This window comes from Sciurus carolinensis, chromosome 10 (assembly GCF_902686445.1).
Source record: "Sciurus carolinensis chromosome 10, mSciCar1.2, whole genome shotgun sequence".
NCBI lineage: Eukaryota > Metazoa > Chordata > Mammalia > Rodentia > Sciuridae > Sciurus > Sciurus carolinensis.
Genome location: NC_062222.1, coordinates 134,462,328 through 134,525,083, shown reverse-complemented (window position 1 = coordinate 134,525,083; position 62,756 = coordinate 134,462,328). Strand labels below are relative to the sequence as shown.

The 62,756-nt window shown below is 52.0% G+C and overlaps 1 protein-coding gene across 1 annotated transcript; it reads right to left on the bottom strand.

The window, feature by feature from the left end:
- Positions 1–2,873: 2,873 nt before the first annotated feature.
- Positions 2,874–43,280, bottom strand: Wdr1 (WD repeat domain 1). The gene is made up of 15 exons (XM_047566712.1): positions 43,059–43,280; positions 42,568–42,689; positions 33,529–33,619; positions 28,488–28,635; positions 27,265–27,445; positions 18,839–18,916; positions 18,556–18,636; positions 18,016–18,249; positions 15,499–15,586; positions 13,544–13,700; positions 12,056–12,143; positions 9,313–9,423; positions 6,295–6,468; positions 5,938–6,082; positions 2,874–3,987 (listed from the first exon to the last, which is right to left on the bottom strand). The coding sequence occupies exons 1-15, from the start codon at positions 43,072–43,074 to the stop codon at positions 3,881–3,883; spliced, it is 1,821 nt and encodes a 606-aa protein (XP_047422668.1). The 5' UTR covers positions 43,075–43,280; the 3' UTR covers positions 2,874–3,880.
- Between the last annotated feature and the right edge of the window lie 19,476 nt (positions 43,281–62,756).

The window sequence follows — 62,756 nt, the reverse complement described above, 5'->3', positions numbered from 1 at the left end:
ACTCAGAATCGAATCCAGGGCCTCGACGTTGGATGAGCACTCTAGTCCCGAGCTCATCTCAGCTCTGTTCTATTTTAAATGGAGGGATCACGAACACAAGCCTTCCTAAATCGCCTCTTTAGTTTTATGGGTTAGAGCAGCAACGGCATGGCTTTTCTTTTTGGGATTGTTTCCTCACCCTAAAATAAAATATTAAAAAAAAAATCATCAAAGGTCAAAAATTAGAATCTTTCTCTCTGGGCCTAAATACTCATGGGAAAATTTGAAGTTTGCTTTTATTCTGTAATAAAAAACTATTGCTTTTAAAAACTGATCCAAATCAGTGGTTGTCACTCAAGTTTTTCAGTAAAATTATTTTTATAGAAGAAAATCCTAGAATTTCAATATGTAAAAAATCGTTAAGTGGGATATTTATTAGTTAAAAATAGAACGCGCTAAGCTCAAATATACAATCAATGCAAATTAGGTCACAGTTTGAAAAACTCAAGTTTAAATTGCAGATCGTATCACATTTACATAATGGGCATTCGTAGTTTTATGTCACACTTGCATTGTGGCCATTTGCAGGGGTACATCAGCCTCGACCGTTTCATGTCAATCTCGGTAATCAAACGTTTCTCCATTTCATTTTGGTTACAGTGTTGAGAAAATCTTGATGCGTGCAGATGGAACACTTGCAAATGGTGAACGGTTTGTAAAAATTCACCTTGTTAACAAAGATGTTAGCAAAAATCATATATCCCCAGATTTGCCCCAAAGCTCAGGGAGGCAATTGAGTGCGCTGATGGTGCTAGGACTTGGTACAGGTCATCTGGGAGGTCCCCGGCTCTCCTCCTCTTGCTCTTCTGGAGTAAGAGTCATAGTTGGTTTTTTGTTTTTTGTTTCTGTGCATGCTATAAGTAGTGGGTTTATAGACTTTTTAGATACATTAGTGTTTTTTTTTTTTTTTTGCTTGGTTTTCAATGTCTGACACAATACATCTCCACATAATAACAACCTCTGTAGGGCCTTCAGTAATTCCTGGGAGCATCAAGAGTGCCACTGTGACGCTCTACATCACACTGGGGCTCCGCTCAGGTTCACTAGGCTCCGACAGGCTCAGGGGCACTCGCTGAGCAAGTGAGTTCACACAAGGCTAACACCAAAAGATCCTTGGGGGAGAATGCGTATGCCCAGGTGGCTGTCTGGTGATCAATACCATTATGCAAAAGCAGAGGTTAAGCAGGAGCTGCGGTTGAGATCCCTGCTACAGGCAGGAGGATTACAAGTTCAAGGCCAGCTGGGCAACTTAGTGAGACCCTGACTCAAAAACAAAGATGAAGAATAACACAAGTGAATGCAGTGATCAGCTGTGACCACGAAGGCTTTCCTCATGCAGGGTTCCGTTCCAGCGTGCCCTCGTACTCAGTTTGCATCTCTCAATGTGCTCAGGCGCAGAGTATCCGGGCCACCACCCAAGAACAGGAGGCTCGGGGAGAGGCCTGCAATCCACCCGGCCGTACTCTGGTCGTGCTCATCTCAACAAGAGGTCGGCATCAGAGCAGGAGACAGGACCAAGACCCTGCCTGGGCCGGCTCTTCCCATGACACTGTCTCCTCCAAGGTGAGGTCCAACTGCTGCGCTAACCTGGCAATGAGGCTGAGGGCGCCAGCAGCTCCCTCTGCCATCAGACATGGCTCACTGATCAGCGCAGCCCAGCCTTGGAATTCTCAATCCACTCCAGGTAAAAGCTGCTCCACAAGAGGAGCTTGGCTTGCACTAGGGGACGGTCGTCGCCATGAACAGAATGGAGGGCAGGTCCCCTCCCACCCGTGACGGCCACTTCTCTCCACAACAGTGCCTGTGATTTGGAGGTGGTGTGTGATCCCTCATAACCAGCGCGTCTTCTCCCTCCACAGGCGAAGCTGCCTTTTGCTCCCTAGTTTCCTTTTAGTTTCCTTGTGTGTACAAATATCTCCCTCACTGAAACAGGTAAGATCTTGGATGCAGGTTTTTAAAATATCTGATTTTGTTGAGTGAACAAATGAAAGGCGGTCTCATCCCTCCCCCGCCCCCGGGGGCCTTCTGTGTTCTAAAACCCCGAGCGTGTGGCAAGTTTTCCTAAGTGCTGTCATGCTATACGTATTGTTCTGACTTGTAGTTTTCAGTCACGTATCTTGAAATCCATATGACATGTGTAACTTCCATGAACAGATGTAAAGTGTTCAAGAAAAATTAAGTATCAAACATGCATCCTCTGGTTCGGTACGCTTGCCATGCTTTTGGGATGGCACTTTCCTCTTCATGTGGATTTACAGTGTTTACATATAGACATCCTTTTACCCTCTATTTGTCGTCATTCTTGGAAAACACCCGTGCTTGTGACCACACTCCTGTTCCTTCTCCCATTCCAGTGCAAATGGTCCCATTTGCTAAAACTCACAACTCGGATCTATTACTAATTTGGCCTGGTCTAAGGACGAGGTAAAGACCCTCCTCCCACACTTTTCAGATTGTCATGGGTTTCATCCACACCATGATTCAATAATTCCGTGTCCCCTCCTTGTGAAAAGCACCCTAGACTTTGTTCTATGGTCACCCCAGCCCCAGACATCAGAGCAACATTTGTTCTTCTCTCCCTCCCTGACTTACAGCCGTTTCACGCATGAACTGTAGGAACGACTGACTAGATCCTTACAAGGAGAAAACTTCCTTCATTGGGATTGCAAATTTCTACCTGCCTTTCCACTTTACAGCTTACTTGGATGCTTGGGAATTTTGTTTTCCTCAGCTTCTAAATGCACCTGAAGAAGCTACCTGAAGCCCTGAGGGTCCCCTGGACCTTCCCCCAAGTCCTCCCACAGGCCCCATCACACAAAGCCAGTGACCCACAATGAAGAGAAAAGATATTTAATTATTTCTCAGTCTAATGTCTTAAAGCGCTCAAAGTGTTTTCACAAGTGCAAGGCGGGGATTGTTCTCAGCCAACATTTACCAGTGATTCCGACACACGCAAAAAACCTCCAAATCACGGTGCTTTATACTTACTTTTAATTTCTGCACTGAAAAAGAAAAGGTAAAAATGATGACAATTAGATAAACAGTGACTTCATCTTTGCTGTTAAATTAATCTTTGCTCTTTGGAGCAGAGGGGAAGGGAGACAAGAACATTGAAGTGTGACGATGGTGACCAGGACATCTTAGTCTGGCTAACAACGGCTCTAAACGCCTGGACCTGGTGCTGTAGCCGCTAGCTGGGGAACAAGACAGGCAACAGTCAAGATGCGTCTCTTGAGGGGGAAAAAAAAAAAAAAAAAAATCCCACAATTCCATTCTTGAAAGCAAGCACAAAAATTGACAACAAAACACGTCCAGGGGTTACATGTGCCCATGTGGTCTGGGGGCGGTTCCTGGAGGCAGCTCTGCAGCAACACACCCCAGGGCAGACAGACATCAGCTCTACAGAACGCAGCCTGCGAGCAGCGACGCACAGCCCCCCCTCCCTGTGCAGGAGGAAAGGGGAGCCCACTCGCTCCCTGTCCAAGCTCCCAAGCTCCCATGGGACAGGAAGAGCCATGGGCCAGGTCTCTGTGCTTTGGAGGCTGCTGCCTCTGGAATGTTCCGCGTTCTCAAGCTCTGGTTGGGCTGTGGGTTTTAGTTACGCTCCACACGCTGTTTAAGTGCTCACTTTATTTTTCATGTGCAAACTGCTACTGTCTAAAGCTTTCAGAAGGACGCGTACAGACACGAGCACCCTGCAGAGACGCAGGCGGCCACCCAGGCCTTCTTCCCTCCTGGGCAGCGGGGGGCGAGGGGCGCGTTACAGAAACAGTTAAGAGAATATGCTCCGCTGCGGTTAAACACTAGTCCCTGATTCGGTCCGTGGGTGGGGAGGGCGTCCTCAGTAGGTGATTGTCCACTCCTTGACAGAGGCGTCGTGGGAGGTGGTGACCAGCGTGTGCTCGTCAAGCCAGGCCAGGCTGCTGACATGGTGTAGCCGGTGTGCATCTGGGAAGAAAAGCAGCCATTTAGGGAGACTGACACTTCTCTGCTTCTGTGTAGACCTCCGAATAGGAGGGAGGAACCGGGCCTGTGCCATGTATGGGTCCTCTGGAACCTAACCACGGGCTGTCAGCAGAACCCCTTCCACCCTCAGACGGACGAGCCTGGAAGGACAGGAAGTGGGAGCAGCCAGTTGGCCTGGTGCTATGGACACTGCAAGGTGAGGAGCAGCATCCCTGGTCTCTGCCTGTGGCCCCCAGCAGCTCCTCACCAAACCCCAACACCAAAATGTCCTCTCCCTCCATGAGGATGAAAAACACCTGTTTTATGCATAAAACAAAAAGATTTAGGTAAGAAACAGCGATGCAGCTAATCCTCAGCATCTGGATTTTTTTGCGTGTGTACTGGGGATTGAACTCAGGGTCACTTTACACTGAGCTGAGCTCCATCCTTAGTCCTTCCTATCTATCTATCTATCTATCACCTATCATCTGTCTATCTAATCTCCCCTGAGCTGCTGGGATTACGGGCGTGCACCTCCATGCCTGGGGTCTCAGTGTCTGGGTTCTCTATCTATTGTTCTTCACCAGGCAAGGATCAGAACCACAGACTGCCCACAATGGTCATGTCTAATGGAGCACATTTTCTTCTTATTCCCTAAACATTACAGCATAACAACTATTCACACACTGTCACACTGTTTTAGGTATTGTTTAAGTATTCTAGAGATGATTTCCAGTATACAAGATGTGCCTAAGTTATATGCAAATGGCCGTTTTATACAAGGGAGATCCTTCGATGTGATGACCTGAGGAGGTCCTGACACCCCTCCAGAGGGACGACTGTACAATAGCATCAATGGCACTGAAGTGGGGGGGGAACTTCCCAGTTCCAGGAAGAGGATGCCTACTCTCTGGCCCCTGGGTGCCCCCACCCCACTCTGGGTCTACAACCCCACCTGGACAGGGGCAGATACAGCCCCAGAATTCCGCCATGTGGCTCTGACCAGCCAGTGGGTAGCACATAGGTGCTGGTGCCAAGGTCTGGTCCGGCCTCAGTGCCACACTGGTGGGCGCAGAGCTCATCCTCATACACAGAAGCCGTGCTGGAGGTCCTGGCTGCAAGTGCAGGTTCTGGCCCACCCCCTCCACCCTGCTGGGTCCTGTGGCATTTGTTCCTTCATCCGTCTCACTCATGAGCCTGCTGATTCTCGCTATGCGGCAAGCACTTCCTTACGGACCAGGGTGGTTCCTGGGAACCTGTCAGGCCTCCTCCACCTGGGCCTTGGCCTGCCAGCCACGCCCTTCATCCCCTGGAGTCAGGGTGGACTCGGGATCATTCTAAATAGGAAAGGATCCAGCTGCACTCAGCAGAAGATTATCTTCTTGTAGAGTGGAAGAGTGGCCAAGGCCAAATGGAAGCACCTGGCAGAAGACGAGGCCTAAGAACCCTGCTGTCAGGGGCTGCCAGCCCCAGGCCACTGCAGAGCCCTGTGGATGGAGCCATGAGCACTGGTGGATGTGATAAGGTGCTGGCTAAATCAAATATACTATTAAAATGCCAAGTTTCTTTTCAGAACACGCTAGTCAGAAAATCTGCTATCTTCGTGCAGGTTACATTGTCCTAATGGACACCACCATGACAGGAGAGGCTGGCTGTGGCTGGAGACTTAGAAGGGAGGGTAGGGGAGACACCAGGGGCCTGCTCCCAGATGCCACCCTGGGAGGCATGTGCCCCCACTGGAGGAGTGCCCCGGAGCCCCTCTGCTGGGATCAGCAGAGCACCTAGTGTTTGCCAAAGAAGAATGAGAGTCCCAACTCTACTGGTCACCTCCCTGGATGCAGAGACCGCAGAGACCAGTGACACAGCCCTGTGGACAGCAGCCAAGGTACAGTCTCCAAAGTGGTCTGTAGAGCCCAGCTGGGACATTCCCTGTAAAGGTGTGGGTGGAGTCACCTTGGATCTTGACTCTGGTTTCTGGGTCACTCAGGGTCCAGACGTACACCATCATGTCCATGCCACCAGAGGCAAAGTGCTCGTTGTCTGGTGACCAGGCCAGGCAGACGATTTTTGCATGGTGTCCGTAAAAAACGTTGTTCTCCTAGTTGCAGGTTGAAGATAAAGGTGGAGGTCAGGATCCAGAGGAACTCCTCACCACCGAGGCCCATGTTCCCTAAGCACGCGCGCTACGCCAGTGGCCCTAAAAGGTGTCCGCCTCCTTGAAATAATCACAAAAGGCATCTGGCACCCCCAGGGAGGAGGGGAGAGGCTCAAAGGGTGCAGCCAGGAGCCTCTAGCCAGGGGTCCACTCACCGAGTAGCCGTCAGCAACACTGAACACGGTGACCACCTTGCTGGCATCACACACAGCCAGGAAGGCGCCATCGTGGGAGTAGGCCACGTCTGTCACGGGGCCCTTGGCCTCCAGGAGCTTGCCCTCGTCCTTCAGTGTGTTGCCCAGGATGGAGTACACACGGACATTGCCATCCTGCAGGTGTGGGCAGAGGAGGGGAGTCACTCCCTGATGCACAAGAGATCCCCCTCTTTTGAAAGGAAGGGGCAGACCATCAGTAAGAAGCCTTTTCCTCTGCTAACAGGTCTGTAGGCACCAGGCTCGCACCTGTGCCCTGGCTGCAGGGGACCTGTTCTTTCCTCCCTGGCACTGAGAGCCCCCAACTACGGTCTTCAGCAGTAGTCCTGATTCCTCCCACTGGGACGGGTGAGCCAACCCCAGGGCTCCCCATTCTGAGTCTGTGCTGGGAGCTCAGGAAACTGCTCTTTCTCACACACCCGGTCAGTTCCCAGGCAGGTGCCCGCAGGCCAACCTGGAGAAAACCATGCATAGCCTGTCGGGGTGCCCCACAGGCACCTGCTCCCTCCAGCAGGCAAGCACTCCCTGTCCATGTGCTGGCAAGCTTCCCAGTCACCCTGTGCTCGGTCACCTCCTTTCAGGGAGGCCACACCTGGCTTCTAAAGGCATATGCCACTAACTGCAGGGGCTCTCACATCTTAGTCACCACCAGCTCCACCTGGGGCTGGCCCTGAGAAGTGTCACACACGCCTGGAAGGAGGAGTGAGGGCCAAGAAGACAAGCAGGCCGGACTCTGAGGAGGAAGCTCAGTGGGATGGTTGGTGACCCTGCCAGTCTCCACTGCCAGAAACCCCGAGCACCACCCTCCTGCATGGTCAGAGCCCTCCCTGGGCTCTTGATGCCTGCTGGTATCAGGGGTCAGGGCGTGGTGGTCTAGTAAGGAGGAAACTTCCCACGGGGAAAGCGTTCAAATCAAAGGTGTTCGCGGACTGCCCAGATGGCTCAAGGTACACCCAGGAGATAATGGAATCAACCACGAAAAACCCAAGGTCAGGCCAGAAACATCTACTTGCTGAAATGTCTCATGTCTCGAAACACGAAGCCCAGTGTGTGTGGTATATGGGAAAGAGTGGCACAGCATAAGGCTGTGGCCCACATGGCTCATGAAGATGTGTGGACCTGGACCAGAAGACACAGGACGATCGGCACTGTGGAGTCCTGAGATGGGGGCACGGCGGGGTAACCTAGCCTCCTCCTCCGTGCTGTCGTGTGCAGGGCACCCTCTCACCAACAGAAAGACATTCGAGGGCTAAGGAGCAGGGCATGGTGATGAACCACACAAAGGGTCTCTGGGCTCAGACCAAATGTGCCAAGGACGTGGCTGTTTGCCCCATGAATAGGCAAACATGCCAAAGGGCAGCTGGAGAGGGGCCAGGGAAGGCCAGTACAGGTAAGGAGACTAGTGACAGGCCCTGAGGAGTCCCAGAGCACAGCCATGGGAACGATGGTCAAGGGGAATAGGGCCAGGCCTGAGTACAGGCAAGAAGGTGGGAAAGTGACTGCATCCCCATGGCACAGCAAGGAGCACCATGGGCCGTGGGGGCCTGTGGCACTGCCAACCAGAACCAAGAGGAGGAGGAGGGTGGGGAGCTGCTCCTGGCATGGCTGCGTGGCTCAGGCACAGGACAGCAGGTGCAGTCACACGGGCATGGTTATTTCAGCTACTTAGCTGGCCAAAGGAAATGCTTTACGTCTATGAGAACTAGAGAGAGCAAGGTCTATGTGTCACGAAGATCACCAAGGACGGCGACATTAACAGTGGTGACAAAGACAGCAGCTGTGATTGACTGGCCCATCCACCTGGTCAGAATGACCTTGAGGCCAGCTTCTTCCAAGCCAGCAGGAAACGGAATGGAGCAGGGCCAGGGAGGCAGCGGCAGCGAGCCGCAGTGAGGCTAAGCCCCAGCGAGACCAGGCGGCACACAGCTCATGGGCTATGCATGAGGAACGGCTCGTGGGGTGGTGGGCGACTCCAGAGTCACCACCTGGCTGATCCCATGGGTCCATGGTCTCAGACCCTTCCACAGGCCAAAGGAGTGAGTGCAGAACAGCCTGTGAGACTGGGCGAGGAGTTGCGGGGGTGGGCAGCGTGAAAGCTGCAGAGCTGGCACCACGGCAGGCTTCCCGCTGTGACACTAGGCAGAGCCCTCCTGCCTCCAGCCCAGACAGCAGCAAAGCAGCGCATCAGCATCTTCACACACCGTGGCCTCCCGAGGGCCACAGCTGGCTGGTGCAAGAAGCTGACCGTGCCTAGGCAGGGTGGCCCTGAAGCCTGGCCTGCGTGGGACGGGAACCTGCTTTTCTCAAGAGTTCAGAGGTGTGCGTGACCCTCAGTGGTAGCACTCAGTCAGAAGCACAGATCTCCCAGGAAGAGGAGGAGGGCACAGGTTGCCTGTGAAGCCCTTAGGACTTGGCCTGACAGATAATCACTGCTCTGTGTCTGAACCGCAGCTACCAAAGGTCACGAGAATTACGCTGCACATGAACAGAAGCCAGAATGCCAGGAAAACTCAAACGACCAGGTTAGTGTTTTTTCCAAGAGTGTTAAGAAGACTCTCACTGTTCTCCTGCCACCTATGAGTCCAAACAAGAGACACCAAGGGACGCCACCCTTGATGTTGCACCCTCCACCCCTCAAACACAGGCAAGGCTGACTGCGACTGTGGCCGAGAAGACACTTGCTAAAGGTCCGCAGATGGAATGACCACAGTGCACACATGGCCCAGCTCACTGATGTACCTCCGGTGCTGCTGCCTGCCTGCCTGCCTGCTGGGGAGACAGCAGGACCACTGGCTCGCAGGGCCACGCCAGGCAGCCAGGCGGGCTCTGGCTCGAGCAGGCCCCTCCGGCTTCCAGGGCTGCTCTTTCCTCCCACCTCCTCAGGACTCACAGCTCTCAGTCCCCAGACTGCTCACACATGAAGGTCAGAGGGCACAGGGGACAGAAAAGGGCCTTACTTACCGTGCCTCCGATAGCCACTGTGTCCCCGCCAGGGTGTACTGCCACAACTTCAGGCTCGTAGCCAGGACTGTCGATGCTGAAGCACTTCTTCTGGTCCTTTAGCAGGACAATCTGCAAGACAGGCAGAGCAGCCGGTTGGGCAGGGCTCTTCATCCTAGTTGGGGTCCTGGGCTCTGAGCACAACCCAGTTCAGTTCCAGTCTTGTGACCCTAGTCAAGTGGGGGCAGTGACAGGTCCTAGCCAGCATCTGGCCATTACTTGGTGACCAAATACAGGAACGAGGTTCTGGAAAGCTGCAAAGGTCTCTGAAGGTTAAGGACAACGGGGAAGCATCAGGGACATGACCCCAAAGGACGGGGTGAAGGCACAGCATGTGAGGCTTTGGGATCTGGTTTCTCAAGTCAAAAAAGACAGAGAGCCACTACCTGTTCATGTGTGTACATGCAGCCTGGCGCCTGTGTGACAGATGACACTGCAAACTCAGTGCCCAGCAGGCCAGCAGCAGAGTTCTATGCATCCACAGGGCAGGGGATGGTGAAGGGCGTCACAGTGAAGGCCTGAAGGCCTGGCTCAGCCCGGCTGCCCTGGAGAGCAAGGACACCCCTTGGTGGGTTCTAGGGATCCTGCTGAAAGGGGCAGGAAGACTGCCTGTGCTGCTCTCAGTCCTCAGAAGGCCAGTGTGCTGGCCCCGATGTCCCGGGATCTGTAAACAGGCAGTCGCCCGATTCTGGCCCCGCCACCTAGGTTCATGAGGAGTTCACAAGTGGTCCTGGGCCTGCTTCCTGAGGGTAAGAACGCAGTGGGGCCCAGGCTACACGTTCAAGATGAGTAAGGCGCTAGTAATGGTAGCCAGTCAGTAGCTTGCCATCAGCCTGAGGGCCACCCGCTTCACTAGGAGTACTCCAGACCTAGAGATAGCAGGGATCAATTCTCCCATGGCATCAGGGAGAAATGGGACAGAGAGAGCTGATGCCACATGCCCAAGGCCCACAGCTCTCCAGGGGTTGAGCTGGGACTCATACCAGAAACCCAGAATCCCTGCCCCTAGCTGCCACCCTGGACCTACCTTCCAGCCCAGGGTACCTGGCAGAGGTCCTACCTGCATAGGACCCTTCTCCTTCTGTCTGCCCTGGGTTCTAACTTCCTGGACTGTTCCCAGACAGTGTGGCCTTGGTCTGTTGACAGTTTTGGCTCGGTTCCATCATACCCCTGTCCTAGGTGTGGCCCCTGCCTCCCCAGGGCCTTCTCTTTTGTGCTGGGGCGGCCAGAGGGGCCCATCACGCACCCCTCTGCTGCCTACATCCACAGGAAGCAGCCTGGCCTCTGAAGGGTGGACGAGGACACGTACACCTGCTGGATCTGCCTGAGACCAGACTTGAACCCAGCTCTTTCTGATCTAATGTCTCAGGTCCCCTGCTGTGCTCCTGGTCACATGAGCTGTGACCCGTCTCTGCAGAAGGTCCTTACCTGGACAGGAGTCACAGCAGGTAAGGATAAAGTGCACACGCAGTTCCTTGGGCCAAGACTTCTGGAAGCCTGAACACTGGACTGCTAGGTCATGGCAGGGAGACTCAGCAGCACTTCCTGAGCACGGGTGACTGGGCCTCTACCTGCCCCCTTGGGGAACTCCCCCCATGGAGCTCCCAGGCAGGGGCAGCCCACAGCTGGCACTTAGGCCTGAGGCAGGGAGCACTGCTACAGGTCCTGTGCAGACAAGGCCACCCCAAGTCCTCCCCCACTGCCCACAAGGGCCGGGGTTCTGGTGCTGAGGCTGGAGGATGTGCTCGTGGAGAAGCAGCTCCCCCGAGGCACCCACGCTGTGTGCTCCTTCTGTGCCCACGCTGGCCATTCAGGCTGTGTGCGATAATTACTTGGCAGGGAGTTCTTGTTATCTGGGACACACAGAAATCCATTCTCCCTGAAGCAATTAGGTTCACAGACCCAGGGAGGGGTGGGTGCATCCAGAATGGCAGCTTTTCTAGCATGGTTACGTCACTGGTGCCAGGGGGCCTCTGTCACCACCTGCCTTCCCTGTCTACACAGCAGGATGCCAGGCTGCTGAGAGATGACATGCACCACGAAACAGAATTCTGTTAAAGTGGGTCAGGCATGGATCACAGTCAAGGTCACTGTGTTCCAGAAGTTCCAAGAGAAGTGAGTGGCCTCAGTATAGGAAAGGGAAGCCAGGCTGTGCAATCAGCCCACTCAGCCTGGTGCATCCCAGCCGCATGAGACCTTGGCAACATCAGACAGTTCTCGACCTCAGCTTCCATGTTTGTGAAAGGAGCCTGAGATATGAGAGTTTGACACGATCATACCTGTGAGTCTGTTAAAAACCTAACACTCAGAGAGGGTAAGGCAAGTGCCTGAGGCTGCACAGCTCCAATGCAGCAGGGCTGGTATGTGAACATGGACAATGACAGGACAATCTGGCCAAGCTCTTCACAGACCTTGTGGGTTAATGGGCTACGGTGTGTTCTGATGCTTAGATCCCAACTCTGCCCTTTTACTTGCCAGACCATGGGCAGCAATCAACCACTCATTTACAAACTAGAGGCAACGTTCTGCCTAATTGGTGGGAGGGCGGGGAGCCCTGCACAGTGCCAATGGGTGCTTGACAGAAGTGCTGGCCATAGCCACTACCACACGGGACATGAGTGGCATTTAGACACTAGACACCACACAGCTGGAAGCGCCAATCCCCTACCCCACTACCTACAGCCAGCATGAGCCAGATCTGTACCTGCCCGATGCACACGACCACGGCGTATCCCCCAGGGCCGACGGCTACGCACTTTGGTTGAACGTCCAGTTTCACAACTCCTTGTCCACTGTCGGAGAAAGGAAAGCATTACTTCCACACTCAAGTGGCTCAGCGCAGATGATCAATACGTATTCACAGCAAAATCACACCACAGAGCCACACAGGAGACCCTGCTGTAACCCACATGGAAGGAGCACTTCACAACATGGAGGTTGGTAAATTGGACACCTTACTCTGGGGCAGTGGTCACCAATTATGATGGGAGACTAGAGTTGTGTAAAGGAGGGGTGAGAGGAAGTGAACAGTCTGTTCCTATTCACCTGTGACAAGGTCCTGCCACCCTATTATTCCACAGAAACTTGGTTTCTTTCCCCAGGTCTGTGGCCCAGATCCAGGTTTCCTGCTACAGACAGAACTGAGTTCTGTTCCCTTCCAATAGTAATGGCAGGACCATTCTGTCCAGTAGAGGAGCTTTTAAGACTTCATTACCTTTCACAGAAATTATCTTTGTCTTGACTAATACTATCAAAAATCATTCCAGAATAACTTCCATAGGCACACACTTCTTGCAGACTAAATCAAGAGCACTTCCATGCAGCTGGGCCAAGTGTGGTGTTCAGTGGCTCCATGGAGGGACTCTGCAAGGTCCCCAGGCTGTGGCTGGCCCTCTGAGATCCTTGGGTACCCTTGGAGCACGTGGCCACGGCCTACCCACAGGAAGACCCTCACAAAGGACGTGTTAAGCGCAGGATCACCACACAGCAGCAGACAATGGATGCCTTCTGCACTCAACAGGGTCAGAGACTGCCAGTGGTCAGTGAGGCAGGTGCATCAAGTGCATACGTGTGCTGTGAGCCCTGGCCAGGTGAGACAGGTCCCAGACACAGGACAGCAGCGTAGGGCAGGGGAGGGTCGACCCCACGTGTGGGGAGACAGGGTCTAGAAGCCCTGCTGGGGTCTGCGACTCTCTGCTTTCCCCATCAGGGACCTGCAGTGCTCCCTCCAGGCCCTTGGAGCCTTCACCTGCACTTGGGACTTCTGGTGCCCTGATATCAGCTATTCTCTGAATCAGTGCCGTGTGCCCTTCTCGAGCTTGAGTAGGAGTGTGCTCTGTGCACGGAGCACCCGCCCATGCCAGGCGCCCTGAGGGCCTCACCGGACTACCTTGCCGCTAGCCCAGGGCTCCACCACCACTCATCTTTCCTGGGAGAAGAGGTAAAGGAGCAAGCTCCAGGAGAGCGGGCGTGGGAACTGCTCTCCGCTCACACCTGACCACTGCCTAGGAGCTACACACAGGTCACGTGGACCCTGCAGCTCAGCACCTGGCCACAGAACAATGATTAGCAGCAGGAAGGGCAAATAAAACACCACTGAGAACAGTCACTGCCACGGCGTGGGGCCTCTGTGGGCAGAGATGGCTCATTCTAGACCCTCCAGCCCGTCCCAGGCCCCCCAGGCAGTTCTGACCTGTAGTCCCTCAGCATGAGGTTGGTGTAGCGCACAGTGTCGTCCATGCTGCAGCTGACGAGCTGCCCAGACTCGTCGACAGTCATCCTGGACACCTGATTCGTGTGGCCTTTCCCAGAGAAGGAGTCGTTTTCCCCTGTCTCTGAATCCCAGTAATGTGGGGCAGGGTTAAGGACAGCCTTGGAATGGTGGTGCCCCCATGGGGAAGCCCAGCAAGAGCAGCAAACCATGGTGAGGACGCAGGTATCCTCATGGGCGTCCAAGCCCAGCATTTCAGAAAGCAGACGCAGTGCCCTGACTGCAAGACAGCAGGCCGTCTGCTCCACGGCCAAGGCAGGAATAGCCAGCTGCCTCCAGTTCACAGAAGCCTACTGACCTGGGACAGTACGGACCAAGCATGGCTAGTCCAGAGTGCTCCACAGTATGACTTCTGACTGTGGACACGATTCTGAAAATGAAAATCCCACTCCTCATTCACATGATGGTCACAGTCAAAACCCAGGCATCTGAAAATACTGTACATAAAATTACCTTCAGGGTATGAGTGTAAGGTATGCTATGAAATGAATTGTGTGTGTTGCACTTGGGTACTGTGCAAATATTTCCAAATCTGAAAAAATCCAAAATACATCCAGTTCCAAAATTTTTGGATAAGGGATACCCACTGAGGACTCCTGGAAGCACCCTCAGAGGCGATTCCTGTAGTGACTAGAGAATACCATGCATGGCAGGCAGCCTAGACGGACGCTGTCTGCTGGAACTCTGGGCGAACAGGCTGATCCATCTGTGTTTTGTTAAAGTCAAGCCCATGACCCTCCCCAGGGAGGCTGGCTATGCACCACTGCTCATAGGTGATGACAGCCCTGGGGTGACCCACCTTTCCAGGGGCCAGTGTTTGGATTTGAGCTGTGGTTTAAGTAATGAGAGTCTACTTTTATGGTGACAAGTGGGAATCTTTAGAGTGAAGATCATGGTTCTCGGGAAGCTGGCTGTATGTTCCAAGGCTGATACTGCTGGGACAAGCCCAGCCAGACACACGACACGGCTGAAGCCTGGGAGCACCAATACTGGGACAGGAAGCAGCAGTGTCCATGGCCTGCTGAGGTTCAACTGTGGTCCCAGATCGACTGGCCCTGGGGCCTTCTCTGCCGTCAGCTGTAATGCTTTGGAACCTTCCTGAGTCTTATGAAAACCTCAAAGCCCTGCAGACAAGGCAGGTTTCTGAGGGGTGAAGCAAAGGGTGTGGAGCAGCCCACTCCAGGAGACAGTGGCATGCAAAGGACGTCCACATACACGGTGGCCTGGCACTGCAGGAGCACATGTGGCAGGGGACAGAAGGAAACAGTGCCTGCTGACTCGATGGTGTGTGCAGGTGCCTGGGTCCCAGTGACGACAGGTGGCTGCCCAGGGCTCCAGTCTGTCCTGCAAGGAGAGAGCACGGCAGGAACCCTTGGACAGGGGAGTTGGTGTGGGGCCACACATGCTTCTTGGGAATGTCACTGAGGAGCCACATGGAACCTCCTTGGGACTTCTGGTCCCAGCTGTGTTGATTCACTGGCTGTGTGACCCTGGGGAGGAACCTTGTCTCTTTTAGCTTGTTTTTTCATTTTCAAGACTCCAATAACATGTCTGAGACCTGAATTCTAAGACTCAATGACTCCACTGCCTGTGATAGGGATGAGGTTGATGCCAGCTGTCCTTCACAAGAAGAGAAACTCGCGTTCAGAGAAGCCGAGCAGCAGGCTGGGCTGCACAGTGAGAAATGCCTGGCCGGGTCATGGCTGCAGGGCTCCCGAGCCTGGAGCTGAGGGGCCTCAGTGTGGGCCACGCACCAGAGGGCAGCGCTGCTCAGGGCTTGGTGCTGCCCTCGTGCCACCTGGCCGGCCTGGCCTCAGCACCGTGGGAACAGGAAATCCTGCCAGAGGTCAGAGCCAGCTCTCTGAGTCAAAGGATATTAATATGTCCGTCGTGGCTCCCAGAGTAGATGTAGGACTTGCCGCCGTTTTTGTGCACCGTCAGACACTGGATTGACTTACTGTGACCCTGTGCAGGAGACGGTTAGGGCAGGGTGAGCTGAGGTCTCTCCGCTCTGCCCTTTGCTACTCGTTAGTCACTTTCTAGTCAGAGGGAGGAGACAGAAGAGGATGCAAAGACACTGGGGGCCACACTGCCCACAACCCGCAGCTAGTCTCCCCACGGTTGACCAATCATCTGACAAACCCTTGCCATCTTGTGCCCCAGCCCACGCATGGGGGTCCCAAGGCAGCGCTTGAACACCTACTGTGGATGTGCAAGCCTGAAGCTAGCCACTTCCCAGTCACTTGGAGGAGGAAATACTGCTCCTGCCCATCATAGACGAGCCCCTGCCTGGGCTCCACCTTGCATGGAGCGAGACGGCCACGGGGTATTAGTGCTCACACAAGTAGGGGCCGCTGCTCAGGCTCCAGGCCCTGCCTGATAAGGTTCTCCCCCAAATGGCCATGCCCCACCCAAGCTGTCCAAAGACCTGACACCCCCACCCGCCCTCCTTGACTGCTGGGAACTAGGGTGTGAGTGTGTGCGTGTACACAGAGGATCTGAGCCAGACGTGTTTCCAGAGGGTACTAAACCTCTCCTGTAACTGCTTCCACGACAGAAATCCTGGCTGAGGCGAGGTGTGATCAATCTCTCCCTGGCCCCAGCATCTCTCTGTTCTTTATCAAGTTCAAGTGCCAGCTGGCACAGTTCATGCTCAGGGCTTCCCCCCCCAGGAACTTTCCAAGCATTTTGTGGGGTTCCACTTGCTTCCACCACATGCCATTTACCCTCACAGAAAGGTACACACAGTTCTTGGCAAGATGGAGAACAGTGAGTCATTTCCATCTTTCTGGTGGAGACGGGCTGGGGAGGGGAGGGCTCATTATGTGTCCCAGTAAGGGGCACTATGGACCAGAGGATCTTGTCCCAACACAGCATACAGTCCATGCTGCTACTTAAAGTGTGGGCCTCAGACCAGCGGGGCCTTTGCTGGGAATCTAGAGCCACCTGATCAGCTGACAGAACCTGTGCTCAGCAAGACCCTAGGGACCTGCCTGCCCACTTGATACCTCATGAGGGAGACAAGCTCTCAGCACTCAGCCATGCTGTCACTAGTGTCCCTTCTATGGCCAGGGCATTAAACAGCTGGCTCTCATCATCATGTTACACTAAAAAAGACACCCGAAGTCAAAAGTCATCGTTTTCCTTCTCACATGGAAGCTACAGAAATTGCTCGTGTAATTTCTCGTCATTGTTCTTGGGGGCCCAGCAGAGCAGCATGGGTCTCTGGTAAGCCCGCCGAGCTTCTCGGGCACGGCCTCTCTGCCTCCAGGCTGTGCACCCGTTCCCGTGCATACTCATCACCCTGAGTGAGCAGGACCAATGCGCAGGACTTCCAATACCCTCCCCGTCCTCAGGGCCAGCATCCAAGGGGCCACTGGCACGGGAACGGGGGAGGCCCCTCCTGTGGGGAGTTCCCCTGGGAAGTAGGGATGAAAACCTGGTAGAGTCCTGAGCCTCTGAGGCACCGTTTTCAGAGCCGGCAGCAGCGAGGCTGCAGTGTAAGGGAAGTGCTAGGGTTTCCACCCAGAGCGACTACCCACGGGAGGAAATCTCAGCTGCCGGGACGGGGTGCCGGGCCCAGAACCTGGCTGTGGGCTCGCCTAAGTGGAATGCCAGACACAGGAAGGGTGACCTAAAGTCTCAGCAGATGCACGGCCACGAGGACACAGGAGGGGCCCCTGCAGCATCTGGATGCAGGTCTCATGAGAGGTCAAAGTGGCAGGGGCAGGGGGAGGGAGAAGACAGGCCCCACGTGGCCAATGGAGCAGAGGGGGCCTGCGGCACCTGGCATGGTTAGTCCTCCCAGACAGGGTTCAGAGGCAGTTACCAAACTCTCCCAAGGCTGGCCCTTAGACTTCCTCCTGAGCCCTGGCACTTCCTCCAAGTTCATGTGCTACTGCTCCCTTGCACTGATGGCCACGTCCAAACTGTGCACACAGCCAAGGCCCAGCTTCCAGGCCGCCTGCCCAGCCCCCAGGTCTTTGGTCCCTCACTGCATCCTCAACACTGCCCTATCACCTGCCCTGGCCTGGCTTGCAGTCATGTGAGGCACAGCCTGTGTGCTCCTAACGAGGGGAGGCCAAGCCCCTCAGGAAATAATGACTTCCAAGAGCAGAGGGCAATGGTCACTGACTCTGAAACTCTCAGGCCCAACTGTCCAACTTTCCCAGTAGCTCGAGGGGACTTGGCACCTGGCATTCCATCTCCGCAATACACGTCCCAGAAAAGCAACCAGTATCCAGGCCTTCTGCCTTGATACCTTGAGGTCTGAGGAGGCCTGGGGTTCTCTCTCCAGTTTCCACTTGGCCACAGTCCCCTCTCTTCCTGGCTCATCACACAGGTTCTTTCCCTACCTCTCCCAGAGGGGAACCACAGCATGGAGTGAGCCTCACCTTGATGACACGCAGGGGCTTGCTGGGGTTGTTCTTGTCCAGGTAGTTGATGTACCCAGACAGGGAGATGCTGAGAAGGTGGTCCTTCTGCCACAGGCAGCCCAGCTGCTGGTCCAGGACACTGGAGCCCATGGGAAACGTACTGACAACAGAGTTCACGCCAACATCCCAAACCTTAGAGGTTTTGTCTCCGGAGGCAGAGAGCAAATGGGTGCTATCAGGGCTCCAACTAATCTACTCAGACAAAAATAGTAAATCGAATGTCAGAGAATTTCAGAGTGGAAAGAGACCCAGACAGCTGCCTGTCCACAACCCCCACTTCTAAGGGGAAAAAGCCGAGCCTGGGGAGGTGGTGGACTGTCCAGTCCCAGGGTTCACTCCAGCCACGGGCAGCGGCTGCCACTCGCTGACCACGAAGCTCCACTTCATCTTTTTGCTCCTCTTTTCACAGCTGTTTTAACTTCCAAATGAACACCAAGGGCTGTGACCACAGACTCGGCCAGATCACATCTACTGTGCCAGGAATCAAATCGTACTCACAGCATAAATGCCTCCGTCGTGGGCCTTGCTTTCTCCCAGTGCACAAATCTTCTCTCCTGTCTTCCCGTCATAGATGTATATCTTTGAAGAACAAAAACGCGTGGATCATGCATCCGATGTGTGAATGCCCTCAGGAAGGTAGCATCTATTTCTCCGGGACTGTGGCTCTACAGACTGCACCTCCCGTGCTCTCTACAAGGACAGCCCTACGTCTATGCCTGAGGTGGCGGAAAAGGCAGTGGGCACTCGGGGACCTGCCTGCCCACTGCCCCCTGCACCTTACCTGGCCGTCAGCACTGGCAGTGGCAAATCTGTTCCCGTCGGGAGAGAATCGCACACAGTTGACAAAGCGGCTGTGGTCCTGTGGGAAGGAGGATGGTTAGCAACTTCGGGAGCATTCTCTATGACAGGCAGAGCTGCCTCCCACGCTAGCTAGGCCTGGGGATCCCGAATCCCAGGAAAATGTCAGCGCTCAGAAAAAGCCCAGGCAGTGCCTGGTGGTGCTCTGTTTCTTCAGCCTCCCTGGCTCTGGCCCAGTGGCTGCTGGAGGGCTGTCCTCCAGCTAGGCCTACTTTCCCGGTCACGCACGCACACTCAGACCTGTCCTCCTCCTCGGGACCCTCAGAGAGCTCCAGCCAGGACCGTGAGCCCTGTCCTGAGGCCCCAGAGCCCAGAAAACAGGTGCTGGGGGCACATGTGGAAGGCGACTTCTAAAAGAAATTAGACTTTCATGGGGACAAGAATGACTGAGAAGTGCCCTGGGGTGAGGGGTCCTTCACAGGGTGTTGCAGCTGAGGCAGGCCCAGGGTTCCACCCACTGCTGAGGGATGCTGGAAACCCCCGACCTTGAGTTTAAGCTCAGCTAAGTGTTTTGCTTTCTAGTTCCTTCTGCTTTTGATTTTTCACACTATTTCCAAGGCCAACCTCTTCTGCTTAAGTGTTTTCTAGCATTTGGAGGTAAGATGAGGTAGAGGCCAGGTGTGGTGGCATCCGCCTGTAATCCTAGCAATCTGGAAGGCCGAGGTAGGAGAATCCTAAGTTTGAGGCCAGTCTCAAGAACTTAGCAAGCCCAGTCTCAAAATAAAAATAAAAATAAAAGGACCGGTTATGTAGCTCAGTGGTTAAGTACCCCTTTGTTCAACCCCTGGTACAAAGAAAAACAACATTTGAGTAGGAGAAAATCAGTTTCCCAGTAGGTACCACTCACCACACTGCATTAAACTCAGCTCAACTCTCCGAATTCTATCTCTCAGGCCATTCAAACTGCTTCTGCCTCTGCCACCCTGGCGACCTGCTCACTTTACCACCAACAGGGGCAATGGTGAGCCTCAGGCATGCTATTCACAGAAGGCCAGGCCCAGAGAAGATGGGTAATTTGAGGTGTGCCCGCCGTGGGAATCTGGCCTCCAGTTTCTTGTCTGGAGTTCTGTTTCAACTGCACCCGCCTTGGGCCTTGGCAGGAACTGGACAGGCCTGGGCACGCTGTCTGGGAGCCATCCCAGGGGTCAGACCCTTAACTCCAGAGGCCAACTGCACCACCCTGCCACCCACTGGTAGCACACAGTGCCACGTTCTCCTGTTCAGTCAGCAGCAGGACTCATGCTGCCATTCCCTTGGGGGAGCGGGGTCCAGCTGGGATGCGAAGCCTGTGGAAGGAGAGCTTCTGAGAACCTGCAGACTGTGCCAGGGCAGCTCTGTCTAGAAGCTCTCTTCATCACAAGTCCTTTGGCCTCCTGCCCCTAATCAATTCTTCAATCTTTCAACAAGCTACCCATGATCTTTGAATGACCCATCCTTGCACCCAGGTATTCCAAACTCTAAGGAAAGGACCCCGTAAAGTCCTGCTCCCTGCAGGCCATGGTAAACAGTATTTGTCATGTCACCAACTAACTAGTAAACTGTGAATTAACTTGCAGAAAAGTGGTATCTAATTGCAAAGAAAACGAAGATACTAGCCCCAGGAAAAAAGGGGTGCATTTTGATGTCTGGCAAGAGGCAAAGGAATAGAGCACTCTAGTGAGGAAGATCCTGACTACAGTGGATTTTCTGCCCATTGTTTCATGGTACCCTCCTCTTCCCTTATAAAAAGCTCTTTACACCCCGAATCTCCCTAAGATAAAGATTGAGATGAAAGGCCTCCTCCGTCTTCTTCAGGACCAGCCATGAATAAAACCGATTTCTTCCACCAACTTCTGTTTAAGTTAATTTCTGATCCAGTAACAAGGTGGGTCAATATGCGTATCCCTGCCTTGCAGATGAGGTCCAACCACAGCTAATGATGTGACCACAGACAGACCAGAACCTCCAGCTGACCTCCTCTGCCTCCTCAGGGAGCTTGGCCTGGCCCCTCTGCTAGCTTGGTGCACCCCTGCTGTTTCCTGGATAGTAAAGGGGACGGAAGAGACGTGCTGAGTCACCTCACCCCTGGGTTCCTCTGCTGCACAGGGCAGCAGGGTCTTCCAGAACTGGGAGACCAGAAGCACTCATCCAATGGAACAGAGCCTGGGTCTGAGAGTGTGGTACAGCGGGGGCAGACTCTGTGTAAGGAATATACCACGGATTAAGAGAAGAGTATTTAGCCACCACTCAATTCCAAACTGTAATGAACTCCAATTTTCATAGATTCCCAGAGATCAGACACAGGTACTCCTGGGATTCACCCCCAGGTGCCCAGGCCCTAGGACCCCACAGCTGTCTGTGGTCCAGCCTGAGTGTCCACTCCACAGGCCTCTCACAGGGCCAGTGTTGTGTGTCTTGGGGAATCACACAGTTTTAAGAAAGGGGCCCAATAAAGGCCACACAAAGTAGATTCCCTTTGAGTGCCCAGGCTACACACACCCAGGGCCCTCTGCTACAGAGCCCCAGTTCTGTTACCAGGTCTTGCAACTCAGCCAAGCACCAAGAGTCCAAATGGCAGAAGACTGATGTCTGTTCCTGAAATAGCCCCTTCACAGGCAGGCAGCAGAGAACAGCCCATTAACCAAGGAAAGTGGGCTAAAAATAGTGCTTCCCACAGGGAGGAGGGCACCACAGAGAGGGAGTGTTTGGGGGAATGTCGTGGCAGTCTGAAGGCTAGGCAGCTTCATGGGCTGCCTGACCTGGCCCTCTGGAGCTGGACTCCCAGCCTGTCCCCCTCGACCACAGGGTTCACAGTGCAATCTCACAGGTCTAGCCTTAGATGCAGAGGCCACTGCACCTGCCCATTTCCTCGTGGCCAACACTCAAGGATCCCTGGGGCAGGCTGTGTCAATAAGTCCCCCAAGACCCCTGACTCCCCTCCCACCTCCACCCTCATCATCTCCCTCTCATCACAGAAAACCAAAGCTTGAACCAATTAGGAAATAGGTAACCACCCAAGTCCACCTTAGACAGGGACAGAGCGTCCCTGGACTCCAGGTGGCCTGGCTCCAATGTGTGTCTGCTAACTACCTGGTCAGCTCATGTGTCCTTTCTGGAAACCCTCAATTCCCATCAGCTTGAGCCGTCACTGTATATAGGAACCCTCTCCCTACCTCTACATGACCTATGCCAACCAGATTCTCCCAACCCAGCCCAGTGCACGCCTCCACGGTCCCTGGGTGGGTCGGTGCTCCCAAAACAGGTTTTCCCATGAACACAGTGGAGGTTTCCTTCCTCATGCCCAAGAGCTCTCCACACGAGGCTTCTTCCTCAGTCTCTGCCAGTACTCCCTGTAGCTCTGTGCCTTCACTGCCTCGGCATCACTAAGAAGCCCAAAGGAGTAACCTGCCTGTTACCGCCTACTGTTCCCCTCACCTGGAACAGGCAGCCTCAACTTTTCTCTGGAGATGAAGGACCAGGCGAATGGACAACAGATTCACCCTGATTGTTCTTGGGCCACTTCCTGCTGTCAGCAGGTTCCAAGGAGTGATGCAGGGAGGGAGGAGGAGACTCATCCTCTGGTGTCCAGAGAGCCTACAGGGACGTCCTCTGAAAGGCGAGGCCAAGAGGAAGGCATGCTGTGTGGCCCAGGGGCTCCCTCAGAGCAGGCAGCCAGAAGCATTTCAGAATGGAAATGTCTGCTTCCCGTCCTGCCCTGAGGAAGGACAGGAAAAGCAATAACCAGGAGCCTGGCATGCTGAGAGCCCAGGCTGCCTGGTCTAGAAGACGACACCTGAACCAAGAGCTGCAACAGGTTCTGGCGAAGTTCCTTCTCCTCCTCACCTGGAGGTGGGAAAGCCCCAGTCAGTCTGCTGTGAGAAGCGAGTGCCGTCATGGGAAGAGGGACAGAGCGCCCCCAGTCAGGAAGACCAGGCCCCTCAGTGGACACCTGCTCCACTAGGAACTGTAAAGCCGGTCGACATGGCAGGGAGTTCCCAATTCCAGATCACATGGTCACAGCTACTCTAAGAGATCTGTTGGCCACAGACCATACCATCCACCTCAATCCTGGGAACCACGATGCAGATGCAGCTATGGAAGCCATGGTCACCCCCAGGCAGCCAAATGCTCACCTTGCAGGAGGCACTGAAACTCACTCAAGACTACGCCATGGGCAAGTCCTGGCAGGCCTTTATCACAAGTGCCGATGTATCTACAGAGGGACGCGCTTGGCACAAAAAAATCCCCACCAGGGAATGCAAATTGGTGCAACCATTATGGAAAGCAGTATGGAGATTCCTCAGAAAACTTGGAATGGAACCACACTTTGACCCAGCTATCCCACTGCTCAGTTTATATCCAAAGGACTTAAAATCAGCATATTTCAGTGACGTAGCTACATCAAGGTTTACAGCAGCTCAACTCACAATAGCTAAACTATGGAACCAATCTAGGTGTCCTTCAATAGATGAATGGATAAAAAAATGATACACACACACACACATGCATACATACACATACATATGATGAAACATTACTCAGACTTAGAAAAGAATGAAATTATGGCATTTGTGGGTAAATGGATGGAGTTGGAGAATAATATGCTAAGTGAAATAAACCAAAGGCTGAATGTTTTCCCTCAAATGCAGAACCTAATTCACAATAAGGGGGTAGGCACTAGGGAAGAAGACAGTTACTTTAGGCAGAGGGGAGGGAAAGAAGGTGCAGGAAGGACAGCGGAGTGAAACAGACATTATTACCTCATGCACATCTATATGACTGGAAGACCAATGTGATCCTACAACATGTATAATCAGAAAAATGAGAAGTTATACTCTATTACATATGATGTATCAAAGTACACCCTACTGTCATGCATAACTAATTAAAGCAAATTAAAAAAATGGAAAAAAGTCGCTATGGTGGGAGCAGGGCGGTGGTCTCCCACCCTCTCCTCAGGCCACAGTCACACTCCCATCCACAGAAGGTGAGCTGGACACAGAGCCCGTTGGGCCTAAACCTCACCCTCTTCTCAGACCCAGGCTCTCCTGTAACCCTGAAGTTGGGGGACGGCCTCCTTGGGTCACATGATGCATCTAAACTGTGGGCAGGAAAGGACAAGGTGCTGCGGGGGCTACTAGAGTAGAAGGTCTCTCTACCGCCCCCATCTTCAAATGAAGACACTCTACAACTGGGCAGGAAAGGACAGGGTGGTTGGGCCTGCTACAGGAGAAAAAAGGAGGTGTGTGGGGGCCACTCCAGAAGGGTTTCGCCACCACCCCTCATCTTCAAATGCAGACAGAGCAGGGCCACAGCCCCAAGAACTGGAGGACGCTGGTGAAGGTGACCAGGATTCCCAATTCAGAGCCAGCAGTCTACGCTCGTCCTGGGCAAGGAGCTCTTGAACAGAAAGCAACATGCCCCCAAACTTGGGCCTGCCAGATGGGGTGGCCCACTCTGTAGGGACAGCCCCTCCTGCTCTTCTCTGCGCTGCTGCAGCACGTGAGGTGCTGAACTCCCACTCTCTTCAGGTCGACAGCTTGAACGTGACCACTGTGCCCTCCCCAGGACAGGCCTAGCCCCTTCCTCATCAGGGGCCTGGAAACTTCATACCGTGTTGCCAGCACCCTCTGTAGCCCAGGTCTCTCGCCTCCCCAGGCCCCAGGGCAGAGACGGCTGTGTGGAAGTGGACGGACAGCCACAGGGCTGCTCACTCTCAGAGGAAGGTTCAGCAGGAAGTGGCCACTCAGTCTGCAGAGCTGGGGACGAAGTGAGGCAGTCCTGATCCCTGGCAGTCATGAGGTTAGGAACGAAAGAGCTGGGGACAAAAGACTGCACCAGTTTGATTTCATGGTAAGGGAGCTTGATGTCCTCTATGCAGGGGAAAAACCCACGCATTTTAATTTTTATAAACCTTTTATGAAAGAAAGGTTCAGTTAATTCTTTAGAACTTCCACGTCTGGCGCTTTGGAGAACACTGGAAGAACCCACGCATGGGAAGAAGGCCAGCAGGTGCTCAGCCCAGCACGACTTCAACAAACATCCTCACTGCCTCATGCCGATACCTCAATGCAATCTACTCGTTAACCCGGCTGGGGAGTAAGTGGGTTTTCTGACTCACCCTCACTCCCCAGGCAAGAGGAATGGGGCAGGAACGAGTGCGGAGGGCAAGTGGCCCACCACCGAGCCCCCAGAATCGTGGCTTCACTCCTGCGCCTGTACAGTTCGGACCTGGGCCAGATACACACGAACTGGTACAGCTGGATTTCAAAACAGTCAATACTACCAGGCATTTTGGGCAGGTGCGGGGTCTTGGAGCACCTTCCCCATCCCTTCCATCTGAGCCTGGAAAAATCTCATTAGACAAAGTCTAGACCACCACTGATGAACACGTTGATACTTGCAGGTCTTGAGTCCTCCCACAGTGTGGGCTAATGGGGGAGGGTCACCATCACCTGGGGAACCTAGTCTGAAGTTCACAGTCAGCCAGTTCAGTGCTGGGTACCACCCAGTGTCTCCAATCCTTGATGCACAGCCCTATCCACCTTTTGGAGATCCTCAGACAGAACCTGTGGGCGTGGGCTCCCCGGAGGACTTCCCAGGCAGCAGTACCCCATCTTGGGGACAGGGCCAGCTGACAAACCATTCCTGATACACCTGGGCCAGTGCTGGGTATGGGCACAGTGTGTTGAGGTTAGAAAGGAAAAGGGAAGAGAGAAGGATCCAGCCACACCCCCAAGGGCACACAAAGGACACAGGGTGGAGGGCGCAAGCTCGGCCGCTCCTGGACTCCAACCCTGACTGCATTATGCATAGCTCGGCTGCTCTGGCAAGGGAAAGGAGCCCTACCCAAACAGCCCAGATGCAAGCCAAACAACTTGCTGGGGGACCTGGGGAGTGGGGTAGGCTCTGGCTCCCACCCCTGGATTCAGGTCTGGACGTTTGGCTGGTTTAGCACCATTCACCATATAATTCCCAGGACCACCACTCCACTTAAGAAACACTGACTTTGAGTTGCAGCCTTCAACAAAGTTCCCCAAATAGCTAGGTCTCCACTACCTACCAATTAGGCAGTAGCCACAGGAGACAGGATCTTAGAACTACAGGGTGTTCAGAAGGAACCCGGGAGCCACACACTGCCAGACAGAGGCTTCACTTGGCTTCCCACACAGGCTGCCAGGCACCCAGAATCTGCTCAGGATCAGGTTCCAGAACAAAATGGAGCTGGGTTCACTACGAATGGGAAATCCTCAGACAGCCCATCTGTACCCAAAGCCAGGATATGTCTCAGGAAATTCTGCCACTGCAGTCCTGCCCTTGCCCTTTCCTGTGACACTGCTGCTATTAAAATGAACAGGACTCAGGGAACCACGTTAAGGACATGATCTCGTCTCATCCCTCCTGAGGCACGGACACTGGAACCACTGATGTTCCTCAAGGATGAATCCCAAGACCTCAGCCTGATCCCTCTGAGGGACAAACAGCCTGACAACATGGGCTCATTCTTCCTAAAGATGGCTCCATCCTTGGCTCTCCATCCCCAGCACTAGCACTGGCTACCTTTTCCATGGTGTGTGCACAGACTTGCCAGGAAAACCAGGAAGAGTACAGGACTGCGGGTCACACTGAGCCCAGCTGCTGGGCCCTCCCCTGTGTGTCCTGCTCCTGGCCTCCAGGCAGCTATTCATAGTTCAAATTCATGACTATAGTCCTCAGATGTCTATGGCCACCCTCATGCTCCTGTCCTGCAATGAGAAGCACGAGAATGAGGAAGGCCTGCTGGGGCATGTGCAGAGTGGGGACCCCGAGAGCCACCGTTTATACCCTGGACTGCGACACTCCACCAGCGTGCTTGGGGCCTTCCAGAGACTTCTGTTTCCTCTAGTCATCTGCCACTCTGTAGGCATGTCTCTGATCTCACTGTTCCTGCAGGGGAGGCACCAGAGAGACCATCCTGCTGTCCTAAAAGTTATTTCCTCTGTGCCTCTGGTCCCTCATTAAGTCTGAGGTTGACACAAGGAGCAGACTGCCAGCGCCCTGGGCCCCCCTTTTGGACAAACTTCTTCAGTTCAGGACGCTGATTTGGTTATACAGACTTGGGACATCACAGCCCTCACCCCAGATGTGTACATCATCTGGGATGAGGCCCCTCCCTGCGGGAACCTCTGTGCCAGCTTAGAACCAGGGGACAGTGAGCTCTCCACCTCTGCATGACGCTTCCCTTGCTGAACTCCGCTTTCTGCCTGCACATTCTGGCAGCAACACGTGCACCCTGACCTCTCGTACCAGCATCTAAACAGGTCTGAACTCCACCAGGCCCCAGACACCCGAAAAAGCTCACCGAAAAGCCACCCTGAGGAGTTCACTTACACCAATTGTAAACTTGAACTTGAATGGGGGTCCCTCAAAGAATGCAGCACAGTTGTCATCACTCCCTGTCGCCAGCCGGTATGGCCTGCTCTGCTTGATGTCCACGCTGTTGATAACTTTGTTGTGTCCTGTGATCTCACCCACGGAAGAGCCACTGTCCCACAGGAAGACTGCACCAAACCTTTATCCAACAAGAGGAGTCAAGGAGAAAAAAATCAATCCTGGCAGGTGGAGGAGAAACGCGATAGCTGAGCTGCCTGTGCACTAAGGTGGGGGTGGACGTCCGCGCTCCAGCTTGGGCTGCTAACAGGACACGTCTGATAGGCTGTGACTCTGGCTCTATAAGGTACTTGTCAAAAGAAGCCAAGAATAAGTGGGAACAACCCTAATGCCTTGGAGAAGGGATAAGCATCCATGTGTACATGGCCCAGCACCAGTGCTTCCCATATGGAAGGCACCCCAGGAAGCTACCACTGGGGATACCAATTACCATGGATGCCCTGCTGGAAAGGAGATGCCTTGTTCTCAGCTGGCACTCAATGAAAATGTTCTGTTTTAGTTACTATTTGCTACTAAAGAAGAAATGGAGCTGTTAAAACCAACAGGGCCGACTTGAAAAACCCCAGAAGAATTAATACCTGCAAGAACAAGTACTTTACAAAGAGCCTCTGAAAAAGGGAAATAAAGTCACAGGGTTGTCAAGTTCAAGGGCTTGAGGGCAGCTGCTGTGGGAACCCTTACTGCTGGTAGAACAGTGGAACCTGGGCTCCAGCACTGATTGCTGGTCACTAGCCTCATGACCAGCCCAGCGTGTCCCTGCCATTTTTCCCTACTTGGGGAACCTCAGTGTTGTACCCACTAGAGAAACATAAGCTACGGCAGCTTCAAGTGGCCACATGGGAGCTGCTGGGAGAACCCCAATAAAAGAGGTGCATCTCTTCCACCTATCCCCTCTTGCTGCCTGGAATGTGGGCATGACAGAGAGTTCCAGAAGCAAAGGGCTAAGGACGTCAGAGAGGGATGCCTAGGCCTCCATGACTGCCCTGCTGTGACGTGCAGTGCCCCTGGCAGACCAGCCACGCATCTGGGCAGGAGGTCAGAGAGCTGGTGCTGTCAGGGACTTAGTCACAGGGCCGAGCAAGCACAGTTCTCACTGTAGCTCCTCCCCGGGGCAGGCTGTGGCAGGGGCTGTGGGAATGGAGGGGTTGAGGCGAGCAACTCACTTCTCCCTTCCTTCCCCGACCACGGCGATCCTCTTACTGTCTTCAGTCCAGGCAATGTCCTTGATCTTCCCGGCAAAAGGCTGGTACTCATACTTCAGCAGATGTTCCTTTTGCGTGGTATCCCAGATCCGCAGTTTCCCAGAGACATCTGGGGACACAGCAGGAGCAGGATGAGCCACACCTCCCTCAGCAGCAGCTCTGGCTTCTCCAGCCTTCTAGAGGCTGTGTGTGCCTGGCCTAGGCACCCTGCACTCAGCCAGTTCTGAGTCAAGCCACCACCTGCACAGGGCTGTCACACAGGGCCTCTGCATTTCACCTGGACACCAGACCCTGTTTAGGTATCAGAAAAAGCCCAGGGACACACAATAGCAAAACCTGAATATGCTCTGAAGCAGTTCTGCTTTATGACTCGGGGCATCCAAATGGTGCTCAGGCCTCAAGCCACTGCCGTCACTCAGAACAGAATCCCACTCTGGGACAGCACTGCGCCTCTCCTGTGTGCGCTGACAGGGAGACAGCAGCCCCACTTACCACACATGCGTATGAACCACCCCATTCCTAGGACCTGGGGTAGAGCAAGCAGCTCTCATGAGATGGCCGAGGCAGTGCTGTGCACAGGACATGGAGCCAGTTCTGCTGCCAGTACAACACTGGCAGTGAGTGTCACAAAGGAACACGTGCCCCCTGCAACCACAATCCTATCACTAAGCACCAGCCCTGACACGCCCCTTCTCAAATCAGCGCTGTGGTGGCCGTGGGAAGAAATAAGAGCATTTGTACATTTTTTTTCCTTGTGCTACTGGGGATTGAACCCAAGGATGTTCTACCACTGAGCTACATTCCCAGCCTTTCAGTTTTATTTTAAGAGGGTCTTAAGTTGCCAAGGCTGGCCCTGAACTTGCAATGGATCCCTGTTTCAGCCTCCCAAGTAGCTGGGATTACAAATGCTCCACTGTGTCTGGCTACTCTGTTAAAGCCTTAGAATCTGCGCCTCATCCTTTCAAGCAGATGGGTGTGGCTTCTCCAGAGGACTCCAGGCCAATGCAGCGAGCCTGGACCAACTCAACAGCAAGTCCCACTGAACTCGTTTTCTGGGTTGAACCAAACTGAGGGCAGAGGCAGAGGCAGTGTAGGGCAATGGCCACGAGCCTGGTCTTGGGAGCTAGGGCTAGATCCAAATTCAGTCTCTGCCAAGTGAACTTTGTAGGCCTCAAACCAGCCCTAAGGCCCCTTTGTGGTCCTACCTACTATGGGGAAAAGAACAGTGCCACCCTTTCGAGGTGCTGAGATAGGTGTGAGACCCTAGTCCTCAGTGGGTATATGCTATGACTTAGCCATGAGTTTACTCTGGCTTTGCAGAAAGACCCCTCCCCATGTACAAACACAGCCAGTACCTAGGCCCAGCAGGGCAGTGAGACCTGCAGATGAATGTGGGGACACATGAGAGGATACCAATCCATATGAATAATGCTAGCTGGAGCCAGGGAGGCAGCCCAGAAGGGCCTCCTCTGTCACCTCTGGGTGAGGTTCAGGAAGAAAGGCTGGCAGGCTGCCAAGGGGTGTTCCAGAGACGACACAGACCTGCTTAATTAAGTCCCTTTGCTAATAATCAGGCTGGGGCCAGTGGGGCTGGGAGGAAGCCAGCAGGACTAACAGCACTGGAGAGGAGCAGTGTGCACAACCCCACACACAGGCACACACGTTCACCCACGCTTGCCATGGCCAGGTGTTCTGCTGTGCTCAGGCCCACTCAGGGGCTGTACTGCCCCACGGGGAAGACAACCCTCTACAGGACAGGACCCAGCTTTTCCACCTCCCAGGCTCATGGACCTGCTGCTGTCCCTCTTGCTAGCAGCAGCTCCCTTTCTGGACTGGCATCCAGTTGTTTTTCACAGCCTCCCCCATCAGACTGTTGGCCTCACTCATTAATTGGGCCTTGCTTATTTCATTCTTTTCAGAAGCAGAAGGGGCAGGAAAGAGACAGGGAGGTGGGAGATCAGGCACCAAGATCTCAATCTGATGGGTCTAGGTCCACAGCACTGGACAAACATTGATCTATGGCATGCTGAGGGCCAAGCCCTATGCTGGGTGCTGAGGGCACAGCAGTGACCCACACAGATCAAGTATCTGCCCTGCAGAGGGGCCTGGTGGGGAAGCAGGCACACCTGCAACGATCGATCTATCTGCTGACACAAGACCAGGCAGAGAAACTACAGAGGGTGGGGGACAGAGTGGCGCCAGGGAGGGGCTCCCCCCAGCAGGCTCCTGTCCACACCGGGTCAAGCAGCATGCTGAGGGAAATAGCTATCATTTTCCCCTGGTACTTAGGCAAATTCTACCTCCAAGCTACATCCCCAGTCCTCTTACAAACAAAATTTTACTTTGAGATAGTCTCACTAAGTTTTTCCAGGCAGTCCCCAAACCTGCGATCCTCCTGCTTCAGTCTCCTAAGTAACTGGGATTATAGGTGTGTGTCACCATGCCTAGTGGGGAATGGATGTTCTTGGTATGTCTACATTATCCCTACACTTTACGAGTGCCACTGCACACAAGCCACTCAGCAAATGCCATGGGTGGACCAGAGGGAGGGTGCAGCAGTGAGCAGGGCCAACTTTCAGTCCCCAAGGAGATCTCAGCAACTCTTCATCTCTGGGCAGTCCCCTCCTCCTCTAGGAAGCCTTCCTAGGGTGTATGGCCAAATCAGGTGCCTTGCCTTGAGGTCCCTGCTGCCTCCAAGGGTCATCTAAGAATCGCTGCCCAGGTGCCAAGGGGCCTACATGAGGGAATAGACCAACATCAAAGCTACCCTTTGAGGAAGTCACCAAAGAGAATGGAGACTGCCCTGGAAATGATTCTGCACTCCAAGGACCGCCACATGGGAGCGTGGACTCACAGAGCTCAAGTCTTATTCACTACTGGTGCTCCCTGGCATGGGTCCACATGTAGTAGCCTTCCAGAAGGTTCTATCCTCCAGCAATTGTTGACTGGACTAATAGCATCTTCAGGACCTACAGGGCTGGGGCTTTCTGGGAAGAAGTTACAGTCCCCAAGGTACTGGGACCCCAATGCCAATACACTAGGCACCAGTCCCCACTCACGAGCCAGTCTTTCTAAGCCTCCTCACTCCAAACCCTCATCCACACTAACTTTAGCCCAGGGCCCTCATCTCTGAAGGAAATGTTCCACTGTGACCCGTAACGGGCACTTTGCTCTATTCAAAAAAATGAATTAGAAATGTAAAAATATAACCTCCACCCAAAATCTTCCTCGACTCCTCTGGCACTTTTAAGAGGAGAATGTCAAGCTGAGGGTCACTCATTTGTGTGGACCATCTTTCATGCCAGGCTGCTGCACAGACTGCATTAGATCTGAAGGCCATTGACTTTTGTCCAGCTGAATGGCCCCTGGGGATGCAGAGGCCAGGCCTGAGATGACAGGCTCTCTGCTGTGGCTGGCAGTGTGGGAGCTGTGCCAAGCTGGACGGACACCCTTGCCAGTCATTTTTCTCTCCCGAGAAAATTTCTCAGAGCACCTAGCTTAGTGTTAAACACAATCCAAAAAGGCACCGGGACGGGATCTGGGGGCAAAAAGGCACCGGGACGGGATCTGGGGGCAAAAAGGCACCGGGACGGGATCTGGGGACAAAAAGGCACCGGGACAAGATCTGGGGACAAAAAGGCAGCGGGACAGGATGTGGGGGCTTAATGAAGACATATTTTGCTGGTAAGCAAGGCCACGACCAGGTGGGGGTGGGTGTCAGGTTAGAATAAACCAGAGAATTAGAGTAAACATTAGACCTAAACACAAAAACTACCAAGTGTCCACTGTGTCCCAGACTCCTGGCCCAGCCCTTCATCGTGACCAGAGCAACCATCAGCAGCCATTAGTGCACAGGTCATCCTGCTTGAACTGGAACAGAGCCCCTTTCTCTCTAAAGCTTGTCCTCACTTCAGAGATACATAACACAGCCACCCTGGGGTCAGGTACTCACCGTCTAAGACTTGGGCTAGGTACTGTGCACATGTCCCTTCTCTGCATCCTTCCCCGACCCTTCAAGGAGGAACTCAGAGACCCAGTTTAAAAGAACAGAAAACCAAGGGCCAAGAAAAAGTTGAATAACTGTGGCTGTGGAACTAATAAGGGGAGAGCCTGGGTCCCTGTCAATCCTGCAGGCTACCATGTCCCACACAAAGGGCTGCAAGGAATAGGTCACATGTCACCACACAGAGTGCAGATAAAAATGGCTAGAGCACCTGAGAATCCTGGCTCTCCCTCTCCTGGCTGGGTAATTCAGCATTCCACTCCAGGAATGCTGGAGAAGCATTCCAGAAATGCTGATGAAGCCCACACCAGCTCATTCCCCATAGCCCTCCCTGGGGCTGGAGACAGGCCACAAATATTTGTTGAGTGTATGAATGAATGAATGAATGAATGAATGAGTGCAGAATGTGCCCTCTACCTTCTGTGCCTCCCTTTCTCATGTGTAAAGGGCCAAACTCCACCTCAAAAAACTAAATGAACAAAACTCCTAAAAAAATACAAAGATCTTCATAACCTCTCCACAACGCCTGGTGGGCGTGCTCTCCTTTGGCGGAGTCCCCTACTGAGTTAAACTGAAAGCCAGGCTAGAGAGGGCAAAGGCCAGTCCTCCAACACAATGCCACAGCTTGCTTTGAGGCCAGCTGGGAAAGGAGCAGTGGATAAGGATGACACAAAACGCAGCTCGCTCACACACACACACCAGCAACCATCAGAGGCCTGGGGACAATCACACAGAAATGTTTCTGCTGATCTCAGAGTTAAAATCTACTGAAATACTGCAAAATAAAACATAAATTTCTTGAACAAAGATTAGGTCTAGAATGGGGCATTTTGGCGGTGTAGATGTCCATGTCAGTTCCAGCTAAAACGAATCCCTTGGTTCTCTCAATTCTTCACTAATTTGCACCCCCCCTTCTAGCTGGGAGGGGGCCTGGTCCTGGGTCCTGGGTACCACCCTGGCCCCACCACCAGCATCCAGGAACCATGCTCATTCAGGTACCTCCGGAGGCGATGTAGAAGCCACTGGGTGCGTACTTAGCCACTACCACCTGGTGGGCGTGCTCCGTGTAGATGTCAGCAATAGCTGGGTTCTGTGGGGAGAAGAGCACAGATGATCAAGTGGAAGAAGCAGAGGCCAATCGCTCCCCACCTTCCAAATTCCCACTCATAAGAGCATCTAAGGGAAAATCCTGGAGTGCTCCCACCCACCTCTCCCGAGTTTAGGTAAATCTTTCCTCGTTGGCTTCCTTGTACTCTCCACAACACACACATGCTTATAGAACACATACTTGGACCACAACCCTGTGAACAATCTGGAAACTCGTTTCCTCCTGTTTGTGGGGAGTTGTCAGCGGATGCAGCAGTTGGCCGTGTCTGACTCTCCTGAAGTCACCATTGCTAGGGAGCACGCATCCTACCCAGGCCACCACTGCATCTGGTCTGACCTGGGTAGCTCCTGGCTGAGCTGGGAGCTGTGAGAACCTTTGGTCTGGGAAGACCTGTGGATTCCCCACGTTCCCATACTTTTTTAAGGCATAAATCAAAGGCTGGCTGGGCTTTGTGGCAAAGATGGGGCCAGTACTGGGAACTAGGAGCATCTCCAATGCTCAGCAACAAGGAGTGAACATGTAATTTACTAAAGTGGATGCCTGTCCTTTGTCCCTCCACACCCACACCAGCCCACTCCCAGTCCCAGCCAAGTTTGCTTCTGGGAGTTGAGAGGTGGCTTGTCTCTGGCTCCCTCTGCACACCAGAGCTCCCAGGGAAAGAGGCAGCTTCCTACCCCAGAGGACACAGCAGGTTGGTAGGGGAGGGAACAGGATGCCACTGTCCCCTCCCATCTCCCTCTTGTCCAACAGCATCCCAGGGGCTTGCCCATTCTGCCTCCTGGTCACAGGACCCCATGCTGCCTCTACCCCACAGATTGAGACCGCTGCAACCTGCAGCCCAACCAACACCTGCGACCTTCTGCTACACTCATGTGACTTCTGCCTCTCTGAGCACTGTTTCCTTGCCAGCCACATGGCACTTTGCATCCACTGTCCCAACTTAAGCAGCATCTTCTCAGGAAGATCCCAAGGTGGCCCCTCCTGGCTTTTCCAAGCCTCCAAGCATCCGCATGTCTCCTAGGGAGCAGAGTTCCTGCTGATCTTATTCATCTCCTCCAATCTTTCCAAGACCTGCTTAGCCTGACATTTATCTATTCATCACAGAGCATTTATTAAGTAACATGTGCTCAGTAAAGGGTTTGGAGAGGAAAAAAGTTCATATAGTCCTTTACTTTCACCCTTAAGACTTAACACAGCATTATTTGCTTACGTGATTCCTAACTTAATCATTTTGGAATAAACATTTGCTACTGAAATTAGAAAGATATCACATATCCAAAGAACACATTATGAACGACAAATAAGCACATGAACAGGTGCTCAATGTTATCAGTCTTGGGAAATGCAAACCAAACTACACCAGTACCCACGCACTAGCATCAATAAAATTGAAATACCAACATCACCACATGCTGGCAAGGATGGAGGGGCGATGGGATGTTCTGAAACTGCTGTGAAAACAAGAGCATAGCTGCAAATGATACAGCTGTGCAGATTTATAAAGTTAAACACACTCCACACCAAAACAACCCCGTTCTCCTGGACTAGGACAGAAAGCAATCAGGCAGAATGACTGCCAGGGGCCAAGAGGGTCTTTCTTCCTGACCATGGCCACAATCATGGGACTAAGGGAGACTCCTCAGAACTCAGGCTGTCCACTGTGTCTACACCTCACGAAGGTCAAGATGCCTGGTGTCCACCCACCATCTGCCTAACCCAACCCTTCCTGCTCCGAATGGTCCTTTGACATCAAGTTCCCTTGGAGCATGTGGCTGACCACCCAGGCTGACACGAAGACACTGGCTCAGTGTCCACCAGTTGACTGAGGGCCCTGCACTCACCCACAGTGGGAGCCCACCCCACTCCATAGATGGCAGTGACCTCCTCCCTGGGCTGCATTGCCCTCCAAGGGTGGGGCCCCCTCGGAGGGGAAGGGCATCCAGGGATGGAAGATGACTAGGCAGGGTCATGGGAGGAAGTCCTGTCCCTGAAATTCCATCCCCTAAATGGCCAGGGCATTTGCAGACATGGTGTGTGGAGCCCCACAGGGCACAGAATCCCGCGCGGCCAGATGAATCACTTACTCACTCTCGTTTGTATTCTACATACAACTGGGTCAGCTGTGGGGTGAGAGACTCCAAATTACAGATAATGACTTACATCTGAGTCATCCAGCCTCCTCCCACCCTCCTCAGCTCACAGCAGGAGGCCGTTACTATGCCAGGAAGGTGGCACACTTCTCCTGCCCCCAGCATGTCATTCTGGGTGTGAGGCCCAACCCAAACCCGCTGAAAGCCTGTGTCCTTGCCCCACAGGTGCCCTCCCCAACCCCCCGCCACCCCGGGTCTTCTGCTGTCCTGGAGAACAGAAGTCAGGTGAGCAGTCTATCTTGGGAAGAGTCCTGGACCAAAGAGGTGAGTCGGGAGGAAGGAAGCCCACTGCAGGAGCAGGGAGTGCGTTACTGTGGGTGTCTTCCTGAGCTGGGAGATGACCCTCCTCTCAAAAGTCCCTCTAGCACCCCTGCAGGCTGAGTGGGCTCAAGCAATTCCGGATATGGGACTCCAGGCAGAAAGCAGGTGCAAGAGGCCTGTGGCCCCCCGCCAGCGGACTGCCCAGTCTCCATCAGCTCCTGAGCCCATTCCTCTTCCCACCCACTTCCAATCCAGCTTTCCAGCTACTCTCGCCACCTCCCTCAGCTGTCCTTGGACACCTCTCTGCCCCCACCTCCTGCACAGTCCTCTCTTCCCTGGGAACCCTGTCGAACACAGGAAGCCTGAACAACTCCAGTCTGTCCTGCAAACGAGCACACAGCCCTGCACAACTCAGCCACGCAAACCCAGGAGTACCCAGGTAGCCACCCCTGCAGCTCCCAAGGTTCTTAGTCTCAGGCAGTGAGGAAGGGGGGGCCAGGTCAGAGCTGGGCTGTGAGGGCCCAGGGTTCCACAGCTTGGCACTCCCATCTCAGCTCCTGGCCCACAGTGACGCCGACAGAACCCGAAACAATGTCGGGACAGGTCTCCCCACCAAAAACGTTTAAGCAGGAGGACAAGCACTGCAAAAGGGGCCTCTGTGCGCTTTAGAAGCTGAGGGCACCAGGGGCCACAGTGGAAACCCGGGGCTTCGTCCACTGTCACCCTGAGCACCTGCTTCCAGGCCTGAGAGCAGATCCTGCTCTCGTTTGGCTGAGCCTATGAGGTAAACACGTGCAGGGCCCTGCCGTTCCCTGCCGACCAAGGCCAAAGACTCACGGCAGAAACACACCTCTCAAGCAGCGATACAAACCTTTGCGCTTTCAGACTGGAACTCATGCCCACGAAAGGCTGAACTCAAAAGTTCAGCGCCTGGTCACAGTGTCCCACAGACAGACCCTGAAAAATGCAACCTGTTTCTTCTCTCAGAGAATTACCTAGCACCTGCCCTGTGCCAGCCCTGGAGGCCCAGCCTGTGAGGATGGATGCTCTGTGATCCCCAAGTGTATCAGTATCTCTCATGCACTGTCAAGACACTACCACCACACTTTGCCCCTGCTTCCGTCTACCCAGCCAGGACCTTACTGAGTTGTCATACAGGCAGACTTAGGACAGCTAACAGGGTTCAAGTCCCAGCACCACCCCCAGTGTCAGTAACCTCACCTGGAAAAAGCTGGCTGGCAGCACATACCGAAAAGACCCAAGGTGCAGGCAGAGCATGCCTGCTACAAGCTGGCTTGGTCACACAGCATGCTGCCACACTCACACGCTCCCCGCTTGTTCTTCCAGGCGTGGACTTGGAAGGGAATGAGGCAAGTGCCAGGATACCCCGCACGCAAGGCACGGACCCGCCCAAGAGACTCGGGGTGCATAACGGCAGTGCCCCTGCAGCACAGCGGCTGGCCAGAGGCAGGGCTAGGGACAGGGTGCAGAGGTGGGATGGTCCCTTTGTACTGACCTGAGGGCAGGCAGATCCTTAGGAAGAAGCAAAGCTGGGGACCTGGAGCATTTCTTGGGCAAAGGGCACACTGCCTGGCACCGAGATGGGAGAGAGGCAGGAAGGGCCCTTTGACTTCAGTTCCACAGCCCTCCCCAAGGATCAAGGCCACGGACGGGCTGCTCTGTGTACCCTGGGCCAGGGTGGCTTCCACAGAATGGCCCACAGGACTCTCTCCCCACTGCCTGAAGAGGGAGGCTGCAGCCTTTTTTCTTTTACTTCAAAGATGGTTGTGATATCCCTCCCCTCTCCTCCCCCACAGGAAAGAAACACATCAAGGCCACCCTGCAGGAGTCCCAGCCTGGATGAGCGCATCCCAGCGCAATTTCCTCACAGATGCTGTCTCGGGCCTCCTCCCTAAACTCTCACTCAGCCTCCAAGGCCCAACATGAGGGTGCTGCTCCTCCAGCAGTGTCCTCGGACCCTGCAGCATGGCTGGCTCTCCCACATGCTCCCAGAGCACCCTGGAGAGTCTAGGACAGTGCTTTAACCGGGGGTGAGAATGTCATTATTGGGATTCTCAAAAGGAGCATACTGGCATTTTGGGTAGGGTAATTCTGTAAGAGGATGGTCCTCTGTGCTGTAGGATGTTTGATGATATCTCTGGCTTCTACCCACTAGATATCAGTAGTGCAAAAATGTCTTCAAACATTGCCAAATAGCCCCCAGGGAGATGAGGCTCAGGGCAAAAATCACCCCTCCTGAGAACCAGTGATTGAAATCTCAGCCCCATGGCTATGGGCATGGTTCACCAAGTGCACTGGAGATACGAATAACCAAGGGACGGCTGCACCCGCCCATGAGCTCCTGAATGATGCATTCATCTGTGAGCAACTTCCAAACTTGTCTTCCTGCCTCACACCTGCCACTGCAGGGCTGATCAAGTGTACCAAAAACCAAATGTGTATTTCAGTTCCACTCATCTGCCTACCTTAAAGGCTCCAGTGCCCTTCAGCACAGGGTTGCCTACCCATCCACCACCAGCTGCCCAGAGACCACTCCGGCCTCACCCCATCTGCTGCTCCCAACTCAATAGCCTCTGCTTTCCCTCACTGATCAGGGGGTCAGGCTGAAGGGCCTGGAATTCCTGGCTCCAGATGATTGGTGTGCCCGGTGGTCAACACACCATTTCCTTCTGCTGCCTAAAATTCAATTTAATTTCCTCCCACAACAGTGTGCTCTGTGTGACCAGAGCCTCTAACCTGTACTCCTCGCCCCTCAAGCCCGAAATCAGTCCTGGACATGCTAAAGGGATTTGCAAGTATACAACTGGACAGAGGGCCTAAGTCTTCAATCCTTGTCCCACTCCTCTCTGCAGGAACACACAGTGGGTCCTTCTACCAGAGACCAGTAGATCATGCCAAGTGGAACCTGGTGAGTTCCAAACTGGTCTACAACCTGCTCAAGGGATTGAGTCCAGACACTGAACCTGGATATAAAGCAATGTCAAACTGTTAGAAATACTTCATTCCTTGAAATTCAATTTTATAGACATAATTTAGTTCCTGAATGTGTACTTTAGTTCCAGAATCTAGGAACTGGACACTTAGTCAGTCCCACATCTGCCAGCATGGCAAGGACTGTCAAAAAGTTCATTTGCAAGAGCTGGTTTTGTAGTGGGGAGCGATGCTGGCATGAATTCACAGCCCCTGGAGTAACCCTCCGTGTCTACACAGGTTAGAGAAGGCAGGTACAACGTGGGCCACTGGAAGTGGTGTCTCGGGACATGCAGCCAAGAAAGAACCACTGCAGACTCGAGAAGGCACCAGCCCACAGGGCACCTTCATGAATTTTCCTGCACACACCAATGCCCCCTTGCATCGCCTCTGCCAAGCAAGTTGCCCACACTGCTCAATGCAGCCCTATTTCAGGAGCTCTCTCCTGGACAATCAGTTCCAAGAGGGCCACCATGGCACCACTACTTACTTTAACCCTAGAGAGAATTCCCCCTCTAAGTGAGACATGGTATATGTTGAAAGATAAAAAAAAATCCCTTTACATAAGAAGAGTCATTATGTTGGGTTCACAAAACAACCTGTAAATTAACGAAATAAGTGACAGGTAGTTCCTAGTAGAAAGTTGGCAAGAGTTCTCTCCAGTGATTTTAAAAGGTGGCTTCCACAAAAATCCAGGTCCAGCCATCTAAACTAGCAGTTTTACCTCTCCTCAGGGGGTAAAAGCTCGGTATTTCAAACAGATAACCCTTGAGCAACTGCCTGTGCCAGGCACTCTTCCAGGGTAAGGACGTGCTGTGACTGACACGGGGAAAGCCCTGCTTTCCTGGGGCCAATGTCTAGATGGGACCAAAGGCAGACATCTACAGTTACAGATGGCAGTGGTCTACCTGCCACTTACTGTTTGTGACAGAGTGTGGACATGCTACTTAGGGGAAGCCCCTCCAATATAGACACATAAGCAGAGACTTAGGACAGGGAGCAAGAACTGCAGACAACTGAGGGAAAATATCCAGGCAAGGGCAAATGACAGTTACAAGAAGAACGTGTGGCATGTCCAAGGAGGGTTGGATGGTGAGGCCCACTCTACTGAAGAACTCCAGCTTCACTCAGAACGGAAGGTCACTGGAGGGTAAGAGCCAAGGAGACTTGATCCCATGTGTCTGAACACAACTGCCAGTTTAAGAACAGACCACAGGGTAGCAAGGGTGGATGGAAGCAGGGAGAATTGTTCGGCCAGCTTTGGGTTCTTTTGTATAAAAATCCAGGTGGGAAAACATGGTAGTTTGGATGGGGACAGGAGTAGAGGGGTGCTAATATGTCAGATTCTGCAGCTACTTTTAATGCAGAGCCAGCTAGACTTGGAGAATCCACTGTGGTGTGGCAGGAAGTAGGAACATAGTGGAGTTCCAGGTCTCAAGCTTCAACTGCTGGAGGGATGGGGTCGCTTTCTTGCGGGGTGGGGGGGTAGAAGGCATGTAGAAAACTCAAATGCGGCTTGGGACATGTCAAGTGTGATATGCCAATTAGTCATTTCAACCTTCTATGATATGATCCCTTCCCTGATCGGAGTCGTCTTTTCTTCTTTTTCCTGAGACTGTATTCTAACCAGACCATCTTCCTTCCTATACCCTGAATGTTCATGAGAATCTATACCTCACTTTCCCCAGAAATACTGTCTTAATAAAAATCTCACCCTCTTTGACTTGAGAACCAGTGCCCATCTAACAACCAAGTGCCTTACAAATCCAGCATAGGGAGGCATACAGTAGTGGCAGGCATCCCATGCTGTCCTGGCATTACAGGATGTTAAAAACTAGGTGGGAAGGGAAGAGGACACATCAGTTGAGAATGGTAAACCCTGGGGAGAGACATGAATGAGGACTTCAGAAGGGGCAGCTGAACAGGCTTTGTTGGGCTAAGTTCTTGCAAAGGGGAGCTCACCCTTGGCTGTAAACTGACCTCTCTCACCTGGCTGAGCAGGACTCCTCTATGCAATAAAAGGCCAGGTGCGGGGAAGGGATAATCTGGCAAGTAGCAGCCAGGACTACTCCATGCAGTGAATACAGACTGTAGTGACATGGGGAGGAAGTCTTGGGGACCAAGTCAACTACTGCTCCACATCCCTGAAAATGCTTTAGTGCATCTTTACTGCCAAACTACTGAGTGCCTGCTTGAGGCCATCTCAATTTTACCTTCTCCAAATCTCAGGACTTCACTCCATTTTAAGTTTTTGATGACTATTCCCCATCTCTAAGCACAGCAGGGTCAGCTTTCTAGGAATCCACATGACTAGCAAGCTGCTGGCATCTGCAAGGCAGGTTTCTCCTACCCACCGCATCATTTGAGGTGCCCAGCAATCCTTGGCAGGGGGGAATCCACTGACAGAGCTCCATCTTCTAGCAGAAGAATATCAGTAACAGGCTGGTTTACCAGGAAGAAAGGGACACAGCCAGCACCACCTCAAATCAAGGAGTAGCCTCTTTTACAGACATGAAAATTGAGGCCCATAGGCCCCCTGCCTTCCCTCAGCCACCTGTAAGGCTAAGTGTGTCTGATGAGTCACAACCTCAACCCACCAAGAGTTATGGCAGAGACTGAGTTGAAGCTGACAAGACTTGTGAGCAAGTCAGTCAACCACCTCATCAATCCCACACCAGACACAGCATGGAAGCCCCCCAAATGGCCTTGCTGGCCCCTCCTGCTTCTACTCGGGTTCCCACCTCCCAGGCCCAGGAGGGGAGAAACAAGATTAAATTGGCAATCTTGGAAGTGGGGGCTTAACAAGTAGATTGGTTTATTTCAGTACAGAGAAAAAACACGAATTTACAAGAATTTCCCCAGGAGCTGGCTCTAGAACGATTTTCAGCCTGGGTACAGGGTGCCTGCAGAGGATGATTCATGGGAATAAACTGGTTCCTGTTTTCACTCTGAGGCTCAGATGGGTAGCAGCAGATCAGGCTGGAGTCCAGAGGTCTGGGTGTGTTAGTCTGGGCCCTGGTGCACCGGGAATCCGAGGGCATTAATATGATTATGCGAAAGGGCCGTTTACCAAGTCCTCTATGTGTGCCAAGCATGGCTGGCCTTGAGGACTATCAGCTCATTCAGTGTCAGTCCCAGGGAGTGAGAGGAAGTGTGTGTGTGTGGTGGGGGGAGGGGGTCATCATCTTGATTTTGCAGATGAGGAAACTGAGCTCAGAGAAGCCCAAGTTACCAACCACTAGGGATGAAGCAGCAGCCCACAGGGTCTGTCTGATCCCTTAATCCAGGGCCTCTGCTCTGACTGACCTCATCCGCGCCTCAGTTTCCCCATCAAAAAAGGGGGCCCTGGATGAACATGAACCTTCTTCTGGGGCTCCTGAGGTGTGCTCCAAAGCTGAGGGGGCGTGGCGCCCTCCCCCGGCCCAGGCCCTGGGGCAGGAAGACCAGGGAGTGGAAGAATTCACCTACTCCTCGGGAAGCGGCAGGGGCAGGCACCGAACCCGGGCGGGTGGGGCAGGGGGTACTCACATCGATGTTCCTCAGGATGACGCACTTGCCATTGGTGTACAGAAAATTGTTGCCCTTGGGGTCGCCGCCGAGGATTTTGGAAACGCCCCTCTCCACCTGGGGGAGGCTGGCGAACACCTTCTCTGCGGAGACACGAACGAACAGGAAGTGTGAGGGGCGGCCCCTGCCCCAGCACGCGGCTGGACCGAGAGGCCGAGAGCCCAGAGGGGGTCCCGGGCCGGCCTCGGCCGGTCACCTGTTGCCTCCCGCGGGAGGGGCGGCCGCCACTTTCGAGGCGCGCAGGGGCCGGCGCGACTTCCTGGTCCGTGTCGGGGCCAGGCCCTCCGGGGCGCGGGCTCCGCCGCCCGGCCCGCAACACCAACTTCGGGCGGCCCGGCTGGGGGCGCGGGCCCGCACCCCGTGAGGCTGGGCGCGCCGCCGGCCCGCACCCTCCCCGCCGCCGGGCGCCGAGGCCGGCAGCCGCGCCCGCCCGGGGCCCAGCGCGCACTCACTGATCTCGTACGGCATCCTCGCCCACTTGTTACCGCGCCGTGCTCGCCGAGAGCCTGCGGGGCCCGCCGCGCCGCGCCGCGAGTCGCACCTGGCCGAGGCCGCGTCCGGAGACTGGGACCGGGCGGAAGGCGGCGCCGGGCGTGCCGGGCGCGGAGGGGGCGGTCCGAGGCCGGGCTCCGGGGCCGGCTCGCGCCTGCCCTGCGCGCTGCCGCTGCGGCGCCCAACCCGGAAGCGCGGCCCCGCGCGCGGCTCGCCCCCAGCTTTGACCATATATAGTCAAGCGCTCGACTCGGCGGCTGCGGCCCCGCGAGCATGCGCGGACTGCCGCGCCCCTCCTCCGCCCGCCTCCGGCCCCGCCCCGGAAGTGACGTACCAGGGCGTCCTGCAGCCCAGTGAAAAGGCGGTGCGGGGCGCAGGCAGTGGCTGGAGGCCGGCGGGCGTGGGAAGGCGCGGGTCGGTGGGTAGGAGGGCAGAGGAGGGTGCTAGTCGCTGCTCTGTGAGGTCCGGGAAGTGCGGAAGGTGTGGGTGGGCGGCGGTGGTCGCGGGACCTTTCTTGTGTTCTTGGGGTGGGCTCTCCCCAGGCTTGAGTCTGACTTGGCGCCGGGCGTGCCAGACGGCCAATCTTCTGGTTCTCTCGGAAGTCTTGAAGCCCGCTGCCGGCCTTGCAAACAAGGCGCTTCTTTTTGAGCGTGACTCAATAAGCCCGCTCTTTGAGTGCAGGACAAAGTTAGGACAGCTGCGAAGAAAATCTAAGGCTCCAGCTTCAGTCTCTTACTAGCTCGTGAATTTCGTGCTTGTGCGCGAAGTTGTTCGGAGTCCACAGGGCAACTACAAAGCAAATGAGGCTTAAACTTGATGTGTTTTGTTAGGCCCGAGCTCTTCAACAATTAAGAAACCAAGAGCAAAGGGGATGTGGGTGCTTAAAAAAAAAAAACCTGGGGTTATTTCCTAAGAAGGCAAGAAGAGAACTCAGAAAACAAGGCTTCCCTGAAGCGCTGATGCTTGGACCCTCGCCTTTCAGGAGGGTGGGGGGTGAATCGAAAAGGAGCTAAAGTGAAGGCATCTTAGACAATTGAGGATAAAGTCCAAATCCAAGCTAGGCAACCTGGTGGTGATCCCCGAGTTTACTTTAAATTGCTGAAGTCCTGTTGACTGGTATCCACCTTCATTTGCTACCTGGTCTGCTGGGTACTCCCGCGGAACCCAGCGCTCAGCTGGTCTTTGATCACACCTGTTTCCACCTTCACTTAACTGATAAAGTGGCTGAGCGGTTCTTTAAAAGTTTAGTTTAGGCATGCAGGGGCTCCAGATTCCACAAAGTAAAGCTATTTTAAATGACCTTATCAGGGCCTTTGATAGGACTCAGGGTTTGCTTCAGACTGTACTACTGTGGGTCCCTTCTCTTTTAACACACCAATATCTTTTTGGTGTTTCAAGAACACCCCAGACAAGTTCCTGTTCCCAAACCCTCTGACATCTGCCTACTTGGTTATTTCCAGAGTAATTCACTCCTCACAATCTTAACCTATCCTAATCACCTTACCTTAAACTACAGCCTTCCAGCCCATGCAGACCTTTCCTGATCCACCTCCTTTCCCTGTGATGCTGATTGGCTAGAATATAACTAAGGCCCAGATGGATGATCCCACTTCCTACCAGCTCCCGCCCCCACCTTCTTGAAGAAATAGTGGCTTTCTAAACTGAAAGCCCTAGTAGTCTTTAGTTTGTATAAAATGTTGAGATTCCTGAAGCACAAATCCACAGAACTGTATTGGTTGAGAAACCAGAACTCAATCAGAAACAAGGTTGTTAAAGCAGATACTACAGCTACACCCACGCCTAATACATCTAAGGCTATAAGGAAAACCAAGGAACTGGCTTCAGGCCCCTGGGAGTGGGTGACCTTCGTGCATGAGCATAAAACCTTGTTGGCGTTGACACTGCAACCACAAAGCAAATGTGAGTCACATTTGCAAACCTCTGGCAGGATGCTGGGCTCCATGGCTTATTTCAGCTAAATTAGGAAGTTGTATGTTAGCCCTTAGAATGCTTGGATATGGGAGCAGCTGTTAGCTACAAAAATCACTTAAGTACCTAAAGAAAACATTTGGCAGACAACTTGTAGGGCTTAAAGAAAAGCCAGTGGGGCTTTTGCCTGACAGGAGCTAGGGAAATCTGGGTTGCCTCAGTGAGGTGGGGATGGGACTCAGTAACACCTCAGCGAAGCCAGCTGTGGCCAGTTGGTTGGGTTTAGCCTAGTACCCACTCAAATCTTGATTATGTCCTTTAACAGTCTACTGTAGTGAGGATCATGTTGGTGTTGACGTTCAAGTGACTTGCAGCTCTGAACCAGCCTGGCCACTTTTCTACCCACGTGGCTTTTGTAACCAAGTGCCTGACATCTCTGGGAATACATGAAAGGCACCTACTTGGGCCAAAGCACAGGTTGAGACCAAACTTTGCCTTCTCACCCCACTGCAGGTGTCTCTGGGATGTCCCTTCCCACAGTGCTCACGGTCCTGGGTCCAGTTGTACTGACCAGAAACCTTACCCACCACACTCTCCTTGCCATGTTCACCAAATCTAAGCACTTAAGCTTAATCAGCACTGTTCTGGGCAAGCTTTTTGGCCCACTTGGGCCACTTTGACTACTTCCTAACAAGTTTCCCTATATCACTGAGGTCTCTTGCAGCTAGAACAGTTCCAAAAATCTGTTCTCATTCCCGTATCTTGGAGAAAAACTGCCTCCTCCCTGAGCCTTTAAGGTCCTAGAATGCCCCAACCCTGGTGGCTCTCAAACAGCCGAATCCCCAAGGTGCTTCTGCTCTGCCCAGTACCTGCTTTGGGCTGGTGCATTTGTTTTTGGCTGTTCCCGATGGCAGCAGTTTGAGGCCAGTTCTTCTCAAACTGCTTCTCATTTTATTTCATAGTCATCACCATGTCTACAGGATTAGCTTCTCCTGATCCCATACATGACAGCAGGGACAAAATTTGTTCTAACACTTGGCACAGGGACTGCCAGAAAACTTGAAGCAGATTTTCACTGAGGGAATGGGTGCCATAAGTGCCATTGGTGTTGAAGTCCAGTGTTTTAAACTCGACCCTCAAGTACTGGGACTAGATCTAGGTACACTCGTTCTTTTACCTGAGTTGGATAACTTGGACAAACTCTTTAGATGTGTTAAGATCTGTTTTTATTGGAAGAGGGAAATAGATTCCAGGTGGATTGGATTGAGCAAGCCTAACGAGAACCAAGAAAGGCCTGTGGGGCTCTACAGCAATCACCTGTCCTCCGAGCAGTGTTGCCCGAGCCATTTCCATTCCTGCAAATGGGATTACACAACTGTAAGACCCGTGTTCTTGAAAGCTTTGGGGAAGTGCATAAGAGCAGTGGACAGTTCTGAATTTCCTCGAAGGTTCATCCACCCACTTCCCCTCGGCGCTCATATGTTCAGGCCCAGATGAAAGGAGCTTCCTTTGCCCTATCGTCCGCTGTATGTAGGAAAAGACCTATGCTAGGTGCTAAAGCGAGCAGCAGGGGACAAGGTACATGCTGCTGCTCCCTCCAGGAGTTCTCCGTGGACTAGTTCTCCTAGAAGGAACGTTTGGTGCAGTGGCGCTGTCTCCAACTTTGCTTTCAAACAGCCTGCCCTCCAGGAATGTCAGTACCTCTCAATGTCCTTCGTTGTACCTTCTAAAGCTTAAATCGCTCCAGAGGACCATCTGTCTCTAGGCTCTGGGTGGAGTGGGGCATCCTAGCTGCACTACCTTCACGTGGCCTCACTGCCTCTACCTCTCAATGTGCACCCAGGGGCAGATCCTCCAGGGGGCTGTGAGTGAGCTCTGGAGGCCATCTAATCCATGGTGGGAAGTGACTGCCCACTGCCCAAGTTAAAGTGCAAAGTGTTTGTCTGACTTGGAGATCCACTTGGAAATTGTCAACCTAGCCCAGGTTGGTTCGTTTCCTTTCATAGTCTGATTAGTTATGATTGGGGTCCAGGTGGGGTATGGAGTCACATAGGGCAAAATTAGCCATGAGTCACTTGCGATTTCAGTCTGAAGTTGGGACCTGGGATTGTCCTAGAAGGGAGAGCTAGGCTATTCCTAAAGCTCTCTGCTGTCTCCCAAGACTGGCTTAAGAAAAAGGGGGAAAAAACCCAAAAATCCCTGACCTGCATGTGCAAAACTTCACAAATTTCCAGGAAGTGGAATTCTTATCCCCAACCTGAGTAAGTTTAGTGGATCCTTTCTTGGAGCCTAATTTGTAAATATCGTTAGTTTCCAATTCCACTTGCTGGGGAAGTGGGTCTTGGAAACAAGTGGATATCCAGCACCTTTTTTAACCAGGACTACACTAGCTTCCAATTCACAACAACTTATAGAACCTCACATTTCTAATTCTATGGTAAATGTACTGCTAAGAACTGAACACCACAGGCAATATGGACGCTAGTTGTAACATAGTTCAGGGAACATATCCTATTGACTCAAGTTACCGTTAAATTTCTTTAAACTGAATTCATAGGCAACTAAGCCTATATGAAGTCTTTAAGGTCCAGTTGAGGACTTATCCAGCTGGAGTTGACAAATCTTGTTTGAAAGTCTTGGCCCTAAATCTTGTGCTGTAGGGCTTCAGTCAGAACTTTTCCCTTAATTGCTCTGGGCTGTAACCGTCTCCCGCCCAGAGGCCAGGTGACAAGTCCTGCCCCACCACTCCTGCCTGTCTTGTCTGCCTCCCTGGACACCAGCCCCTTCTAGGACACTGTTCTCTGCCCTCACACTGGTTGAGCACCTTGAGGGAGCTGCACTAGCTGTGTGCTCTCAGCCCTCACTTTCCACAAGGCGAGGGCTGAGGTCATTACTCAAGTTTTAAAAAAAAAAAAAAAGGCCAGGGAGTGGTGTACAACCAGTACTCAGATTGCTCCTCCCAGGAGTTGAAACACCCAGGGACTGTGATTCACATCTGAACTGTGCTCCTGAATAGATTACCATTCCAGTGAGTAGTGGAAGCCACCGGCTTTTCCCCAACTGAGTTTGAGTGGTATCAATAGTTGCTGAGTTAAAAAGCATCTTCTGGGCAAATACTGAGATTTCTAGTGTTTGGGTCTTTCTACTGACTTAGGACAAAGATTAGCATTTCCTGACCTGGCTGTGGTCGGTTGTGACAGCTGTGGGCATTGGTGTCCTTCCTGGTGGTGCCCATGGTATGGGGTTTGGCTTCATGGTCACCCTGCATCCCACAGTGCTGGCCTTGGAGGGTCTTGCCAGTGCCCACTGATGCTATGCAGCCCCCTAGTCCTGGGACTCTGCTGTCCAGTCTCTTGCAGACTCCCTGGCTTGTCCAGGGTTCTGAGCACCTTGGCCCCTCACCCCAGGTCTGCTGCCTGGAGGAATTCCAGATATCCATACTCCATGTATTGGCCTTGCTCAAGCTCCACTACTGGAGAACTAGATCCAGTCATCTCCAGGGAGTGCTGAGGATGTTGGAGGGGTTCCTGAAACATCTACAAATCAATCCTGGCTTTCAGCACCTCCCACTGCAGATGATCATTCTGGGTTCCCTAGTGGCAGGTCCCTGGCTGCTTCTAAACCATTTCTTTAGCTTTATTATTAGTCTGATCCTCTCTGGATAGAGGCCAGCTCATCTGCAGACAGCAGTTAGGTGTTGGCAGAGTTTAGTGCCCTTTCCACGGAGAGGAACACTCACTACTGGGCCCTCTGGGCTTCTCCATTTTCTTCTCTCTTGATGGGGAGAGGTGAGCTGACTCCTAGATGGACCAGGGGAATGGGTTAAATGTAGTCCAGCCCTCTTTGGGTTTGGGTCTCTGCCTGCTGCTAAGAACTGGTTCTGACTTGCTTCCTTGAGGTACTCATGAGTGCAGGAAGAAATCACATCCAGGTAGACGTGTGACTGAGAAGTTTCTATCTAGTTTACTAGGACTGCTTATAACAAAGTACCACAAACTTGGTGGCTTATGCTCTTAAAGGTCAGAAGACCAAGATGGAAGTGGTCAGGGTTGGTTCCCTCTGAGGCTGAGGGAAAATCTGTTCCAGACCCTCTCCCAGATTCTGGAGCTTTGGCAATCCCTTGGTGTTGGCTTGTGGGAACATTGCCCATCTCTTCATCTTCACTTGACATTGTTTCCATTTTCCTGTTTTATAAGGATCACTGAATTAAGGCCCGCATTCTGTAGTGACCCAATTTCCAGTCATGTTGATAGTAAGGACTTGAGCATATGAATGGACACAATTCTGTTGACAGGTCAGACTGGGTTTGTCTTGAGGTCATTGCTTCCCTAAACCAGAGTCCCTGCCCCAGCCTCTGGGCCCCCTTCATAGGAAGGCTATAAAGGCAGTTGACTTATGCTGAAATATACCTGTGGATGGTGGCAGTGGCATGTTTTGTCACCCATTCCTGGGGCACCTGCTCTTGGGGAAACCTTGAACCAGGATACAGCTTGAATACTGTGCAAGTGCCTGTATCACACCTGCCTGACCAAAGCGTTGCTGAAGTGCTAGCAAAGCAGCTACTCCCCATTTCAGCAGCTGAACCAAGGGAAATGAGTCACCTAATGTTCAGTTTAACAATGTGCCTACAGTAGTCAAATGCAGTGACTTGTAAATGGCAGCCTTTAAAACGGCCACTAGAGAATTTTGTTTGGAAGTTACTTGGCATCTGTCCCTGTCCTGAGACTAAACTCCAGCCTGACTGAAGCCCTGAACACTTCACTTTCTAGGTGCAAAGGATGGTTAAGCTATAGACGGAGGCCGCTGCTGTTGCTTCCCTGGGTGGGGGCCTAGGCCTGGGTAAAGACCAGGCCACTGGTCTCTGGCTGGGTGGCATAACTGGGATAGGACAGTAAGATTCCTGTGTACAGTTTTAGAGTTGTGGTTCATTTTCATAAGATTGAAAGGGAGGTTTCAAAACTGAGGCTGAACATGGGCAAGTTCAGGCTGTCAGTGGATCAAGTAGCACAGCCATGTACACTTGGGAACACTTGGCAGCTGGTTTTGACTTTGAAGCAAGGACTTCAGTCTTTGTGTCTCACGGAAACGGAGTACCTTTTTGATACAGGTTATCGCATTAAAACAGATGCTGCAGTTTTGGACACAGGATTTAGACATGGGACGGTAGGGGTAGATCCTCGGCCTTGCCCCTGCAGTTTGGAGATGACCAAGTTTGGGTGGTGTATCTGTTGTCTGCCTGGCATGATATGTAAGTTGAATGAGTTTCAATCATAATCTGTTTTGGGGAAGTTGTCTCTCAAATGTGCATAGTGTTGTAACTTGAAAAGCTTGGAAACTACTTATAGGCAGAGCTGGCATCTTGGTCATCATGGTGGGGATACATCCTTTGTGAAAGGTCAGATGCAAATATGAAACATTCTGGAGTTGGTGCCACAATTTCTCTGAAATCGTGTATTCGAGTAAAACATCACTAGTAAAAACCCAGTTGGAAGTGCATTCCTTGGAAGGCCTCAATGTCCTGGGGGCCAGGTGTGCTAGGTAACTGGGGTGCTATGTAACCATGGGTGAATGTCTTCCCTGTTAGGTAGAAATGATCCAAGTGCATATGAAGGATAATAGCAAATGTGAACTAAAGGACATGATTGTTCCCGTGGCAAGGAAGTAGGACTTGGAATGACTGAGGCAGTTTCATGGAATGTCCCTGAGGCCCTCTGAAGTTCAGACTCATGGCACTGAGGAGGGGCTTCAGGACTTAAAACATGACCATATTGGGTTTAGTTTGGGTCATGACTCCATTGTGGAGGAGGTTGGGTAGAGCAAGACTGGAGACGGGAGGACCACCTGGCCTGGCATCCTGAAGGGGACTGGCATGGTTGAACGGAGGCCAGCATGAGGTGGATAGCAGTGGGACTTGGATGTGCAGCTCACATGCAGGGTGTAGGGCATGAAAGGAGCCCAGGGACGATGCCTTTGACTTGGACACATGTAACCAGTGGCTGACCACTGGATCAAGAACTGGTCACTTGGGCACACAGCCTTGGTCTTGTCACTTATCTGAATTCTTGGGTAATGTAGAATTGGGCAGTGGACCCAGTCTAGTCTCTTCCTGTGGAGAGAAAGCTTATTTTTTCCCCCCGGATTCATGCTATATTGGGTGTCATGATGACATGTGGTTGGGTCTTGGAGGCAGTAATGCAATGAGAGACAGGATACTTACAGCTGTCTCACTTGACGCTGATGCCCGAGTCTATAAAATAACTGGCAGAACTAAGACTCGGGTGCTTTAACTCTAGGAATGAGGTAAAAATCAACTCGAATGGTTCCAGATACTGTGCTGAGTGCCCAAGATGTCAAAAGGATAAGGACCAGGGCCCAAGTCTATGCTCATGACCTGGAAGGCTATGGGGACTGAGGGACTCCTGCCAGAGATGGACTCCCTGCTGTCAAGGACTGTCACTAATGAAGTTGATTACTTGGAGATGAAAGGGTTGCCTATAACCAACTAAAAAGTGGGTGAACTCAGATGGGGAAGACTCCTGACCCCTTGTGACTTAGAAGGACTTCTCGGTGGGAGTGACTGTGGAGGGCCATCTTGCCTTAAGTTGAATAAGGGATGCAGGATCCTGGGCATCCCTATGGGCGAAGAGTGCAGAAGGCAGGAGGTCCTGGTGGTTAGTGCAAGGTATGTGGACCCCAGCAAGTTAGACTTCACAGGACTATCCTGAGCCTGGAGCAGGCCTGGTTCTCCAGGGTGGGCAAAGCCAGGAAAGGCATTGTAACTTGAGAGAATTGAGGAAAGCTTTTAAGACCTGGCAGGGAGAGCTCTTCAGACTGCATGAGGGCCTGAATCTTGTCATCCTCACATCCCCAGGGACTGGCAGAGAACTTGGTGAATGCCCGTTTCCCTAGGGGAGGGTGCTATTGTTAGCAATTGTCAGTGTCTTTTTAAAAAATTCTGTGAGAACTTATCCCATACCAAATATGAACAACCATGCTGTTAACTTGAGCTCAAGTTACCTGCAAAGACATGGTTCCCCTTGAAGGAGATGACACAGCCTTCATGGTACCAAAAGGGAGGGTCATCAAATAGGCAGACTGCAGAGAAAGGGGGATCTGCAAGATTCAGATCCTGTCCCAAGATGCTGGGGAATTGCCTCTATGGAATGGCCTTCGCATTCCCACCTTTCAGGTCTGTCAAGCTTAGTATTTTTATCCAGTGGCCATAGAAATGCTGGGTCAGGCAGGCTGATAAGACATTTATCAAAAGATAGTCCAAAAGATACCACCTTGGCTTCTTGACACACCTCATTTCTCCATGAGGTCTTGATGCGCCAATAAGCCACATTTGAACAACTGTAAACTCCCAAGTAAGAATGCAGCCTCTCGGGAGAACTTGGCTTTGCAGGAAAACCCTTTATTCTGACTTGGGTGGGCTGCCTGGGATCTTGTGCTCTGAGACCTGGGAACAAAACTCCTATTTGAGTGCAAGGGAGAGGCAGTATATGGGGGGTAAACCTTGGACTGACTTGAAGTCGAAATGTGTGCAGCATTTTTAAGTGGCATTTCTGGGATTGGTGTAGACCCTGTCTTAATGCCCTCACACGTAGAGGGGTTTGGCACCTGTGCTTAAGCCTCATGGCAATACATGGCTCATGACCAGTTAAGTCTCCATATGAGGGTGATTTTTATCCTAGTAAAGGTAATTATAGTTAAGTTTAGCTACTATCCTATGCTTCCAATTGCTCCTTTACCACCTGGAATTGATCTTGGAAAACTCTCTAGTTGGGTTTTGGAGCAGGGTAGATCACTGCCCTCAGTGGGGTTGACTTTAATTTTCCTCATACTGAGCCGACTTCCTAATCTGGTCTCCTGATTTAATTTTATCACCTTTTAAAAAAAAAAAAAAATCACATTTTAAGTTTGTCTGTTAACCCATACGTAACTGAGTCCTGCCTACCTGTGATTTTTGCTCCCTTAATTTTTGAGCTGTCCTCTTTTCATAGTAGCCATTCTGTTCTGGAGCAGTGACCAAGTTTGAGTTAGTGGGTTCAGGACCTCCCCTCAGAATTAGTTTGTGCTGCTTGGGTCAATTCCTAAAATTTTAAGTACTTAGGATGAATTGGTGATCATCTTTGGGTAGTTTGGATCTGATTCCCTTAAACACTGTCTAGATGCGAGGACACTAGCCAGGCTGTCCAGTGCGGGTATGAGTTGTCACTAAATATTTCTATAATCTTGTTCACCTTTCCCCCTTAAGGATGTTACTTTTGTCTTCAAATTAGCTTAGTGAAGTTGTAATAAACATTATGGAATATGGAATATAGATAAAACAAAAGACCATAATACACATAACTATGCAACTGGAAAACACTAACATGGAGGCCCTCTTGCCCACCCCAACCTGAAGGCCAACCCCCTCCCTTTTTAGAGGTACTGGGGATTGAAACCAGGGGCACCTGACCAATTATGACCTGGTCCTGTTTGAGACAGTCTTGGTGAGTTGCCAGGACTGGCCTGGAACTTCTGATGCTGGTATACGTATCCAGTTAGAAAAGCTTATGGGAGAAGAATCTAACTTTTGTGGTTCCAGGGATCAAACTTAGGGCCTCAGACTTGCCAGGCACTCTACTACGGGGCCACGTCCCCAGTCTGAGAAACGTGATGTGGATAGGCATCCCTTGACTACCCAAGTGCCACAGGGCTCCAGGCAGTAGAATCTATACCTCTTACAGAGAACAGTAGTAGGTAAAAATGAGGATTTCCTGGTGGGGCCTGGCATTCCTCACAAACTGCCTCAATTCTACCTGAATCTGGGCAAGCTTCTTGGGGTTAATCCTTGTGAACCCAGCTGTCATGTCCCTTGGCTTTAACAGGATCAGCCTAGCGGTGTGAAGTGGCTCATTCTTCAGGGCACACATAGGGAAGTGGTTCCCACTGAAGTGTAGTCCTGGGCTGGAAGGATGGCATCCAGCTGGGGGTCCATGATCTCTATCGCAAGACCAGGGTGTCCGCCGCCGCCTCTAGCAGAACTCGGAAGGTTCCGGGACTCGTATTTCATTGAATTTCCTGAGACTTGGATGCTATAGCTGATCAGTGCTTGGACACTGGGACACTTTGATTCTTTAAGTGGACTTGAAGTCAGTGAGTCTCTAAAGGGGCCCGGCTGCTGAGGATTTTATGTAGTGCTCTGTGAAGACATCTTGTATACAAATCTTAGAGATTGTCCAGTTTTCTGAAATGAATGCTGTATTTGTGGGAATACCACCTACTTGGCAAGGAGGAACAAAATCTAGACACTTTTGGTGAAATACGTGAAAATAACGAAATGTCCTGACCCCAGGAAGCACCCACTTTAAGCTCCTGGACATGTCCAGCTGCAGAACTTGCAGAATGGTATAGATGAAGCACAAATTGATCTGCAGCTTCTCGGAGCATGGCCTTCTCCACAACCCACAGTGAGAGGCAGGTAAGGAATTCATCCTTGGCATTCCCTCGACCTGTGAATGTCGAGGGTTAATTTGCTACCATCTTTGGACTGTTTCATTGTTTGCTTCTGACACAAGGCCTCTGGATAGGGGCATCAGCTATGGCTCTGAATTCTATGATCCAGAAGTTCAGATGCACATCCCTCAAATCTAGCACTGAGGTATCATTGCCTTAGGGCAATCCTTATGGGCAAGCAGCATATCCAGCCCATTATAGCTTTTAAGGTCTTCATGTTTGGTATCTTCAGGGACCCCAGAGGGAGGCAGATGAAGGTCCAGGCCAGTACCATCTTGATCTGCACATGATTGCCCATAAAGGCCTCCTTGTGAGCCACACTAAGCACCTCAGGCTCAGGCAGTTCCTCCAGAGCTCGATGGCCCAAGCCTCATTGCTTGCTAGCCTCTGCCTCACCAGTTCTTGGAGTGAGAGTAGGGCCGAGATGTTCCTTGAGTCTGCAAGGAAAAGGGTCCAGACATGGACATGGGTGGCAGGTTGCTGAGTCTCAGTAGGGTTGGGCAGTGACTCCAGTCTCAAAGATTGAGTGATAGATTGCTTTGAAATTCTGAACTTAAATGTATTTTCAGAAAGTCTCGTTGCTGGGTTTTTGCGGTTTTTTACGAACAAGGCAACTTTGTACCTGTTAGAGTTGGGATAAACGTTTTGCCAAAATTGATCACTCTTTTTTTTTTTTTTTTTTTTTTTTTAACAAAGCCCAGCTATGTCCTCTTAATGCTAGTATCTCCTGGCACATGACAGTGCTGGCTTTGAGAATCCATTGACCTTTTGCTGATTCTAGCTGAACAGTAAGATTAGACATTTACTGACTTCCTTGAAAATTTGATGCCAGGGTTCACGGCATCATGAAGCTCTGGGAGAATCTAATCAAGGATGCTGTGGGGTGAAGGGACAGGAACTACCTCTTCCATGGAAAAGGGAGCGTCTATCCTACCTAGCTGGAAGGAGCTGTTGCCCTGTGTATCCTCCCCCACTTAATTTGCATTTTGCCACCATGGAATAGCATCTCTTCAGTGAAGTCACTCTTGCATGCCTTGTCTGAGTCTGTGTGGCTGCCCTTGCAGTGGCGCTGTACTTAAGGAAATTTGCCTAATTGGAGCTCCCATGTTGGGTTGGGGCCTCCTCCCTCCTCTATCTTTTTTTAACTAGAAAAAGGCCAAGATGGATGGGAAGAACTGGAATTCAGACTCCAGGACATAGGGCTTGTGTAAGCAGTGCTGGAGATGGAACCAGGGTCTAGGACTCTTGACCAGCATTTGCTACCACTGAGTTATATCTCTAGCCCCTAAAACTCCAGGCTAAAATGGAACTTCCTACTTTGCCAAAAGATGCAGTTTAATTTTGTTGTAACTAGAGGACAGTATGTCACAGGAGCCTCCTAATCTTAGTTCCGGTCATCTTGGCTGATACAGGCTGTATTAGCAGACTGCTTTGTGCTTGTGTCGGCCTGAACGATTAGCTATGATTGACTCTGCCCTACATGATCATGGCTGTCATGACATCTGGAGAATCATATATGACTTTGGGGGCCTTGGGTTGCAAGGATTCAGCAAGATTTTTAAACCCAGAAAAGGGGTTTATCTGTGGTTAAGGCACACTTGTCTGCATCCTTTGAGGGAACGTAAGGGTTTGAGCCAAGAGCAACTTTCCTGTGGTCCGAAGAGGCTTAAGGACACAGCCCCAGAATTGGTGGCCCAAGGAGGTACTTTTCCAACTAAAATCCATGATGCCTTTAGCCCCCACTGGCTGGGGTTGTGGGGAAGCAGAGTTGACACATGTGGATGACTCCATGGTGATAGGAGCCCAAGAGGATATCCCAGTGACGTGGACTTGGTAATCTGAGGGCATTTTATCTGGAGAGCTTAGACGTGGGAATGGCTAACTTCCACAAGTTATGCTCTGAGCAGATCAGGAGTCTGGAGATTTCACCATTGAGCTTCAGCCTCTGACTCAAGCCTATTGAGTGTTCTGTCCCTGTAACCAGAGGACAGGTTGTATTGCCCTGAAGCCTATTCAAATGGCCACCAGCCTCAGTAATTACCTGTCCTCCATGTGCTGAACTGGACCCCATCATGTGACTGCTGATCAGCAGTTGGAATTAGTGGACTTTGGGGAAATAACTGGAATTCAAAGAACGGGGCTTTGCTGGGCCTTTTGTCAGTGTGAACTGAGACAATGCTTGAGCCTTGAATGAGGTCTTGGGGCTCAATGAAGCAGGTGGGATCAAGAGGATGCTATGGCTGCAGTCTCAACTGCAGTAACGGACATGAGGTCACTATCACTGGAGGAAACTCTTCAAACTCGGTGTGAACAGTCTTGAGTGAACTTTCCCAAATTCCACCCCCGCCGGCCCCCAGAGAACAGTGGAGAGATCAGGAATGTAGGTTAGGGCTCCCACAGGGGCAAGCACACAACTCAAGGACTGGGACCACCTTAAATGGTTCAGGTCCTTCAGAGGTGAGTGATCCAACATGGAGAGGAATCCTGTATCAATGTGGAAGACTTGGCTTCTGTTGGTGAGAAATCCTACTGTGCGCTGACTGGTAGTGGTGAAGGAACCCTCCCTTTCCTATGTGCCAGATCTCACTGGAGGGCAGAGTGGAAATGCCATCATGAGATGCCCTCAGTGCAGTGTCACTCTGGAGTCTGATTAAATCCCACCGGGGTTTAACGTGTTCATCCTCGTGTTACAGACCTGTTGATCGTATCTGTGGCTGTGCTTTAAGAGTGCCTGTGAAAATCCCAATAGACCTGAATTGCTCTTCTCTGTAGTCTCACCCTCTAGGAGCAGTTTTCGCCATCCCATGGCCCCAGGCCTTTTGGACGAGCTAATCCTGTTACTGCTTTTCAGTTCTGCAACTCATTTTCTCAGGCTATTCTCATCACTGAGTTTGCCCATGCAGTTCCTGACATCACGCAAAAGACGGGCTAGAGGGCATAGCTGCCTGAGACCTCGTGCTCATCAAACTTACAAAATTGTCATAAACAGAATGAGTTAAAATATCTTCAGTAAAACACTGGCAATAAGGTCTGCAGTTTCTAATGGAGGACAAAGAGGATGCAGAGGGATGTAGAATATGGGTGTTAATGGGATAAGAAAAGATTATACAGAATTTCTAGATAATAGGGTAAGAGTGTAATCAAAAGAAATTGAATGTTAGCATGCAGAAAAGGGAGAAAGAGACTCTAAGGGAACAGGTAAACAAAAGGAAGAGAGCAAGAAAAGTAAAGAAACTTTTTTCTACAAGTAAAATCTACAGTTTAACAGTCATATAGTAATGAAACCTCCCAGTCTTCAGTAGCCTGATGCATGAGAGGTACCTGACAATGAGCTTCAAGCCTCCAGCAGGCGTCTCAGGATGGGATTTGCCTGACAGTGAGCAATCTGCACTCAAAAAAGGCGTCGATATGCTGGCAGACTGCAGGTCATCACAGCAGACAAATGGGGTAAACACCAGGGAATCGATAAGCAGCAAAAACTGCCTCACAGATAATCTGCTTGAAATCGGAGTTATGGAGCAACAAGGAATGCAGCCTCCCTCTAGTCCGCCATCTTGGATTCCCCCATCAAACTTACAAAAGAGCATACTTCACCCCTTAGACAAGCCTCAAGTGAGGTTAAATAGGAAGAGGCTGGATATCTGGTCTGAATGATCAGCTTTGATCCCAGTATCAAAAGAGGAGAAAGCTAGTATTGAGGCTACAGCAGCCACTCATTGGGCTCTGTAGGTGATGGTGAGGAGATGGAAAGCTAATGAACCCCGTGCATGTTGAGGATGTGGGCAGCCCAGGACTTGGTCTGATGGCCAACTTGACAGCATTGTGCCGGCAGGACAGTCAGGGCTTCCTTGCTCTGGTCTTTACTGAAACTTCGTCTCCACAGTTCTGGCTCCTCCGCATGAAGGTGTCTCACAAATACTGTAGTGTCGGTGATTAAAATCCTTGGTCCTAGATGGAGGTGGCCCTGGAGGGCTATGGATGGACAGATGGCTTGGGATGGCAGGTGTTGTCTCACCTGTTGTGGTGCATTGTTGACTTATGTCCTCATTCCAGATAGGACTTGATGTGGCCTGTGAAGTTGAAACCAGAGACATCAAGAAGTAGAAATGGATCCTACCAGCTCTGGTAGACATGACGATGTATTCAACCTGAGATGTAAGATGAAGTCCAAGGAAGGAAGCATTGCCTTAACTGGCATAAGGATCTCCCCCAGGGAACATCTCCTTAGGGTTTACGGCTTAGCTGCTTTGCAAAGTGTGCATCTGTACCCTAGTCAGAGGAGGAGGAATGCCCAACTGTGGTGAGGTGTGTGGAGGAGCTGGCTGGGTGGGGGACACGGGGAAGGTGAGCTTGGCCTAGGAGCATGGCAGGGTGAGCCTGCCAAACCACTGGGGGCGAGCAGGTGGGCTGAAGTCAAGCCCTGGTAGAGCCACCTGGCAAGGTAGGCAGAAGAGTATGAGCAACTTCTCTTGGGAAATCATGAAGGAAAAACCTCCCTCCCCACCCCCCCTAGTCCCTGCTCTTTGGTCTCCAAGGATAGGTGGGTAGGCCCTGTGGGAATGGGCAACTACTTGATATGATGCTAAGGCCCCACACAGGAAATGCTGAGGGACATAGCTGCATCTTAATCTGAGTACCTGCTGGGTCCCGTGGGGTGGTGCAGGCCAGGAGGATCTAGAGGTTCAAAACCAGCCTCAGTAACTTGGTGAGGCTCTAAGCAACTTGGTGAGACCTAACACACTAAGGTCTGGAGATGTCCTCAGTGGTTAAGCGCCCCGGGGTTCAATCCTCCATACAAAAACCCTGAGCGCCTGGCATAACGAAGGGGCCACAGCTGATGGGCTCCAGGTCCGTGAGCACAGCTGAGGGATTTGCCTGGGGTGCCCTGGAAACTGCCTAGGCTTGCTCAGGCCTGCTCAGCTCAGGGCTTGATGGGATTGCATGCTTCCTCTGAGAATGGAATGTCCTCAGTGACCAAGTTCTAGAACCCATGGGTGGCATGGAAACCGGGCTGAAAACAGGGATACAAGGCTTGCTGTCAGATCAGGGCCTTCGCAGCATATCTGGGAACCATATTCCAGGACTGGAACGCTCATGGCTCTGGTAAGAGGATAATATTTCATACAGGGTGTTTCAGGCCTGGTGGCCCTGCTGCCGCTGCCCTGCCACAACATACAAGTTTAGTTCTCAAAATAAGCACAGTCCTCGTTTGCCTCCTGCAGAGTTCTGGCTGTTCCCCTGGACCCCAGAGTGGGTTGTGGATCTCGAGGGGTTTTTTTGGAAACCTCTGGGAAAGGTTATATTGGTGATAAGCTCATAAGACTTTCTTGGCATTGGGCAACTTAATGGGACATTTGTAATCAACATTGTGGCTGCTTGGTGTCAACACAGGCTACCTCAGGGGTGGTGGCTGCTTGGGTAAAAGAGGTGGTTTTGTGGGTAGCATCCAGGCTAATGGGGATTTTTTTTTTTTTTTTTTTTTTTTTTTGGCAACACATGACTGCCTCTTGTAAGCTAGAGCTGCCTTTATTATGGGGTGCAATGTAAGAACAGATCAATCACTAAGTCCAAATTTGAGTCATAATTAAGCTGGCTGTCTCTCACAATGCCCCAAAAATGGCTATTGGGAGAACAACCCCAACCATAGGTTTTTAGGGGTTCTTATACCAAAAAATCACATAAATTATAAGTGTCTTGCTGTGATTTGAAATTGCAAACATGATGATCAACAGAGGGGGAGGTGGGTCAAAATGACCCTTACCTAGGTACAAACTAAAGAATGGTTACTAACATCCACACAATCATTGTTCACATGGTACTTTGTTTAGGAGCAATAGGAATCAAGACAATTTTTCATTACATGAGAATTGTCATTTTGTATTGCTAAACATGTCACACTAAGCAACTGATGGGCACAGAGGCAGGGTATTCCCATGGGTGAAAGTAAGGAATTGTTGATGGGTACAGAGGTGGGGGTGTTCCCATGGGAGAAGCTTATTTCCTTCATAACATGGAGTCTCAGCAAAATGGAGTCTGTCTGGCCTATCACACCTTGAAGTGAAACTGGGGTTATTGACTGAACCAGAGAAATATGTTCTAATCCAGAAACTTTGCCTGTGTAGATGGCTATGGGTCCCCCAAACTGACTCCTTGTGTTCTAGGGCCTCTACTTGTGAAGGATGTGATGTTGGCTGGTGCTGGGAGACCCCTTATAGGCAGAAGGCTGTCCCAAAAAATCTGCCCAGCCCAGGAGAGGAGCCCACAGAAATCGAGGTTGTAACCTTGAGTCACCAGTTGAACTGGTCTCAATGCTTCAATTTCCTAATTGTTCCTTACATGACTTTGAAATTTTTCTCCAGAAGAATCGCCACTGATTAGCCAACTTCATAGTCTGTACAAATCAGAACGAGTTGCCTGTTCAAGGTAATCCTGGGTTGAGGGGACATGGCTCATGGCAGGTGTGGCATGCAGCCTGGATCCCGTGGAGTTTCTGTGGGGCTGGTAGTGTTTCCTTGTGGAAGTGGAGCCCTCCCTGGAGTCTGGACCCCATTCTGTATCATGCTGGTACACCATGTGGGTGAAGTTGTTGCAAACTTGCTGATGCTGTGTAGTCAACTGTCAAAGTTGAACTTTGATAGTCCTTGTCAGACTGGGAGCTCAGGGTGACGCTGGATGCTGGGAACTTTGACTTGGAAATGAAATTCAGTCATGTGTGACTGTTGGGCATTTTGTACTGGCCCTACTTGAGAGATGCAGCTCCAACCTGAAAGCTTGCTGTTGACTCACCTCAGTGGCTTGCTGGGTGAGTTTTCAGAATGTCAAATGCATCTTATCCCTGTGCTAAGCCGAGTGGAACACCTTTGCCTTTGCACTTGGTCCTATTCCCGAGGGTATGAATGAGGCACACTTGGTGATTCTGTCCCCCTCAACTTTTTCCCCTGATAATTTTAATTGGATGCTGGGGATTGAACCCAGGGCCTTGTGCTTGCAAGGCAAGTACTCCACCGACTGAGCTATGTCCCCAGCCCCTTCCCTGAGTTTTAATCAAGAGGAGAGGGTGAAGTGTTAGATACCAGGGTGCCATAGGAATCAAACACATGGTTGGAAAGTGGCTCTGCAAGGCAAACTTCCCCCAGAAGGGCGTGCTACCCAAGTAAGCCTGGCAAGCAAGCACACCTAGGCGGGCAGTCTGCCTGTTGGCATCCCTAATGCAGCACGGCCCCTTGCTTGGATAGGAGGAACTGCTACGATCTACGTGACTGGCCAATTTTAAAATTGGGGCTGGCAGACAAGGGCTATAGCTGTGATTGGGTACATGCTGGAGCTCAAATGGCTATTTTTAACCACATGACTTCTTGTAGAATTCAGGTTACTGTCAACCTCGTATAACATCACAATTAACTTTGACAAAACAAAGTTCTGTGTAGTTTTTCCTGCTGAAAACGGGATGTTCCATCTGGATTTTTTTTTAATAAAACTTTGCCTATCTGTTCTAAACGTACGAAATGGGCAATGGGGATTCCTGGCCTGTGAGGGGCCTGTAACCCTGAGCAACATCAGTTTTAATATCCACAAATGGGCCCCGCAAGACACCGCCATCACGTTACTTGCTCACCAGCTCCTCAACTTCCTCGAACAGGTAGTTTTGGTCCTGCATCTGCTCTCAAGTGTACGTAATCCAGAAGATCCTGGGGACTTTAACTGGTGGCAGGGGGCAGTGGCTAATTTGTTAGTCCCCTCCCTTGAGGGTGCCTGGGTCCTCAGGCAACCCCTCCCGTGTTGAGCACATCCTTGTCTCCTAGCTGCCCTTCTGGAAGGACAGCAGAATTCTCGAATCGGGAGAACCTGCTGGGTTTTGCCCAGGTTAATGTAAGGTGCAGATTGTATCTTTGCCAAACCAAAAGTGGCAGTTAGGAAGGGCCCCGTAATGCAGCATATTGTGGGAGGGTGGTTTTAGGCAGCTCCTAGTGGTAACTTGATTCTGCAAAAGGTTCTGGGAAGCAGTAAGGTCCCGGGTGCTGGGTCTCAGCACAGTGTGGCTGGGGCTTAAGGATCTGATTCTGGGAGCCGGGGAGGTGAAGCTGAGCATAAAAACCGCAAGAGCTGCAAGGACCTTGCCATCTTGGTGATGAAAGATGGCCTGTGGCACTTCCTTAGAGACTGGGGCCCTAAATTAGAGAATACCTTAAACATTCAGATCCCTTTATTCCAGTAAGGCAGGCTTCCAT

Excerpts from the sequence above, each read along its gene's own strand:
- Wdr1 (XM_047566712.1), bottom strand. Across the intron at positions 27,446-28,487 it reads GTCGGGGAAGGAAGGGAGAA|GTTTGGTGCAGTCTTCCTGT; the intron begins GTGAGTTGCTCG and ends TGTTGGATAAAG. Across the intron at positions 18,917-27,264 it reads AGTTCAAGTTTACAATTGGT|GACCACAGCCGCTTTGTCAA; the intron begins GTAAGTGAACTC and ends TCCTTCCCACAG.